The sequence below is a fragment of the Hyperoodon ampullatus genome, assembly GCF_949752795.1.
Source record: "Hyperoodon ampullatus genome assembly, chromosome: 15".
NCBI lineage: Eukaryota > Metazoa > Chordata > Mammalia > Artiodactyla > Ziphiidae > Hyperoodon > Hyperoodon ampullatus.
This window is the reverse complement of record NC_136928.1, coordinates 60,813,667-60,885,755: the sequence shown is the minus strand read 5'-3', so window position 1 is coordinate 60,885,755 and position 72,089 is coordinate 60,813,667. Positions and strand designations below refer to the sequence as shown.

At 35.2% G+C, this 72,089-nt stretch overlaps 1 protein-coding gene across 1 annotated transcript; it reads right to left on the bottom strand.

The window, feature by feature from the left end:
- Positions 1–29,743: 29,743 nt before the first annotated feature.
- LOC307064182 (S-adenosylmethionine decarboxylase proenzyme-like) lies at positions 29,744–30,397 on the bottom strand (the record flags this gene model as incomplete). Its single annotated transcript, XM_079720670.1, has 1 exon — positions 29,744–30,397. The coding sequence occupies one exon, from the start codon at positions 30,395–30,397 to the stop codon at positions 29,744–29,746; it is 654 nt and encodes a 217-aa protein (XP_079576796.1).
- Between the last annotated feature and the right edge of the window lie 41,692 nt (positions 30,398–72,089).

The window sequence follows — 72,089 nt, the reverse complement described above, 5'->3', positions numbered from 1 at the left end:
TGCGTCCCATAGGTTTTGGGTCATCGTGTTTTCATTGTCATTTGTTTCTATGTATTTTTTATTTCTTCTTCGATTTCTTCAGCTATCTCTTGGAAAACAAGTCAATTTCAAATAAATCAATTAACAGGCAATTGGTAGGTAGGTCTAATATATATATAATGTAAGATATGTATATATTTTAACCTTAAATTTTTTGTATCTAATGTTCTGTAACCTGGTTCCTGTAGATATCAAATGTAAACTATTCCAAAAATAAAATAAAATATTCATTTTTCTTTGTAAGAGAAATTGAAACAGATTTTACCCCAATGTTGCCTAAGAGTAAAAGCATAAGTTATTATTTCTTTGAAATGGCTTGTATTAGTTGATTCTAAAATTTATATGCAAGAACAAAGGAGTTGGAATAACTATAACAACTTAAAAAAGGACAAGGTGGGGCTTCCCTGGTGGCGCAGTGGTTGAGAGTCCGCCTGCCAATGCAGGGGACACGGGTTCGTGCCCCAGTCCGGGAAGATCCCACATGACACGGAGCGGCTAGGCCCGTGAGCCATGGCCGCTGAGCCTGCGTGTCTGGAGCCTGTGCTCCGCAACGGGAGAGGCCACGACAGTGAGAGGCCCACGTACCTAAAAAAAAAAAAAAAAAAAAAAAATAGCAGTTGGTCCAGTTCTCTCTTCTGGGAAGGAAGACGCAAATGATCATAAATCGATGGAGTGTGTTTGCCTCATAAAGACAGGAGGCGTCATGAGCTCAGAAAGGGAACAGTGCTTCTTCAGAGGGGTTGCAGTGGGAAATGACAAGGAAACAAAGCACACAACACAATTCTCTAGGCTTCTGTGGGCTCCGCTCTGTCTCCCCAGAACCTCACATAATGCCTTCCCTGTGAACCCCCCACAGAGCTCTAAATGACTGGCAGAACTCGCTGCTAATATGTGAATCAATTCAGACTTGCATGTCCCCTTCACCTTAATTTTCCTATTAGTTTGACATAGACTATTGTTGTGAAAAAAATCAATCAAACTTTAATTTGTAAAGTAGAAGGGTTTACAAAATTTGTACAGATCCTGGAAATTTAACAATCATGTGTTATTAAAGCAGAACTCTGTCCTTGAAACCTGTACCACTTTCCTTAGAATTAATGGCTCCTTAATATGTTTTCACTTACAAAATGGTTCTGGTGCATTTTTCTTTCGCCTGATTTAATCCCTATACAACTGTGTTGTCTTTTTGTTTAATATCAGCAAGTCTGGGCTGCTTTCCGCTTCTGTATCTTTTCCATTTGTGTTTAGCAGTCTGATTGTTGAAAAACTGTAAACTGTATGAAGTTTGGCTATAGTACTTACACTATAAGTTTAGAGTTTTTTTTCTCCAGACTGTGACACTCTATACAATTTAATTTTTTTTTTTTTTTTTTTGTGGTACACGGGCCTCTCACTGCTATGGCCTCCCCCGCTGCGGAGCACAGGCTCCGGACGCGCAGGCCCAGCGGCCGTGGCTCACGGGCCCAGCAGCTCCGCAGCACGTGGGATCCTCCCGGACCGGGGCACGAACCCGCGTCCCCTGCATCGGCAGGCGGACTCCCAACCACTGCGCCACCAGGGAAGCCCTAATTTTTTTTTATTAAAGTGTATTTCAAGCCATAACAGGGCAAATTTTCCTTCCAAAAACACTTTCAAGGCCAATAATAGCAGGTAAGCTCTTGTTTCAGAAATGTTTGATAGCTTTTACAGAAAATGTTTTCCTTCTTTCTTTTCCTCCCTCCCTTCCTTTTACCTTTCTTTCCTTCCTCCCTTCCTTCCTTCCTTTCTTCCTTCCTACCTTGCCTTATTTCTCTGTTGAAATATTTTAAAATAAATCCCAGCAATCTTATTATCCACAAATTACTTCAGGATATCTTTTTAAAAATGAGGACCTTAAAAATCATGGCACAGGGGCTTCCCTGGTGGCGCAGTGGTTGGGAATCTGCCTGCTAATGCACGGGACATGGGTTCGAGCCCTGGTCTGGGAAGATCCCACATGCCGCGGAGCGACTAGGCCCGTGAGCCACAACTACTGAGCCTGTGCGTCTGGAGCCTGTGCTCCGCAACAAGAGAGGCTGCGATAGTGAGAGGCCCGTGCACTGCAATGAAGAGTGGCCCCTGCTTGCCACAACTGGAGAAAGCCCTTGCACAGAAACGAAGACCCAAGACAGCCAAAAAAAAAAAAAAAAAACCATGGCACAGCTAATATAATTAATTGTAATTCCTTTGTATCTAATACTTAGATTATGACCAAATTACCATAATTCTCAAAAATGTCTTATTTTTCTGTTAGTTTGTTCAAAAAATCAGAATGTCCTGTTTTACATATATATATATTACATTGGTTACCACATCTCTTAAGGTTTTAAAAAACTTTCCTACCACAAGAGTTTTTTCTATGACATCTACACATTAATGAAACTGGGACATTTGGCCCACAGAATTTTCCACTTTCTGGTAATTATATCATCATATTTTTTTAAATGTATACACTTTTTTCTCCTTATTTCCTCCTACCAGGTAGTTAGATATAGAAGCTTGCTAATATTTGGGTTCAATTATTTTTGCAAGAATCCAATATAGGTGTTGCTTTGTACTTCCAGTTGCATCATACCAGGAAGTAAATGATGTCTGGTTATTCCACATTTAATGATTTTAACTTTGATCAGTGAACTTAGGTTTGTCAGCCTAATCCATTCATTATAAGTTCCTCATCAACCATTGCCTTAATGGTTTTAACATCCACTGGTAATCACTGCTAAGATACATTATTTTATTAGAAGTTGCAAAATCGTGCTTTTTCTAATTTCATTTTTCTTCTGCATTGGTTATTGAAAGACAATGCTCCATGGGTCTCTTGCATTGCTCCACATCTTGAGAGTAGTGACACTGATGGCTTTTGCTCCAGAATATCTCTTGAAGGAGATATATATATATATATATATATATATATATATATATATATATATATATATATATATATATATATATAATGAAAAGATTCAGAAGATAGAGATGGCAACTCCCTTGGATCAGAAGGCATATTTGTTGTTGTCCAAGATAACAAAGATAATGAGTTCCTCTGGAGCAAAAGTTGAACAAGTTTGTTTGAAATCCATTATAAAAGATCATCATTGCTAAAGCTTAGGGTTCCTTTCTTTCAACACAATTCATTAAGTAGCTGACATCATCTGACCTCATCACATTACTCTGGGGGAATTGAAGTTTGGGGAACCAGTGCAAGAAAATGGCTACTACTATTAATTTGAGTAATACACAAACTGTCCTTTGGCTGTTACACAGGAGTTTCATGTCTTCTGCCAGCATCCACAAAACTGTGGCAAGCTAACTTCTAAGCCTGGAAGTAGGGTAAAATCTCCGACCCTTTATAGTTCTTGACATTAGCTGGAGCTTTTCTCGAAGGAAGAACTTCACTTCATCACACTATATCACATATTTGTTTACCGTAGGAGGAAGTTCATACAGAAAAAGAAGGATTGATGTTTACCTTTCCACATATACACTAGTTTTCAGAATGACATGTTGTACGCAAATGAAATTATCAATAATTCCCTTTTAATGTCTTAATTTTTATTTTTTGAGTATCATTATGAACTCATGAAACTGTGTATATATATATACACATATGTATGAGTATATATATATGTATGCATATGTGGATATATAAAACAATCATTGAGACCATGGTTTTGATGATCACGTTGTCCCATCTTTGGCCAGTGAGGCCATTCAAATTGTCTCTGGTATCCATTTAACATAATCCCATACGTTTTTGATAGATTACTTGCGATTCTGATTCAAATTTTATGGGCTCCTTTTATCTCTTTTCTTCATAGACCTGAAATCAGCTATTTCTCCAAGGACCCTGGTTTGCTTTTGTTGGAAATTCTACCTGGAGATTAAAATTGAATTGCTATATGTTTTTATTGTTGATTAGTTTTCATAGCTTCTACGCAATAAGATAGAATATTTGCATATTTTTAGAAAAATTAGTTCATAATGATATTTCCTATTCAAAATTAATAGTTCTGAGATTTTATTTAACTTGGATGATTTTACATTTGTATCTGTTTTCTCTTATGCTGAAAACACTGGTTGCCAATGACATTGTTAGCTATTGATCTGCTATACCTATTGTAGATAGATAATAATTAATTCATTTCTATTCATTTATTTTTCCTTTTTAAAATTTACATGCAGCAAAATTCACCATTTTGGGTGCAGTTACATTAATCTGTACACATGCATAGATTCTTTTAACCGCCACTGCAGAGAGGATACAGAATGATTCCAAAACCCCAAAGAATTCCCTCGTTCGTATTCAAACCTGTTCCTCCCTCCTAAACCCTTCCCTAAGAAATTTACTACAGAACTCATGATTTTACATGTGAATTACTGCCAAAAATATGTCTCCACCTGTCGGGTTTGTAAGAGTACTTTGCTATCTATGTTTTATTTAAATGTTTAGACATTATTTTTCTTAGTTTACTGGTTTTCTTTCTGTTTTCTTGTTTTCTTCTTTCTTCAAAGGACGTTAAGAATATTCAGTTAGTATGTCTTTACCACTAGCCTGTACTCATTTGAACACCAACTGTGTCCCACTGAAAAGACACTCACAAATGTTAGTCATAGTATGCCTAACTTATTTGATAATGTGCAGTTTTCTCTGAGGCAGTAAGAAATCAGTAGTACTTACATGGTGCCTAATATATGCCAAACATTATGCCAGGGACTTCAATATAACACCTCATTTAATTTTCACAATTAGCCTTTGAATTTAGCATTATTATCACACTTGTTGGTGATAACAAACACAGTCTTGAAATGGTTAAATAATTAACTCAGTCACATACCTATCGAATGTACAAGCCACGTTCACAATGATCTGTTGATTTCTTTCTAGCTTTATCACTCACACTCTCCCTAGACTGCCTCCCATAAGACTTAGATAAAATTTAAATTAAATCACTGACCTCAAATTAAAAACAAAAACAAAACAATAATCAGCTTGAGAGCATTATTTGAGATGACTATTTTCACATTAAAACTTTGATTCAATGAATGAATATTGGCATAAATTTTAAATGCCACCTGTACAGGAAAAGTTCCCTAAAAAAGTATCCAAAAAAAAAATCAGATAAAGTTGATTATTCCTGATAAATCCTAATCACTATTGGTGGAAATCACATTGTTGTCTTGGGTGAGAGTTGGGTGGAAGAGTTAACTACAAAAAGGCACAAGGGAACATTCTGGGGAGGTGAAAATATTCTACAATTTGATTATGGTGGTACTCTCAGGGACATAATAGGATGTATACATTTGTCTGAAATCGCTGAACCATCCACTTAATATCTGCATTTTATTATATGCAAATTATACCAGAATATTTCTGATATTTTTCCTAAAGACAGGATATGGCTAGAATTTCCACCGACCTCAAAGTCAATGGATCTATCTTAAAAAATGAAAACTGAAGCCTATTAAAAAATATAGAGCATATTGTTCCAATTGAAGTGATTTGAAAATCCTTAATGCGAGTGCATTTCGGAATTAAAGTAAAATTAACAAAATAGACAAAATTCTTGCAAAATTGTTTTAAAGTGATATAAAACACAAGTAAATGAAATTTTAAACAATCATGTAAATGCATAAATATTATCTGCCATAATTATGAGTAATAAATAAGTACATGTTAAGTTTAAATAATCAAAATTGATCATTTAATAGGAAAATGTAATTCACTCTTAAAAGAAATGGATAACCTGATAAATAAAACTAACAAAATTATCAAAAATTTAAAATGGTATTCTGAGTCATATGATTTTATTGGCAATATTGTTTCAAATGTTTGAAGATTATTTATTTCTATAGGTACTCCTGATTATGGAAAATATAAAAAGATTATGGATTCATATTACGATGCCAAAATATAAAAAGATTATGGATTCATATTATGATGCCAAAATAAGAACTCTATTTAAATGTAGATACAAAATATAAAAATCAATAATATCAAAATAAAAATATAAGCAGAGTTATGTAGGTTTTCTAATAGAAATGTAACACATTAATATTAGAAAATCTATCAACATAATATAGCACACCAGTATATTTGTTTTGAAGTAAGCATCCAAGTCTAAAATTCTAATTCTAAGAATCTATATTAAGGAAAAGAAATGGAGAGTCTGGCTAATATATGGTAAAAAATATTTTCATTCATTTTATTTAAAAATAAGAAGTTTCAGTTCTGATAATTGCAGAGTAGCTTGTGTAACAGTTATGTCCCCATGAAGAATATTATAAACTCCAGAAGAAATATACAAAGACAAACACACACACAACTATTTGAAGTACTTGAGAATGAACAAAAGCAAACACAACCTGGAGGGATTTTGTCCTTTGAAAGAAGGGACTTCAGTGGGTGAGATATTTACTACCACAGTTTTCCCCAAGGAAACTCTCCTGTTCACGTTATGCAGCACCTCAAGAACTCAAGAAGAAAACTTCGGTCTTTCAGATAGTTTAGTTTTTAACACAGCCAAGTTAGAGTGCCTGGGTAAATATCTCAGGCTTTGCACTGAAATCTCAGAACAACAATGCTATAGGAATAAAGACAACAACACATAATTAAATAGACTATCCCTAATGAAGTATAGAATCAAGCCTCCACAACTTCAGTGTGATAAGAGTATATTAACTGTTCAATGAATAAATATCAGCATTGTTTAAAGGAACAAAATAGATTAAAGGATCTCTGTAACGTATCACTTATCATGCCCAATATGAAATAAAATATACAAGACATATGAAATATAAAACAGGAAAATGTGACATGGACAAAAATGTCTATAAAAGTAGACATTGAGATGACCTAGATTTTGAAATGAATAGATAAGGACTTTAAAGCAGCTATTATAAATATACTCAGGCAAAGAAAAAATGATAATGAGTTAACAGATGGAGAATATCAGCAAAGAAACGGCAACAATAAAAAGAATCTGAATGGAAATTCTAGTGTTAAATATGCAACATAAAAATTTTAAATTCCAAAGGTGAGCATAAACAAGAGATTAGAAAAAGCAGAATTGATGCTTAGCAGGATTGTTGAAGGCTGGACAATAGTCAATATATGATCTGAAAAGCAGAGAGAAATAAGTTTGGAAAGAAAACTTCAGTTACCTGCACTCTAAGATACATGTGATTTGAGGTCCAGAAGAATAAAGAACGAGAACGAAGCAGAAAAAATAATTGAAGAAATAATAGTTGAAACCTTCACAAATTTGGTGAAAAACAATATATGAATACAAAAACTCAGCAAATGCAAGCAGAATAAATACAATGAAAACCACAAATAGGCATGTTATATTAAAACTGCTGAAAACCAAAGATGAAAGGAAAATTGTAAACACAACTGGAAAAAAATCCCAATATATATAAGGGAATAAAAGCATGAATGATGTCTAATTTATCATCAAACTCTATATGACAATGAAATAACATAAAGTGATGAAAGAAAAAATACTCGAACCATAGTTCTCTATGTACCCAAGAAGAAAAAATTAAATGGAATTTGAAATACAGCCATGTTCAGTTAAATAAAATCTAAGATAGGGCTTCCCTGGTGGCGCAGTAGTTGAGAGTCCGTATGCCGATGCAGGGGACGCAGGTTCGTGCCCCGGTCCGGGAAGATCCCACATGCCGCAGAGCGGCTGGGCCCGTGAGCCATGGCCACCGAGCCTGCGCGTCCCGAGCCTGTGCTCCACAACGGGAGGGGCCACAACAGTGAGAGGGCCGCGGACCGCAAAAAAAAAAAAAAAAAAAAATCTAAGATATAGACAACAGACTGGTTTTTAAAAAGTGCTAAAGGAAGATATTCAGACTGAAAGGAAATGATACAAGAGGAAATTCAGATATATAGGAAGAGAAATAGAAATTATAAATATATGAATAAATTAAAAATCATATTTTTATTTTTAAATTTCTTTAGGAAGTACATGGTTAATACAAAAATTATAACATTGCATTGTAGGATTTATAATATGACAACAGTAGCAAAAAGAAAGTCAGATAAATTTGTATTGTAAAGTTCTTACTTTGTGCATGAAACAGCAAAATTTTAATTCTAGGAAGACCATGAGAAGTTAAGGATGTATATTATTAATCTTATGTGAACTATTATAAAATACAAAAAAAAGTATACCTAAAATGTCAGAGAGATTCAAAACACAATTTAAAAAAAAAAATTAGTACAAAAGAATTCAGGGAAGAAAGAAGAGAGACACAACAAGAGAAACAATAAAAGCAGAGAACAGTGAAACAGAAAACAAATGACAGAAAAATTAAAACAAGTCAAAGTCTTTTTCTTTGGAAAGGTTAATAAAATTGATATAATAAAAACAGAATTATCAAATAATTAAAATAAAGGTAGTGAGATAGATTTCAAGTTATCAATTTTAGAATTGAAAGAGGGAATTTCACTACAAATTCTTAATCAAATAAAGTGATGAATAAAAAATGTCATGAACTTTATGCTGTAAATTTTACTACTGAGAAAACTGATATCAAAGAAAGGTAATATTGATGTCCAGAGGGCATTTAATAATGTCTGGAGACTTTTTTTTTTTTTTTTTTTTTTGCGGTACGTGGGCCTCTCACTGTTGTGGCCTCTCCCGCTGTAGAGAACAGGCTCCAGACACGCAGGCTCAGCGGCCACGGCTCAAGGGCCTAGCTGCTCCGCCGCATGTGGTATCTTCCCGGACCGGGGCACAAACCCGTGTCCCCTGCATTGGCAGGCGGACTCTCAACCACTGCGCCACCACGGAAGCCCCTGGAGACTTTTTTATTTGTCACACTGAGGTGTTATTGGTGTTAAGGGCATCTGGATGAGACCAGGGATACCACTAAATGTCCTCAAAGTTCAAGACAGTTCTCGACAACAAATAATTATCCAGCCCAAAATATTAATACAGAATGCTGAGATTAAGAAACCCTAACAGGGGGCTTCCCTGGTGGCGCAGTGGTTGAGAGCCCGCCTGCCGATGCAGGGGACACGGGTTCGTGCCCCGGTCTGGGAAGATCCCACATGCTGCGGAGCGGCTGGGCCCGTGAGCCATGGCCGCTGAGCCTGCGCATCCGGAGCCTGTGCTCCGCAACGGGAGAAGCCGCAACAGTGAGAGGCCCGCGTACTGCAAAAAAAAAAAAAAAAAAAAGAAACCCTAACAGGGCTTCTGTGATGGCTCAGTGGTTAAGAATCCCCCTGCCAATGCAGGGGACACGGGTTCGAGCCCTGGTCCAGGAAGATCCCACATGCCGCGGAGCAACTAAGCCCATGCGCCACAACTACTGAGCCTGTGCTCTAGAGCCCACAAGCCACAACTAGTGAAGCCTGCATGCCACAACTACTGAAGCCCAGGTACCTAGAGCCCCTACTCTGCACCAAGAGAAGCCACTGCCATGAGAAGCCCACGCATCACAGCAAAGAGTACCCCCCACTCGCTGCAGCTAGAGAAAGCCCGCGCTCAGCAACAAAGACCCAACTCAGCCAAAAATAAATAAACAGATAAATAAATAAATTTATTTAAAAAAAAGAAACCCTGACAGAGATCAAATAGATAAATTCCTTAGAGAACACAGCTGATCAAAACTGACTCAATAATAGATAGAAAAATCTCTATTAGTGAAATGTAATTCATAATCTAAGCCCTTCCTACCAAGTAAGGTGCAGGCCCAGGTGGTTTAACTGTTAAATTCTATAAAACATATAATGAAGAAATTATATTAATCATATACTAACTTTTCTGGAAAAAAAAAAAGAAGGCATGAAGGAGCACTGCTCAACGAGTTTTATGAAACCAGCATTACCCTGGTATCAAACCTGACAAAGTAATTGCAAGAAAAGAAAATTAAAGACCAATATCCTCCATGAACATAGAAGGAAACATCCCAAAGTAAACATCCAGCATTATATAGAAGGCATAATACATCATGATCACATGAGTTTGTACCAGGGATGCAAAGTTGGTTCAACATTAGAAAATCAATCAATGAAATGTATCATATTAGCAGAGTAAAGAAAAAAAGAAAATATAGAATTATCTAAATAGATGTTGAAAAAGGATTTGACAAAATCCAATACCTATTTATGACCAAAAAAAAAAGCGGCTAGAAAATAACAAATGGACATTCAAGAGAACCCTACAGATTGCATTTTACTTAGTGATAAAAATGTATGCTTTCTCTCTAAGATTTTAAGAAGGAAAGATTGTCTTATTTATTAAACATAGTATTGTAGGTCCTAATCAATACAATTGAAACTCATAAATGAACTCTGCAAAGTCACCACATCCAAGGTCAATACAAAAATCAAGTGTTTTTATAGTTTAGTCACAAACAACTGGAAAATGATATTCAAAAACAATTTGTTTTATAATACAATTATTATAAAATCATAAATTAAAATACAATTATTAAGAAACATAAATTACTTAGAAATACACTTAACAAGAGACTTGCAAAATCTCTACACAAAAACTAAGCAACTTTACTGAGAGAAAATAAAGATAACCTAAAAAAAAAAAAAGATACACCTGTTAATAGATTGGAATATATTATAATGTTAGAAAGTTGTTTCATAAATTATTTTATTTGATGTGCTCCTCTTTTTACCCCATGCACTATGAGTGTTATCCTCCTCACCTATAGTTTCAACTACTACCACATTCTGAAAATTTCCATAACAAGACCTTTTACTAGACACTTTCTTCTGAGGTCCAGACTGTTTACCACATGGCCTAATGGATCTCTTCATAGTTATTTCAAACATAGCTATGCCAAAATTGAAATCATCATCTACTCTTCTCTTCATTGCTTTCACCTCACACACCCTATTTTTGACAGATGTATTTAGTCTAATGTCTTTATTCCAAAGTACATGCCTTCAATCACTATTATTGGTCCCAGTTTCCACCCATTTTAAATATGTCACCAATTGAAGAGTGGCTCTAGGGCTAATGGCTACTTTTTCTCATCATCTTTAATCTTTTACAACACACTGTGGAAAAACTTTACTTCTTCTTTGGCAAATCCTTTATTTTACTACCTATTTTCTACTTTTAGTCTTCTCATTTATGAAATATCTCTATTAGGAAGTTCTACAAAATGGAAAAAATATTCATGCATTTACTAGAATGGCATCCAGAAATGCATTTCCTTGCCCTGAATATGTATGGTTTGAGGTATGATTGCTGTATCTTCTGTTTGCTTTAAGACATTTATCTCAAATGCACTGGATAATTTGTTTTCCTCAAGAGCCTTCCATCCTATTCTGACTTTACCTCACCTTTACTTTCCTTTTAAAAATATTGCAGAAAGAAGGCTATTGGTGGCTAATAAAATGCTTTGTTTTAGCTTCAATGATGGGGAGTCAAGAGAAAATTGTGAAAGAAGAATTGCATAATTCTAAATAACAAAGCACAGACTACCCAAGTGCAAAAGAGAGGGACTTGAGATATGGTTTACAAATTATCTAACATGAATTGTATAATAGTTAGATTGGCTGGAAACATTTTCTAAAAATTAAGAAATATATTAAATTCCACCACTATATTTGGAGGAGAAAAAACTTATTTAGAGTTTGAAGGAACAGAAGAGAAGTTAAAAAAAAATCAAAAGTGGATTGAAAAAAAGAACCCAATAGAAATTAGCATGTCTGCTATAACAGATAATTATCCACAATTTTTGAAATAATTGACTTTGCTATCTTTAAAATTACTGTTATATCCATTGTATTCCTTTACATTTAAAACAATTAAGAGAGCAAGTATTGGCAACACCTTTCTGTGTCTAAAATAGTCAAATCATTGCTAAATCTCTATAATTATTTTTTTATGAGATTTGTTAGGAAGGATTGCCAAACTGTTGGACTATTTTACCTGCTTTACTGGAAAGAAGTAGATTTGAGTATATTCAAGTTGTATCTTGCAGTACTATTGCTAAAACTTATAACTGCCTTACTTTTATATTTTTAAACATTTCTTATTCATGTCACATTTATTTGTTAATCAATTTTTCCTAATTTAACATAATTACCTTTAATCTATATAGCCATCACCAGATATATGGAAGCACAGAAAAACAGCAAAATAAATGTGCTACTTCATGATGCAACTTTATGTACCTTTGCTGGTTAAATGCAAAGAATGCTTGCATGGAATGTGAAGCAGTAAAGTGGCTGAAAGCTGTATTGCTTCTGCAGAGAAATCAGGGTTTGAATTCTGCCCCTACCACTTATGAACTGTGTGTTCTCAATACATTTAATGTATTGAGTAAGTTTAATGTAATGTGTGTTCTCAATAAATTTAATGTATTTGTAAAATGTGAATAATATTAGTATTTATCTTACCCATTGTCATGGAACTCTAATCTAAAGACAAATAACATCAACACACACACACTCAAATACAGACAAACACACACACTTAGAAAGCATGATTATTATGATGGAAACTTCAGGTTGCTGTGAGGAGTAAAATTTAAAAATCTGATTTAGATTGGCTGGTCAAGAAATTTTCTCTGAGGAGGTAACATTTATATGTTATTTACTCTGTGATTGCTATTATTGATGAAAGTTAGATCTAGTTAATCAGACGTCACAGTTGTTGACCTTCAAAAAATAGACTGCCAGTTACTTCTCCAGCAAAAATTGGTTTATTTGGGATTGGCAAAGAATTGCAGGTTGGGGTCTGAAACCATGGCAAGCCATGTGCAAGTCCCATGCAACAAGGAGATAACTCTTTTAAAGAGGGGTAAAGGAGGTTGGGAAGGCTATAGTAAACAAAGAGTCCATTAGAGGAATTGAGTGTTGGAAATATAGTGGCTTTTCATTGGCTGAGGTCTTGCCAGGTAAGAAGAAGAAATCTTTCATATTCCTGTTGGGCTCTACTCTTGTTGTAGGGCATGAGAGCTTCCCTTTCTGGCCTCTCAACTCTATTTTAATTGAAATTTCTATTTATTAATTTTTACATAGTATATATCTCAAAAGACTCTAAAATAAAAGAAATCGAAGAAATTTTGGTCAATTTCTTGAAATTAAAAAATGACTCAGAATAAGCTGCTTGTGATAGGAAATGAACTTCATTCTTCTGTGCTTTCTCTTTCACAGGTCATGAGTAACTTCAAAACTCCCAAATACCGTTGTTATTTTTGTTGCTAATAATATTAAGATATTAATAATCAATTATATCTGGAAGACAATTCAGCAAAGTTAATTTATGTCAATATTATTTAGGATAAGTTGAGAAAGGAAGGAAGGGGACAGGGCACAACTGTTAAAAGAATGACACAGCCATTGAGGATATGACAAAAACTAGTTAGAACCAACTAGGCCCAAGATGGTGGAAGATTCAACTTCCAGTAGACCTTGAGCCTCATTATATGCTCATCGTAATACGTTAGCATCTAAATGACACACCTACAGGTGCCATGACGGTTCCAAGGCTGACCATAAAAGGCCAAAAGGCCAAAATCCAAAAGGATTTCCTAGACATCCCTGCCCCTTCCCCAAAATAGTTGGAATAATCTTCCCACTTGTTAGCCTATGAAATTACTCAGCCCATAAAAACTAACCACCTCTACACCCCAGAGCCACTTTTCCCTTCTGAGCTGGACCGCATTCTGCCTATGGAAGGTGTATCTCTCAAAATACACATTTTGCACTCTCTTTCACTTTACTATGGCTCCCTCTTGAATTCTTTCCTGTGCAAAGCCAAGGACCCTCACTTGGCAGCCCATCCTAGGAACTCGCCAGAGACCTGGGACATGACAATTCTCTCTTGCCCCTTTCTCCTGCAACAAAATCACAAAGTTTCAAACTTGACCGAAGGTCAGTTTCAGTCCACAAGATTTTGAAACCAAAGCATGAGGTGAAGAAGCTAATACTATAGATCAATTTTTCTCCTGCCTTCCCAGCCACCTAGCTTCAATGACTTTAATAGTTCAGTTAAAGAAGAAGTTTGGAAGACAGAAGCAAAAGACTATTTTTCACTCACAGGAAAAACTATTATTTAAATGGAGGAGCTAAGATTTATTGGATAATAAGAAATAACACCATATGGGTATTATAGAGAGTGTACCTTCAGGGCAGACACTCACTGGGAGATTGAAACATTCTTAGGATAAACCTGCGGTAAAAAAGTATCTGCCTGAAAATTCATAACACATTAATTCAAATTAAGAGAATCAGAAAATTTGTTTAAAAATTATAAAACGCAGGAAAATGAACAAGCAACAGCAAAGAGGGCTGATTTAATTCATCATATCATCCAATTTTTGTAAATTTTTAACATACAAATAATTATATGAACTAACTTGTAAAACATTTACTATAGCATTGAACTGGTTTGAGGCTGAGTTGAAAATAAAATTACCCTCTGTCCACATATTTTCCAGTGATCTCGAGTGCAAAATCTATCATGTGTTTGTTGTATAGTCCTCCCTTCGGCCAGATTACCTCTCTCAAGTGCCATGAGACTGAGGGAAATCTCTTGCCTTTTAGACTCTGCCTTCCAGACTCTTGTATTGCTCAAGCTCTCAGAAAACTTCCCATGGGGTAAAATAGCCACGTGCTAGGGTGTACTCTTGATTTCAACCTATCATAATAGTTTCCTCATGAAGAGCTCTTCTGTGCTAAAGATTTGTGAGCTGTTACCATTGGGGGAAACTGAGTAAAAGATGCATGGGATCTCTCTGCATTACTTGTTACAACTACATATAAACTTACAATGATCTCATAGTAAAAAGTTTAATTTGAAAAAAAGTATGAATAATATGCAGATAAGAAATTTTAAAATAAAAAGCAAGGTTAATTTTATATGTGTTATATAAACATATATCACATATAAATGATTATATATGTATCCGAAAATTACCCTTAAGGTTTTCTCTTACTAAGCTAATGATTTAAATAAACATTATACATTTATTTTAGTTGGCCACTATCCCTGTGCACAGTTCACTGAAATGGACTAGAGCTTAATATTAAAATAAATCAGAGAATATATGAATGAATTTGGAGCTTATATATAGGTAAATATTATGTAAAAATTCAATAAATCACCTTTGCATTATTTACCTCTTTTTTAAATTTAACAAATTTTAAAAATTACAATGACTACAATCAATTTTCATTGAGATATTATAATAAAAACACATAAAGTCACACTACTGGGAGGTTAGAAACTCAAATTGCTAACACACCATCTATATGCTTACTAGCAATATATTGCATGTGGCGCCTGTAGTGTGAACACAGACATCATGGCAGTCTAGGCAAGACACTTAAAAAAAATACGTCTAACCCTAGCTATGGCAGGCCCAGGTTGAATTGACATATTAAACGCTTGTCTTCCATAGTCCCCCCACTTACTTGTCCTTGTGACTATTAGCCCCTTAACTCTTTCCCAGTGAAATCTGAGCCTCTTCCACTAGATAACTAAAATCCATGCCATCCCCTGATGACACAGAGTGCTCCAGGATCTTCTGCCTAACCCTTTTCCTCTTTCTGCTAACTTCACTTCTTTGATGGTTTGAATGTCCTCTAATTTGCTTGTGTGCTTCAAAAATGTGGGGTTCAAAATTGAACAAAATACTCCAATTGATGAGACCAGTACAATGTACTGTTAAATTATGATTATTTGAAATCTGGATGCCTGTCTTGTATTTGTATTTTCAAAGCCCTGATGCTGGGATACAATTCTCCATGGATCTCACATTTCTGCACGGCTTGCAAGCAAAGGCGCTAACTGCCCTTTTGTCCAGATTACTTTTTCAAAGATGTTTGTATAGCAAATAGCTGTGGGAGATATTATATCTGCTTCACAGCCAGGGCAGGTTTGTTTACTGTTCAGTGTAATAAAAATAGTTTCCTTCTGTGACAAAGGGCAAGTTTGCTTACTGTGCATTACAAACTTGGTTTCTTTCCCAAAATGCAACCCATTTCATATGCACCTGTCACCTACCCCTCTTTACCTCACCCTGTGGGAACTGGACCTCAGGGAACTTACAAAAAATGATATTCTAGTCATTGCTTATTAATGAGTAATAAACTACTCTTTGCCTCTGACCTAGAAATCTCTTGTCTTCTGTCAGAGTTCATGAAACTGTGGCAAGTTAACTTGTTGCTTGCAAATAGGTTACAACATTAGAAAGTTCTTTTTGTATTATTTTTGACACTCTGTTAACTCTATACATAGTCTCATTCTAAGTTTCTTATTTTTGTAAATTTCTATGTGAATAAATATGTCGTGAAGGTTCTTTCCATCTTAAGTGTTGCTCACTGATTAACACCTGTTAACCTGCTTCTATAAAATCTCATCTTGTTGATTTTAGCCTGTAGTTTCATTCTGTACACTCAGAAAGTTTTTTGCTTTTTCACTTATATATACTTATTGCCTCTCAGATTTCTGGCTGACAAATATGAAATCTATATTTATGCCATTGGCAAAAAGAATTGAGACATGCAGAGAAGTTGCTCTAAGGCATGTTAATCAAGAACTTTCTCAGGGATAACAAATAAATAAATTGATAATCTTCAGATGTGGCTGTGAAACCAGCAACAAATCCCTCACACAGTATCATCATCAACTTTTTTTGTCATCTTTTCTGTAAATAAGTAATGTAAAACATTTTTACTTGAAGTTTATATGTATCTAAACTGAAGTTAAGATACAATATTTCTAATTTATTCCCTTCACTTAGAAGTTCAATAAACCTATTTTAAAAGAAAAAATGAGGTTACTTTGAAATGCTTTGGGACTTCCCTGGTGGCACAGTGGTTAAAAATCCACCTGCCAATGCAGGAGACACGGGTTCGATCCCTGGTCCAGGAAGATCCCACATGCCATGGAGCAACTAAGCCCATGTGCCACAACTACTGAGCCTGCGCTCTAGAGCCCGCGAGCCACAACTACTGAGCCCATATGCTGCAACTACTGAAGCCCACGCACCTAGAACCCATGCTCTGCCACAAGAGAAGCCACCGCAATGAGAAGCCCACGCACCGCAACAAAGAGTGGCCCCCACTCGCTGCAACTAGAGAAAGCTCGCATGCAGCAACAAAGACCCAACACAGACAAAATTAAATAAATAAACAAACAAATAAGAAATGCTTTGTCCTTATTGAACTCCTTTTGGTCTCAATGTTCACATTATTTAATGCTAAATGAAAACAAAATATTTGTTAGTACACTTTTGTACAGTTTTCAGAAACCACAATTTTCTCTTTTAAGGAAAGAAAATAAGTATATGCCTGTATTATCCTGGTTCTTTTCCTTTTCTCTATGATTTCACAAATAGCAGAATGGTAATTTTCTCTAGAAACGCTGAGATTCGTCTTACTGAGATTAAAAGTGACTAAATTAACTAAATATTTTCATCTCTCACTGGATACCCCATTATTTGGGTCTATAATTTCTTCTTTTTCTTTTTCAGCTTTATTGAGATAAAATTGATATGTAACATTGTGTAAGTTTAATGTGTAAAATGTGATAATTTGATATGCATATATATTTTATGAAATAGCTACCACAATAAGGTTAGTTAACACATCCATAACCTCACAAAATTACCATTTTTTCTGGTTTTTTTTTCTTTTTTGTATATTTTTGGTTGATGAGTACATTTAGGATCAAGCCTTTTAGGAACGTTCAAGTATATACTATAGTAGTGTTAACTCTAGTCACTATGATATACATTAGGTCCCCAGAATTTATTCACCTATAACTGGAATTTTGTATGCTATGACCAACCTCTTCCCACTTCCCCAACCCCCAGCCCCTGACAACCACTGTTTAGATTCTACATATAAGTAAAATCATATAGTATTTTTATTTCTCTATGTGACTTATTTCACTTAGAGGAATGCCTTCAAGGTCCATCCACATTGCCACAAATGAGAGTATTTACTTCTGTTTTATGGATGGATAATATTCCTTTGTGCATATATGACCCATTTTCTTTATGCACTTATCTGCCATATATTGTCTTTTGCTTATTATTTCTCCAAAGAAGATATAGAGATTGCCAACAAACACATGAAAGGATGCTCAACATCACAAATCATTAGAGAAATGAAAATCAAAACCACAATGAGGTATCACCTCACACCAGTCAGAATGGCCAACATCAAAAAATCTACAAACAATAAATGCTGGAGAGGGTGTAGAGAAAAGGGAACCCTCTTGCACTGTTGGTGGGAATGTAAATTAATACAGCCACTATGGAGAACAGTATGGAGGTTCCTTAGAAAAGTAAAAATAGAACTACCATATGACCCAGCAATACCACTACTGGACATATACTCTGAGAAAACTGTAATTCAAAAAGAGACATGTACCCCAATGTTCATTGCAGCACTATTTACAATGGCCAGGACATGGAAGCAACGTAAATGTCCATCGACAGATGAATGGGTAAAGAAGATGTGGCACATATATACAATGGAATGTTACTCAGCCATAAAAAGAAACGAAATTGAGTTATTTGTAATGAGGTGGATGGACCTAGAGTCTGTCATACAGAGTGAAGTAAGTCAGAAAGAGAAAAACAAATACCATATGCTAACACATATATATGGAATCTAAAAAAAAAGGTTCTAAAGAATCTAGGGGAAGGACAGTTATAAAGACGCAGACGTAGAGAATGGACTTGAGGACACAGGAAGAGGGAAGGGTAAGCTGGGATGAAGTGAGAGAGTGGCATGGACATATATACATTACCAAATGTAAAATAGGTAGCTAGTGGGAAGCAGCTGCATAGGACAGGGAGATCAGTTCAGTGCTTTGTTACCACCTAGAGGGGTGGGATAGGGAGGGTGGGAGGGAGGCACAAGAGGGAGGGGATATGGGGATACATGTATATGTATAGCTGATTCACTTTGTTATAAAGCAGAAACTAACACACAATTGTAAAGCAATTATACTCCAATAAAGATGTTAAAAAAAAGTTTAAATCCATGTGTAGTATATTTACTTTTTATTTTTAGTATCCAGACTGTGACTGGATACTAAATGCTTTAAAATACTTAAAGAATGCAAGAAATAAAATTATTAAAACAAATTTTGGAGCACACTTCAGTAGGAAGCTCATTCACTGAATAATAAAAAAAGTTTTAAAAATTATTTTGACAAAATTAAATATTATACAAACATTTGAACTTCTGATGGGAAACAAAAAGTTACAGCTGAGGTTTTCAGTTCATCATCCAGCTGACTTTTGTGAGTACTTAGCACCCACCTGGTAACATACAAAGAACTAAAGAATATTTGGGTTTCGGGGTCATGGTCTTTGACTCTACAGTAATGACATACTGAAGAAGTATTACCTATATTGGTCTACAAGAGAGCCATTCAGTCTGCCAGAATCAATCTCAGTTCCAGTGGCTATTAATTTTGTGGCCTTTGCCAAGTCATATCACCTCTCCAAGCTTCATTTTTCTCAGCTATAGTAAAAACTTATACTCATAATGCTATATGAGACAATACAGGTAAAGTTTTTGCAAAATATCTAGGACATAGAAAACGCTTAGTATATATTAGCTGCTATAATTAACCATTAACAAGATATTTTGTGTATCTGTTAAACACATGCTCTTTCTCATCACACATTCTTGTTTGTTTACAAAAGAATATTTCAACTTGAAGAGAATAAAAGGTATATGTGTAATATTAAAGATTGACTCATAAATATTAAATTATTGTTTGAAACAGTATATTCAGTTTAACTACTGAGCTATAATTATTACATTCCCAATCTTTTATGCATATAAATGTGTGTGATAATTCTTTCCTTGATATAAAGATATGCATGTAGTGTGCCTGCAAATATAGAATCATCATTCAGTGGTGTTCAATTTATGGAGAACTCAATTCACAGTTTCTTTTAAAACTCTGATTTCATTCTTCAGGTGGCTGGCTTTATGGACAATATATTATACACCATACATCCCTACCATTGCTGGATGGCCTGGTTCACCAACAGTTCAAATTAAGATAATGCAGTCTAAGAGTTAAGAGAATGAATTGATTTGATAGTGCTCTATTAAATCAATTTAGGCTACCATAAAAGTAGCTGTAAAAGAATTTTCAGTACTTTATTGTTGTTAGAATTCTATAACCAGCATCTCTTGAGAAAACTGCAGTTTCCTCTAGATCAATATATAAATCTGTGTGGTATTCCAAATTCTGTTTCTGCCAGTTTCAACTTAGAGGCTATAGGCTTTCCTTGAGCTAAAATCCAATAGAATATAATGCTTTCCCTATCCAAGATTCTCAAGGAATGCACCTTCTGGAGAACTGAGACATTTTGTTCTATCCATTTTATTTTAGCAGGTGTTCAATAAAACTTTTCTGAATTATTCTATTTACATTCCAATTCACAAATGACTGTACTAAATTAGAGATTTAGCTGAGATTGTAGATTTCAATAATGTAGGCTGCAAACTCAAATGCCAGGTCCAGGCAGGTAATATCCATGATTAAACTGTTCTCTCTTTTTAGATGATTTGGAGAATTTTAATTTTTGCCTCATTTAAATGGTGATAACTGCTCTTCAACTTATTTCAAGTATTATCAGTAAGGAATATGGTTTTCTCAGATATGACATCTGAAGATATGCTATAGCATGTCCAGATTTTTATGGGAAATATTTTAAATGTTATCTAAATGTAACAAAACAAAGGGATGCAGTTTGTTAGTGTATTTTTGCTTTGTTTTTTGGTTTTTTTCTTTTTCCTTTTTTTCTTTTTTTTTCTGGGAGGGGAGGTTGCTGGAGCAAATCAGCCCCCAGTCCTGGATAAGACGTCATCTCAGTGAATTGAGGCTCTTATGAGTTTCATGATTGGCATGTAAGATATTGTTTTCCTTGAACATCCTCCCCCGCCAGATTTACTCTCTTGGTTGATATCTTGAACAATACAACCAGTAAAACTCAACCTCAAGATATGATTGTATAGTCATTATACATTGAAGACTTTCATAACCGTATGCAAATAGATCACTTAAGGCCATAAATGGAAGGAAAGAGTAGTTTACAAATAAATGGTTTTCAATGACAATCTGAATTTCAAAAGCTTACTGGAAAACAAACATGGCAGAAAAAATAAAGAATGTGGGAGTTTGGACATGGCAAACAGCGTTATAGCCTTTAAAAGTCAACCCTTGGGCTTCCCTGGCGGCGCAGTAGTTGAGGGTCCGCCTGCCGATGCAGGGGACACGGGTTCGTGCCCCGGTCCGGGAGGATCCCACATGCCACGGAGCGGCTGGGCCCGTGAGCCATGGCCGCTGGGCCTGCGCGTCCGGAGCCTGTGCTCCGCAACGGGAGAGGCCACAACAGTGAGAGGCCCACGTACCGCAAAAAAACCAAAACAAACAAACAAACAAACAAACAAACAAAAAAGTCAACCCTTTATATAACCAATTCACTTTGCTGTATAGCAGAAACTAACACAACATTGTAAAGCAGCTATACTTCAATAAAAATTATTTTTAAAAAAAGAAATGCTACACATGACATATTCCAATAAAAAAAAAAGGTAAACCCTTCTATCACAGGTTGGAGCTTAATCAATAAATGGGAATAATTATAACATACGGCAAAGAAAACAAACGAAGTTTTTCAGCACTGCATATAAGGATCATGAGAATTCAATTTCTTGGCAACATCTAATTAGGATGCAACCTGCCGCTCGGCTCCTCCTTGAATGTGTTATGATAATAAACCATCAGAGTAAAAGAGCATATGGGTCTCATTCACTCATTTAATAAACATATATTTCTGGGCCAAACATTAGACTTGGTGCTGAAAATGTATCAGCGAACCCTCCCCGTGGCCCCAGAAAGGGTCTCTATTCTTGAAACAGCTGATGCTGACAAAAATATAAATGTGGGTAATGTGAACATTTGTCTTTATGTCTTCTTTCTAAGGGCTCAGTTATGGAAACAACACTATTTTTTTTAACCTCAGAATAATTTCACCTGAGAGATGGTTCAATTTTATACATGCTTACAACCAAATAGAGCATTATTTTTCTTCTAAATTTATATAGGAAGTTGGTTAAATTTAGAAATTTGTTAGTGATTATGACAAGACATTTTGTTTTTGGAAAATATACATCAAGATCAAGAATGTTTTCAGAGAGTTGAAATGGATCTAATGATTGAGAGGTTGCTTCCAGAGCCATAGCTCTTCTGGAGTTCTGGAAGTTCAGGAAATGCAAATGGCTAGCTATGTGGATTATTTCTATGCTTAATAAAATTCTTAATTTAGATCCTAATATAAATATGTAATAATATAATAAGCTGTATAAATATGTGACAACAAAACATGGTACAAGATATGTCACACTAATTTTCTATGATCAGTCAAAATTTAAACCTGAGTTCCATTCTTTATAGACTGGTGGAAAGGGAATCTCAGTCACTATTTCCTCCATCACCACCCCCTGGGAAAGTAAAGGCTTTTTAAGTCTTGGACCAAGAATGATGTCCCAGGTTTTTGAAGCAATTGAGCCACTAGCCTCCAGGTGATTTTTCCTTGTCAAAGTCTGTATCATCATTTTGAAGCCAGAGGCTATCAACTTCCATATCAAGTATAAACAAGGAAGCTTGTAATAAAAATTTTTGAAAATATTTCTTTAGATTTTCAATGTGTTTTCCTCCTGAATTAAGTTTTTTTAGTAGGACATTATAATAAAAAAAGTAGATGCTGAAAATAAGTCACTATTTTACTTGGTGAATGGCACATTTATTCACTAACCAATAATTAGCACACACCTGTTTTGTTGCAGGCAGGAAAAAAAATCCTTGCACAAATGGATTTTCTGTTTAGTCAGTAGAAGCAGAAAAAACCTAATCAATAAGCAATTACATAAGAAAATATACAGTATATATTAAAGTATATAAATTATGAAAAAAATGTAAAGAACCACAAGGAGAAAAGGAGAGCTGGCAGTGTGTGCAATTATATATAGGGTGGAAAAGAAAGATCTTACAGAAAAGATAATATTTGAGCAGAAACTAGAAGATGTGAAGGAATAAGTCTTGTGGATATCAAGAAGAGGATTCTGGCTAGAGGGGAAGTAAGAATAAAAGGCCCTAAGGCAGGTCTGTGTTTAATATAGTCAAAGAATATCAAGGAAGCAAGTATAGCTTTGAACATAAAAGGCACAGGGGAAAGTTTTGGAAGATAAGGGCAGAAGTGGTGTTGAGCCCAATCATGTAGGACTCATGCCTCTGAAAGTACAGTGGCTTTTGTGCTGAGGAGGATGGGGAGCTATTTGGAGAGTTTTGACATAAGAAGTAACCTCTCCTGATTTGTTTTAAAATTATCACTCTGTGGACTGTGCTGAAAATAAACTACAGGTGCCAAGCATGTATAAGGGAGTCAGTTAGGCTTTTGCACTAATCCAGGTGAGATATACTGGGAGCATCTAAAAGTCTGGTAGCAGCAGAGGTGGTTAAATAGTGAGGGTGGAGCTGACAGTACTTGTCTAAGTATTGAATGTCAAGTGTGAAATATTGCTGGGGATGAAAGATGATCTAGCATTTTAGCCTGAGCAACTTGAAGTTGTAGGAAGAGAAGGGATCAGTTCAGGGCATATTAAGTTGAGATGTTTATTAGACTTTCAAATTGAAATGTCTAGTAGGCCAAAGTTACACAAGTCTGGCTATGAGAGAAGTGGTCTGGACTAGAGATATAAACTTGGCACACAGCCAGATTTCACATATGTTTATTGAATCAGTGAGTAAATATCCATATAGGGATAAGTTAATTCTGTAGTAACTTATCCAGTATTGGATAGTAAATAATAACATAGCTATGTGCCATGCTACTGCTGGCTAGAGGGGATTTTATGCTGCTGGTCTTATGTTTTTAGATGCTGGCCAAGAGTTTGTTTTAACAACATATAAGGGAATCTGCCTGGATCATGAGCAGGAAGTGAATCATTTACATCTCTGACTCTAGCCTTAGGATATAGTCTGAGAGATGGGATTAGCAAGTGAAATTGTTTTGAGCACACTGCCAATATGATTTTCACAGAGGAAATTTCAATTTATAGTCCTAGTAGGAGAGTACTCACATTCTTTCTGTACCTTAGCCAGGACTTGGTTTTATTGTTCTTGTTTTTGCTCATTTATCACTAAATTAACAAGGAAAAGTTATTCATTAAGACAATAGGTGATGAGGATACTTCCTTTACTATAAACACCCAGCAAATGTGTAATAATATATGTCTTAGTCATCTCAGGCTGCCATATCAAAATACCATAAACTAGATGACTTAAGCAACAGAAATTTATTTCTCACAGTTCTGGATGCTGGGAAGTCTAAGATCAAGCTGTTAGCTGATTCAGTTCCTGGTGAGAAATCTCTTTCTGGCTTGTAGGTGGCCAACTTCTCTCTATGTCCTCACCTCCTCACCATGGCCCTTCTTCGGTGTTCTCACTTGGAAAGGGAGAGTTCTCTCTCTATTCCTCTTTGTATAAGGCCACTAATCCCATCATGAGGGCCCATCCTTATGACCTAATCTAACCCTAATTACTTCCCAAAGGCCTCATTTCTAAATATCATTACATTGGGTATTATGCCTTCAACATATGAATTTTGAGGAGAGGCAAATCTTCAATCCATAACAAAGAGTAAAAGAAAAAAAGTAAAAAGATGAACACATTTTTCAATGATAAAAGGATAGAAAAGCGAAGAGGAAAAATGGTTAATGTATGATCTTGCTGAGCTTTAGACCAGAATTAGGCAGAAGGGGCTGTGATCTGATCTCTAGAAGGGAGATCGGGGATTTAAAGGACCTCATAGACAGGGGAGAATGGAGTTTTGGCCACTTCTTGAAATCAAGGGTTTGTCTGGAATTTCTCATCCTGAAACTTCCTCCCCTACATTTGTAGAAAGGTTGGGAAAAGGCTATAATTAATTGTAGTCTGTGGCTATGACTCATATCAACCTCCTTACCTAGGAAGGTAAGAAGAATCAGAACCTCTAAATAAGGAAAAGAACACCATACACTGTTCGTTCTCTGTGTTCCCCTTTTTCTGTTTGCTTACTTTTTTGTTTCTTTATTTTTTTAGTACAAGATGATCATTTTTCCATAAAACTCTATTTATGAAAAATCTTTGAGGTATGGGACAAAATTGGTTTCCTGCAGAGAACTGCATTTCTTCTTCTAGGAGACAGAGAATACCAATGCTGGATCATTTAAACTAATTTCTTCCCATGAGTGTTTTTAGAGCACCACATGGTATATATTTGGTCCAAAAAACTGGCTGAGACTCACTAGTTCCAACTTATCAGAGACTTCCCCCCCATCCTCTTCCTCCTCTTAATAAATAGACTGGAAGTAACAAATTATTCTTGTATTTCTGTTTGTGGTAGAATGGTTTTATTTTTGTTTTCCTTTTTGTACTAATTTTGTAGACTTTCTATTCCCAGCTTCATGGATCAAGACTCTTTATACATCATCCAACTTGTGTGGGCCCTCTTGCTTCCTATGTACTCTGAGACTGTGCAAACCAAACTCAAAGTCACATTGTTTAGTAAACGTCTTTAGACTGAGAAACCTGACACAAGGCTCTGCTTATCTGACTATGTTCCCACCTTCGCTTAATCTTTTAATCTGAGAATTACTTTCATTCCCACTAGCTCATTAATTCATGAAAAGATTTTTAAAATTTGTATTCTAGATGTTAGTCGATGTCAATGGGACAATACAGACATTTAGCCCATTATATTACTGAGACTGAATCCTAAATTTAGAAGGAGAAAATCATTTTATTGATATCTGTCTCAACATTTTCTTTAAGGACAAATATAGTCCAGTTTTCCTTTGGGAAAGGAATGATTACAACTCTTTTATTCTTTATTCTTGTCGCCTATAAAGCTTACCAAAACTGTAAAACACACAGATATCAAAAAGAGTAAAAAATGATGATGACTATTTTATGATATGATGATGATAATAAAAAGTAGCCAGTTTGAAATTATAATAAACTTTTCTATTGTTATAGCTTTCAGGAAGAATACAGTAATATGGTTTGTAATCATTGCAATAAGTGCATGTGTTTTAACAGATTTTTAAGATATTTGAACTATTTAGGCCATCAGTACATTAGACTTGTAATTTCAGTTCAGTTTTCAGAAGAAATTAAATAAAATTATAAACTTTTTTAGTATTTGGGAAAACATGAAGTTTTTGCATTTGTCTTGTACTACAAGTAAAAAAGCATTTCAATATTTAGAAGAAAATCATTTATTTAATGTTTAAAGAAATCTTAAATTTTTACTAGTTTTGTGAGATTAATATGTTGAACACTAAGCAGTGCATAAATAATCATGAATGTTCCTTTGTTGTCACGAAAACCTTTGGACGTTAAAGAAGCTAACAGGACTCAGGAAGACCAAGTCCTCTGGAATATCTTCAGAATGTGATGGTTGATCTTGGTGATTTATGAAATCACTGTAAAATTAATATAGCATTCCAGTCCATAATATTGATAAATGTCCTTGTCAATCATCTTCCCCTACTGAACTCAAAATATGGTAGTCTACCAGGGCTCTATCCTTGATTTCTATCTCTTCCTAAGACTTTCTTAAAACAAGCTCTCTAATTGAATCCATCATATGTTATTTATTTATCTGAAGATTATCTCCATAATAATATCTGTAATTACAATCGCTACTATAAGTTCCACACTCACATATCTAACTTGCTTTTGGACAACTGCACTTGGATATCTAACAGGTATATCAAATGAAATATTTCCAGGAAAGAACTTTCAATGTCTACTCTATCCCTCACCACCATCCTGATACTCTTTCCTTACACCATCAAACTATATATATATTGAATATTCATCTAATATTCAAACCAAAGTGCTTTGATTAATTATCCTTTTCCTCCACATCTAACCAGTAATGCTTTTATAGGGGAGAAAAAAATAATTTTCCCTCTACCCTTCTAGGTTCTTGGCTGAGACCACCCCTGTAAAAAAAAAGACAGAAGAACAAGAGAAAACCAAACATATGTTTAATAACATGCATACCTCCTACACATATGGGAGATATACCCAGGAAAACTGGGTAATTCCCTGAAATGGCTCAGGCCACCACCTTAAATACCATCTCCAGCTAAAGACAAAAGAAGACTTGGGAGTGAGGGAGCCAGTTATGCGAAGTTATTAGGCAAAGCACAGTAAACAAAGGCAGGTATGGTTGTTATGCAGATTTAACTCTGTGCCTTCTCCATCAGTAATGATCAATTACATTTGGCAATTATATTGCAAAAACAAACAAAGTCATAGTAAAAGAAATCAGATGCGTGGTTACCAAAGGTGAGGGTAGGGGTTGGCTGGTGGAGTGGGTGGCGGGGGAACTGGATGAGGGCAATCAAAAGGTACAAACTTCCAGTTATAATATAAGTACTAGGGATGTAATGTACAACATCATAAATATAATTAACACTGCCATATGTTATATATGAAAGCTGTTAAGAGAATAAATCCTGAGTTTTCATTGCAAGGAAACATTTTTTTCTGTTTCTTTAATTTTCTACTTTCATGAGATGACGGATAGTTACTAAACTAATTACGATAATAATTTCATGATGCATGTAAATCAAATCACTATGCTTACATCTTAAGCTTATACAGTGCTCTATGTCAATTATATCTCAATAAAGTGGGCAAAAAAATAAATTAAAAAAAAAGAGTTTCTAAAGATTTGATCATCCTCCTTTTTCTGGTATTCAATCTATAGTTTTCATTTTTCTAGGCTTTGTTCCATACAAATTTGCACAGTTTTTCAACATTAAATAGAAATTTAAATCTGTTAGGGGTGAAAAAAAATCAGACCTCAAGCCAATAAATGTTCATCAAATCTACTGGGACACTGTTCAAGAACAAAATCCACTTTGAGCACTGGTCTTCATAATAGCATCAAAACATTAGCAATAAAACTGTGTGCTAATTACAGAATTGGACCCATCCATTGATTGAAAGCTTCTTCAATAAAGCTTTGAATCAACAACATGTTTAAAATAAAAGTTAAAAGTGTTCCAACCACTTGATTTCAAACCAAGTAGATTTTATGTTTAGAAACACTAAAAAAAAAGTTTCATTTATAAATACAGAAGGAACAAAAACATCACTGCATCAATCCAGAAAGAATCAAAAATTGTTTGAGGACAAGAAGAAATACAAAATTGAGTCAACTTTGCTCTTTTCTCAGCTGCTTAAATATCCATGTTAGCAAATACAGCTAAAAGATGCCAACTCTTCTAAGCCTGTATTTCTAGTCATTTCCCATTGACCATTTTGGAATTTTGTATGTTATGTTTTACGGATAGCACTCTGCTTCACTGTGTATGTCTGAATAACCTGAACAGTTCTCGTTCATCACTTGATGCTACTCCAAGGTGAAAGAAATACCAGTAAGAGGAACCGTCAGAACACTAGCACATGCATCACAAAGTCACAGAAATTTTTAAGTCACAAGATGGCCAAGACTTCAATTCTGCTTTGAACCAAAGTTTATATCATTAATAGAAATTAGTGGAAATGGCTATGAAAGTAAAAGTTAAGGTGAATCATCTGAGGTGACTTGACTTGTTGAATCCAATATAACCTTCATCTTAAATCTCCTTGCTAACAAATTTAGTGATAATTCTTTTATACTACTCCTTAGCAAGTTAATAAAGGCATGGCACTCATGAGAAGCTAATCTCATTTAATGGGGGGCACAGAATGGCATACAGTTTCCATACAGTTCTGTCAATATTCCCTAGTATCAACCTACACCTTCTTTGCTAATCAACACCAGCTTATTCCAAAAGAGATCATGGTAATGAAAAACGCCAAATTCCCTTGACCTTAAAAGAAAATTAATCCCAGGGTCCATCCCCCCATTCCCCCTCTGGGGTATAAGATTAGTATAAACCCACAGTGTAAGAGTGTATTGCTTTAAGGAGGGGGTGTGGTTGAGAGGGGAGACACCATGGTGAGGAACAAATCAATTAAAGTCATACAACTATAGGAAGCAGTGAGATAATAATATACAAAATGGATAACTGCAGTCATTTTCTTAGAGGACTCGACTCGTGGAAGAAGAACTTTGATTGGTGCTGCAAAAACATTTGTATGAAGTAGAAATTGGTTTCAATAACATTAGTACAGAATATGTTCTAGAAAGTGGAGGTAACTGGATGTAAAATCCTGGTAGCAATTTAATATAACAGTCCCAGATGGTTAGGCTAAGACCAACACCTAGTGAGGATGAAAGCCTTGTCTGTGGGGAATTTTGGACGATACCTGGAGAAATATTACACTGTGCATAAACCAAATTGAACTGTTTCACAAGTGTTATAAAGTTTCATATAGCAAAAGGTTTTTTCTACATGCACTTCAATTTCACAGCAAGAGTGTCATAGGATACCTAAACACAGAAGAGAGCATTCATTCAAGATATCTAACTCCTTGATATAATAATACGTAAAATTCAAAATGATTACACTATCATTACATCTAGGGTTTTCTGCAACTACAAGGTGGTGGTTATGGAAAACATGGCCCTTGGTATCAATATCTAAAAAGCAGCCACTACCTTCTTCTATGTGTGTTCTCTTTTTGTGTTTTTTCTTCATTTTTCTTAATCAACTCTGCTGTTGTTGCTGCTTCTTAGCAAAACTGGTAAAAACAAAATTGTAATCATTCAACATAGCACTCTGGCGATCAAGACGCTTAAAACCTTCAGTCTTCTGGGGCAAAGAAAGCACTGTGCGACATTTAGAACTCTGATTTTCAAACAGGGTGGTCACAAATTTTCCTGGCTTGAAGACTTCCACAACTTTCCTGATCAAGTCATCATAGGAGGTCTGACTTAGGTTTGTTTCAAAGCTAACATAAGAAAATTCTGGTTCTGGAGTGATGTGAATAGTCCAATAAGTTCCATCAGATTTCATTCCACTCATCAAATACCCACAAGGATTGAACAGTGTGGTATCAATGACAGAACTTGGTATCAGGTCATGAGTTCCACTCTCACGAGTGACATCCTTTGCAGTAACACCATCTTTCATGTAGAACTGGTCTATAACTGCTGGGTCAAGCTCACTCATCAGAATTTCCAGGGTTTGATCTGGCTGATTGATTATCCGACTCTCTGGGAAATCCAAAGTATACAAGTACCAACTATCAGAATTCATGCGTCCCATACAATATGCTGTCCCATTTGGGAAAATTGCATTAAGAAACTCTATTTCTTCCTGGAAATTCCGGTGTGGGTACACTTGGTGAGAATGCTTCATGAAATTCTTACCAGAATAAAAGAAGTTTTGAATTGAGTCAAACCCACTGTAATCCCTAGCAAGTTTCAACAGGGGAATCAGTGCTTTCAGCAAGTGGGTGGTACCACATGTCTTCAACATGAAACGTCTCTTGGAGACAAATATGCTACTCTCACTGAGTACATAAGCTTCCTGCTTGTTTTTGTCACACTTATGATTGAACATTGCACTTTCTTCAAAAGTATGTCCCACTCGGATTTTGGGATGGTGCCAAGATCGCCAGATCCTTGGTTTGCGTCGGGTTGCTGCCTGGAGAGCCAAACCTCCAGCAGCTTCTTGGTCCCTTGGAAAAAATGTGCAGCAATGAAGACCCAACGCAGCCAAAAAAATAAAATAAATGAATAAATTAAAAAAAATTCCTATCTGCATATTTAAGAGATCAACTCTGACACACTGAAACATCTCTTTTTTGTATGATTACAAGGCAAAGGTCCAGACACCAAACGGTAAATTCAAAAAGTTAAATGCTACTAACATTGAAGCCATCCTAGTTCCTCAAATATCCTCTGTAAATGTGAGCTCTCCACTAAACTCTCCTTTCCAAAGGTGCCCTTAATATATCTCAAACAAACCAAGGAAAACACTTTTGCAAAGTCACAGCTCTGATTATAACAATCCACTACTAAAACAAACAACAAAATAAAAATAAATAAATAAAAAAATAAGGGCTTCCCTGGTGGCGCAGTGGTTGAGAGTCCGCCTGCCGATGCAGGGGACACGGGTTCGTGCCCCGGTCCGGGAAGATCCCACATGCCGCGGAGCGGCTGGGCCCGTGAGCCATGGCCGCTGAGCCTGCGCGTCCAGAGCCTGTGCTCCGCAACGGGAGAGGCTACAACAGTGAGAGGCCCGCGTACCGCAAAAAAATAAAAATAAATAAAACAAACAACATCTTACTGCGTTTAATTGACAAAGAATTAAGTGCAGACACATAGATTAAGGCCCATCCACAGTGCCTACATCTTAAGCCTAATCTTCCTCTGCACCCCCCCAATTTGTATAGGTTGCCTGTTATACACATTCCTGAACACAGCCCTCACTTTTCTGTCTCTTCCTTTATCACGCTATTCTCAGCCCCTAGGAGTCTCTTGCCTATTGTTTGTTTTTTGAAATCCTATTCATTTTCAAGGTCATTCTCAAATGTCACACTCTTTATAAAACCCTTTTGATCCATCCTCCACCTAATAAAACTATAACTGCTTACTCTTGTGAATTTCCATAACACTGAATTGTTCCTCTCCCAGAGCTGTTATCTTTTGCCCTATAATATCACTATTTATTCTTTAGCTGTATTTCTTCCACTGGGAACAAATAACATCTTAGTGTTCTAGGTGCTCACTAAAATGTCAAGCATAATACTTCATGGAAAATAGGTGTCCAGAAAATATTTGCATAAGAGAAACTAATTAGGGATTTGTTTATTTTACCTATTAGTCCTCTCCATATGTATTGCTGGTGATGAAATCTAGAATATATTCAAAACATTAAAGTGGAAAAAAAAAAACAGTGTTTCATAAACCTCATGTAAAATTAGGTATATAATAAAGATCTTGGTGTTCCTTCAAATCTTTCTTATCGGAGAACAAAATATACACATATCTTCAAACCGTGTTAAAATGAACTATGTACACTTTTACTACCTGAGGGTGTCATATTTACATCAACAAAAAGAATCAGCAAATCCTAACTTAAAAATATATGCAAGATCATCAAAGTTACAAAAATGTTAAAGGCTAAAACTTTTACATTCAGAACTCATTTAAAGTAGAACCTCATAGCATTTAACATAGATAAATTTCCAATGTTCAAGCCTCATGAAAAATTCTTTGGTTGAATTGTTGCTAACATGAAATATAGCCTTTCCCCAAGAACGATAATGAAGGATGGTGACAATGATCTACTCCAAAAATGCTACTTGCATTCATGTTAAATCAGAGTTTAAATTTTCATCTCTTTTGATTTCTTGTTTCAACAACTAAATTATTAAACTCCTACTATGTTCAAAGCAATATCTATAAAACCTTAATATATTAATTAATTAATATAATAATATATATCACCTTAAATATAGTAGAGTATGTGTGTGCATATATATTATATATATGTAAAATCAAATTTGCCCATGCAAGTAGGTTAAAAAAGGTTGTGTAGCTGCTGTATGATAGGAAGATTAAAAATCTCATTACCTGCTTGAACAATTATTTAAAGAAGCTGAGAAGTAAAAAGATTAGTAATGATCAAATAACTAAACTGATATTTCATTAAACGAAGCAAAGTAATCAGACTTTGTCTTATTCCATTTTATGAATCAAACTAAACCACCCAAGCAGTGTCCCCATTGTCAGACAGTAAACCAACTAGAAAGGAAGATTTCTTTCATCTATGTGTTTAATAATCTTTTTAGATCTATATGTAAAAATTACAGTATAAGAAGTACCTACTGAATTGAGATATTCAAAGCTTTTATTGTACTTTAAAAATATTTCCAGTTCTTTTTTATCCTCACGTAACCACGCAATTTCCATCCCATTATAAATGTCTGTGCTCATCCTCCAAGCACATCCATTGTACAACTATTCCTTCACTGAAAAATGCATCAAGATTAGAGACTGTACATAAATAATTGATACCATGATAGAAATATAGCATAAATGACATTCACAAGGGTTATGTTCTCATGCTTGATCTAAAAATTTTGAAAAGTACTTGCCTTCAGGGTTCTTGATTATCTCAAACTATAATGCTGCACAGTTACAATGAGAAAGTGACACATTTAAGAACTGTGAAGATTTATTTTTGAAAATAACAGAAGGAAGAATTGTGGGCTGCTGAAGTATCATATAGAAAAAAAAATCCATCCCACTCTTTTTGCTATTATAATGTTTGAGAAGTTGTAGTAAATCTTCACTTTGGCCATCATCCTATTTTATTTTACTAAAACTATCATCACTTTTACTATGGAAGGCTTTATGGGGCACGTTAGCCCCCAGCTCTTTTGCTAAGCACTGGCACTGATATCGCGGGATCTATCAAGCATTTTAACCAGTTTATTCTTTGCTTTCAGATCATGACGAGAAATCATTATCATGACTTTAAAAAAGAATATTTGGCCATCATCTCCCAAGAAAAATCCATATTTTAATCATATTTTAGAATAGCTCTCCCCATTCTATCATAATGAAATTTTCTATGAGAATAAAACAACCAAAAAAGCAGGTAAGGAAGTTCCTAGCTGGAGAGAGCCCCTCCCTTTTCTTTGCTGTACCAGTACCAACTGAAGATCAGGAGCCATAACTGACCATTTCCTGTTGCTTAGGACCTGATTCTGCAGTTAGACCTCACATGAGTCAATGAGAGGAGTGCACACAGAAATGCTCTCTACTCAGACACCCCTCCTTCAGTTCTTTATTTTTCTCAAGATATGTTCTTTCCTGAGTGCCAGGGGAAAAGTTTCCAGGGAATTTCCACACTTTCTGACAGAAGTGACCCAAGACGTCATTTTTCATGTTCACCTATTAAATCACAATTCCAATAAACTGTAACTATCCTTAACAACAGGAACTTGTATCTATGTATCTTGTTTGTTCCTATATTCCTAGTACCAAGGACTATGCTTGGGGTAAAATAGAAATCCAATGAATGTTTGTTGGGCGAATAAATGAATAAATATATGTGATGAAAATTACTAGAAAATTTGAAGGGTTATTTGTAGTTGTAACTGTCTTAGAACTGTCTTGTGTTTGTCCAGAAATATCCAATCAAATGTGCAGAAATCAGTGGCTTTAAATAGAGAAAAAAACTACTCTAAATTAAACATTAGGTGATTGTTAGCATCTCTTGAAACAGCAGCAACTTCATCATCTGTAACAGGGTTCGGCCAACTATAGCCCATGAGCAAAATCTGATTCATAACCCATTTTGATAAATAAGGCTTTACTGGAACAACTCATTTGTCTCCACATTTTTAATAGTTGCTTCTGCACACTACTACGACAGAGTTGAGGAGTTGGGACAGAGACCCTAGAGCTCACTCACATAGCTTAAATATTTACTATCTGGCTCTTCACAAAAATGTCTGTCAGCTCATTATCTATATAAAGGTCACAGGTGAGACAGGCTGGGACCTGGAACCCTTTGCTGCAGTGCTTGCACCGGGGCAACAAAATACAAAGAAATTATAAGGGACTAAAAATAACTGCATGCACACATAGTTGGGGCAAATTATGAATACAAAAAGACTAAAAACCCAACTGCCACTTCTGAAGAGCTGGGAGCAAAAGCAGAGTACTGCACATGCCCCTTGCACACCCACCACCAAAGGTGTGGGCAGACCACCTAAGCCACTCCTTCAGCCCAACCCCTGGACCTGCTCCTGTCCTCACCCCATGTAAGGGACAAGCTCGCCACCATCGGCCAGTGAGCAAGGGAACCTGTTTTCACTCCCTCCTGCTTCAGCAGGGGCCCCAGTAAAGCCTTGCCTGAATTTCTTGCTTGGCCTCTTACCAATTTCTATTGATTACGGAGGCCAAGAACCCTGGTCGGTAACCTAGGTATGTCCATAGGAGGTGGGTCCCAGACTGCCAAACATTTTGTAGATATGAATTCCTGTGCCCAGTGAATTATCATGCCAAACTTACCCTAAGCTTTGATTTCCCACCCTGTGTCTACTGACCTGGTTCCACTTTGTTTTATCCAGCCACTATTTTATCTTTCAATCACTACTGTGTTGTATTCTGCTCTTAGCTCCAACAATGAAACGCCAACTTCCTCTCCATGCATTTTGAAGTTTGATGTCTCTGTCCTTTCATTCTAGCACACCATTCCCACACTCACCTCCTAGGACTTGGGGAGGGAAGGCACTCTCTGTTTCTCTAGGTTCCACCACTCCCTAATGTCACATACCAGCCAGTTTCATTCATTAGTATATCTGCCTGATCCCTGAAAATATTTGGGTCTGTGCCCCTGTCTTATGACAAAGCTTACCATACAAATTTAAGGTTAAAATCCATTAAGTAAAAGTCTCAAACAAAACTTACTTATTCTGAAAATCTATTCACCCCTAAACTATTTTATAAAGTATTATTCATTTTCATTGTGAGCCCACAAACTTTTTGCTCAAACTGAAGTTTAAAAGGAAAATGTTTTACCACCTGTGGGAAAGTCCAGAAGACAAGAGTCAAGGGAAACTCCTGTAGTTTTACAGGGCAGGGCAAAGACTCAGACTAATTTTTCATGCTATGACAAGTCTGCCTGGGGCACTTGGTCGGGGGTTTTCTGAACCCTTATGGCAAATGCTTTTGTGAAGTTCTATTTTTTTCTTTTTTAAATAGAATAGAAACACATAGGATTTGATTGAAAGGAGATGAAAGATAAAACATTGAGAGGAATAAAAAAAAAACAAAGTAGTTGGCAGCCCTGGGTGTATTTATTTGTTCTTTTTTTTTTTTTTAAACTTCCTTTTATTTATTTATTTTTAATTAATTAATTTATTTATTTTTTTGCTGTACGCGGGCCTCTCACTGTAGTGGCCTCTCCCGCTGCGGAGCACAGGCTCCGGATGCACAGGCTCTGCGGCCATGGCTCGCGGGCCCAGCCGCTACGTGGCATGTGGGATCTTCCGGGATCGGGGCACGAACCCGTGTCCCCTGCATCGGCAGGCAGACTCTCAACCACTGCGCCACCAGGGAAGCCCGTAAACTTCCTTTTATTTTAATCTGTTTCTTAAATCTCTATCTGGCCTGGTAGCTCACAGAGTTTTGTTTTTTGTTTAACATCTTTATTGGAGTATAATTGTTTTACAATGGTGTGTTAGTTTCTGCTTTATAACAAAGTGAATCAGCTATACATATACATATATCCCCATATCTCCTCCCTCTTGAGTCTCCCTCCCACCCTCCCTATCCCACCTGGAAATAAAAACAAAAATAAACAAATGGCACCTAATGAAACTTAAAAGCTTTTGCACAGCAAAGGAAACTATAAACAACATGACTTTTCATGTATCTGTTCTTCAGAATACATGGAGAAGCTGGAAAACAGTGCTAATGAGGCCAAGGGCACTGCATCCAACCCTGTGTGAGTTTATTATCTTTGCACAAAAAATGATGCAGCTTAATCACTATCTGAACTCCTAACCTCAATCCATCAGCCTGTAAATATCTGCCACTGCTCAGGAAGGGGACTAGGGTCTTGAAATGAGGCTCCATCACCCAACCGTCTCCACTATAAGAAAACTAGCTCACCTTGTTGGTCAGCATTGTGTCACATATAACAAGCTAGCTAAAATTAACACAGCCAAGTAAAAATTTAATTTTTAACGGTGACACAATATAAAAAGTTAACTTGTCTTCTCTGAGAAAATTGGTTTACGCTTTCAAAACATCCTGATCCTTGTGCTTATCTTTTGAACGGCCCATTGGAAAAGCCTCCCTCTGGGACTCTGAGGCTTGCATCACCCTTTCCAACCTTTCTGCCACTTGGCTTGCAAAACATCTACCAAAAATTCAAAACAAACCACTATATTTTCCTGAATTAATTATTTCCATGGCCCTTGATTCCTTCAAGATTGCATCCATACTATTTATCACAACAAATTTGTGAAGATTTTCTTTTTTGTTTCCTCCCCTATGACTTCTCCATTTAGTCATTTGCCCCCAACATTTCACCAAAACTCTGCAGTTTTAGAGGATTTAGCAATGACATCACTCTTGCCTTACCTAATGGCCATTTCAGGCAACTTTTACTTGACCTATTGATGACACTGGGCACAAGTGACCACACCATCTTCTTTAAAACATTTTTTTCAGCTGACTTCAGGGCACTCCTGGATCTTATCCTTCCTCTCTGAGCATGTACGGAACCCTGTCAAAATGTAGGTCACATTGTCCCACTCCTCAGCTCAGTATCCTTCAGTGGCCTCCCACTCCATCATTGTGAAAGCCAAATCATCATTATGCCCTATAAGTCCCCCTGGGCTGTGGAGCATCATTGCCTCTCTGACCAAATCTACACTCTTCTCTCTTATCACACTGTCGAGAAACACTCTTGCCTCTATGTCTTTGCATTGGTTGTCCCTCACACCTGGAATTCTCCCATTCCCCCACCACATTCAGTCCTATCCACTTGGCTCATTTCTCTCTTCTTTATGATCATATATAAACGTCATTTTCCCTGACTGCCCTCTGATATTTTCTATTCCTCTCACTTGCTTTATTTTTCTCTTAGTGTTTACTTTTTGTTTATCATGCTATACATTTTTTTTTCTTTTTTAAGGTCTGTCTTGACCACTAGAATATAAGGCCCATAAGGGTAATGATTTGTCTTCACAGCTTTATTGCCAGAGTCTAGAATATAACAGACTCTCTAGAAATGTGCATTGGGTATATTTATAAGGCAATGACTAAAAGGCTCCAGTCATCGGGGTTCAGTTTGTTTCTTTTGCCATGCCTGAGACAGAATATGCCAACCTGTTCCCAGAAACCCGAAGGAAGGCCAGCTTTTCCTGCTTGCTGGATTGCTTTACAAATATCTAGTCATCATTAACACCTTCCTGAAGCATTTCTGCTATTCCTTTGCCTTCCTCAGAACCTAAGCACATTTCTATCACTCAGTACAAAATGCTATTGCAGGTATTTGTTAACGGGTTTGTCTCCTCCCAGAGTCTTAAGCTCTCTGAAGATGTTTAGAAAGTAGATAACAAACGCTAGCCAGAAGCAGAGACATTTTACCCTGTAGCTAATTTCTGCTCAAAGAGATAATATATATGCTAAAAAGTCTGAATGCCTAAGTGTTTAGAGCATTTGGAATATATAAACAAATTAGGAGGAAAAACTGTGAAGGCAAAAAACAGAGAGAATAATTTAACATGAATTTGCACTTCTTGGGAAACAAAGTTACTCATTCATTCAAATATTAATTCACCAAACATTTATTGATGGTCTATCCTGGGCTGGACCCTATTGTCAGGATGTTGAGATGTGAAGGAGAATAAACCCCAGCCACCAATCTTTGTGGCACTCACACTATGACCATTCCTAAGAAGAGCAGCTAAATAATGGAATCTTTTTTTTTTTTTTTTACCTAAGTTTGGCAGAAGTATCTGGTGTTTGAAATACTCATTAACAATTTTACATCTCCCAAGAATACTTGAATCCCACAAGTTTTCACAAAATGTTCAATTCTAGCTTATATATAGAAGTGATGTAAAACATGGACAGCCAAACTTAAATGGCAACTTCTTTCCTTTCTACAACCTGTTTTGCAAAAATGTGTGAGTTATTTTAACAAATATTTACTAAGTGCCTATAATATACCAGGCATTTTTCTAGCATGGAAATCCCAACAAAAGACAAAACAGTCAGCCTCTTTGCCCTCATGAAGATTACTCCAGTGATGATCGGGGTGGCACAAAATATGCATTTGTAACTAATCTTCCGGGTATGGGATGCAGTGCCCTCTTTATATTCTCTCCTGGGCACCCACCTGTCTGCTGCCTGCTGACTGAGGTGTAGTAACCTGTCTGGTTGTTTCTCTTACAGGTACCTGGGCCATAACCCTGATGGCTGCCTGAGAGATCTCCCTGCTTCCTCAGCTGCTGCTTCTAAGCAAGTAGCTGCTTTCATCATTTACACAAACCCACTCCTGTGGAATGTTTAGTTGCTTTTGCCTCTCAAGATATGTTCAGACTTTGAGGTCCATGAAGTGTACGTCTTATGTTCCAAATCTGTAATTAAGTATTTTTTCTGCCTTTCCTAGAAATTTGGAGCAGGAAGGAGATTCATGTGCTCAGTCAGTTGTCCTGATCTATCACACTAAAAAAGGCTTTTACTAAAGACCATAGAAGGTACCTTATAAATTAAATTTAGGATGAATGAAACCAATCCAGAAGACATAATAAAACACTATATATAGATGTATTTGTACATATAGAAAAATATGATAAACAGTATATTCTCTGTGATTACCTATAATTACAGAGATAAGCTAGAGATAAAAATCAGTGAGTTTTGTTAGGAAATTTCAATAACCTTACATCATTTTATATGGTGCATTTGTTTCTTTATCACTCTCTTCCCTCAAAAGGGATTTAATCTGAAATCTCTCCACATTAAAGTATTGTAGAAATCCTTAGTTAAGTTGCACCTAAGAAAACTCCTACTGGGGCTTCTTTTTAATTCTTTGTGTTTCCCCAATCATCCAGGGATTCTCTCTGTGTTCCGTGCTGTCCACATCTCTCATGAATCCTGTCAGGGTAGCCCTTCTCTTAGGTCAATCTTCTTGTATACTAATTTTTGAAAATTTATTCTCTCTTTCTGCAGTTGCTAAAAGTTTTCAGTAAAGGTGAAAACAATGTAAGAATCACCACTGCATATTCAATTACTGATGCCTTACACTTACTTAGCACCTTCTATGCACAAATCATAATTACAAAATCTAAGTGAATTTTACACATGCCAGGCACTGTTGCAAGCATTTTACATATATCCTTCAATACTCACCACAGCCACATGAATTAGGCACTATTATTACCTTTCACAGGTGAGGTAACTCATTCAGAGAAAGAAAGGTTAAGTAATTCATCTAGATCATACGCTAGAAATTACCAGAGCTAGGATACAAACCAAAGCAGTTGTCTTTAACATCCCTGCTTTTAACACTCTACTCTGCTTCATGATATTAGGTAATATGTAGGAATACGGAGGAGAGCATGACACAGGTTTTGTACCATAGAATTTTATAATATAATAATAAGTTGGAACTATCAGTTCCTTAAAGCCTTCTCTCCTGAAGGTCTACATGATATGCATACTGATGTGTATTGAAGTATTAAGCGGCAAAAAATGTTTGCTAAAAAGAACTTATAGTATGGTCCTTTCCAGAAGGGTTTACTAGAGCAGCATTGCCCACATTGTGTTTTATAGAACAGTGGCTCTGTAGGATTTAAGAAGTTAACCATGACAAAGGAATTAATGGTGAAATAATAAGGCGTGGGGTTAATATTTTAGGGTAAGGAGCTCTTTAAACATTGTGTAGTGAAAAGGATACTCACAATGTCAGCTTGAGTGTGGGGACTAATTTGGAATTAAGGTTTGAAACACTGAAGAAGAAATGACTGACTCTAGGCCAAAGAGTCGACACAATTTCATAATTTGAAAGAAAGAAAAGAAAAAAAAAGGTAGGTATGAAAATGAAGTAAAATGGCATTGTTTCTAGTTAATTTGTGTCAGGTACAGGAAAACTTTTAGCATTCTAGGTCGTTGGTCTATTAGAACGCAGAATGTAGTAAAGCTAATACCTTGTATGGTTCCTTTTTACCATTTTGTAAAATTACCTTTCAAGATATCAAGCAGATGGAAAATGGTTTTCATTATTTCGCAAAACTATTAGGATCACAGAATAAACAAGCTCTAAAATAAAAACAATTAATTTTGATTCTTATATATGCAAAAGTTGAGGGAGTAAATAGTCTTTTATTTGGATGGTATAATAGGCTGATAATATTCATAAATAAAAGTGGAAATTCCCTACTAGAAACTAATTATGTGCCTTTTTCCCCAACATGATAAGAAAAATGTGAGGTGCAATAATAGGGCAATAGTAAAGCACTTAAATCCTCATAAGGATCATTTGAGAGGCTATAATTATATTACTTTAATATCTGAAAAGAAAAAAATCTGCATGTATAATGATATCAGTGTCTAAAGATAGAGACTGTAATATTTCAATTCACACAAATTCTCCCAGTTAAAGAGTTATTTTTGTAACTCATAAATTTAAAAAAGTTTGTAAAAGATCCTGTCTCATTTACTTAGCTAAAATCATTTAAAAAATTATCCTATACTTACATAAAAATACAATGCCAGTCTTAACAAGCCATCTTTAGGTGTATTTCAAACCTATCTCTAGTCACAAAGAAGTTGGAAGTGAAGATGTAAATTTATTGTAATAAGTGTTTATAACTGTTAAACATCTAGAAGCAGAACAAGTGAATGCAAACATAGGTTCCTATGTTATCAAACTATAAAACTATACTAACCTAAAGAAACAGAAAAACACTTTGAAGAAAATATTACAGGCACTTTAGTTCAAGATGAGTATTAACAGCAGAATATGTTGACACATTTTTTTTCTATGTTTAAACGGCCTTAAATATAACATTAGTTCTTAGTGGTAATTATTAACATTAGTTCTTAGTGGTAATTATTGGTAATTATCATTCTGTGTGGCTGAACACCAAAATAACGTTTGTAAACCTTGGATAAATAGTCATTTACCTTGGATAAATAGTCATCTCACAGTGCTAAAAGTAACGTATTTATTTGGGATTGTTTATTAGCAGGCATTTTATATGGCTCAAAAGAGTTAAGTGTGTGTTATGACAGATTATAAACGTATTTTGGAAAATGTTAGTCTCTCTGCAGGAAAAAGCAAAATTTTGATTGTTATTCAGTCAGATTCTCACCACTGATAGTCAGAAAGGAGTATAGGTAATGTGAGACAGGTTTTACCTCAGAAACTCATTCTTTTATGTCCTCTTCCTGCATTAAATTTTGTTTTAATAGGTCAAGTGTTTTGGAGCAATCACTTTATGACACCAAATTGTAAACATAATGATTTCTTGGATGGGAAGGAGATGTTTGGAAATGAAATTTGTCTGAAGGGTGATGGACAGATAAGAAATAACATCATTAACAAATATTTATTGAGTACCTAGGACACACAGGGCTGTGTGCCAGAGAGATGTACAGGTGTGCTTTTCTGGAATGAAGCCTGAAAAGGCCTGGGTAACACAGGTAAACTTGGACTCAAGCTTGGCTTATGTCCTCATTACTTTCCCTTTCATTTCTTCCTCCTGTCCAGTTTCCTGTACTGTTTTTATGTTTTCATGTGACCCTCACTCCTCTTATTCCCTTTTCAGCTTCGTTGTTCTCTTACAAGATTTAAACATAATTTAAAATGCATATGATATCTAAGCATCTGAAGTATATGTGGTGACATAGATCATTCTACCTTCTAATGTTTCATATCTTCAATATTCTACTCATGTGAAGTCCCTACAGAATTTTGGACTTTGGAAATTGTCCATTTTTTCTAAGAAAGTAGGTCAAACTTGTTAATTGTTTTTCTTTCCTTCACTTTTCCATAAACGTTCAAGGCAGATCAAAGTAAACATGTGGCTGAAATATCTTGCCAGTACAGTGAAGTTCTGTCTCCATTCTGGACAACCTGTCTATTCTTGGCTGACATCAAGTGCTGCCCTTGAACAGGCAGAGGCTCCATTGTCTTTTCACGTAGATTATGCAGGTCTTTATTTTATGTTGAACTTCCTTTCCATTTCCTTTCTGCTCGATTCTCTCTCTAAGGCTTTTCCATTTTAATTAGACTAGTCAATTACACAAGAGAATATTTCACATACTTAAAGCCAGTAGAGTTTTCCATCCATTTTTACAAATGTAGCCTTTTAACTCAGAGCTTTTCAAAATCCTGTCTTCTTAAAAGCACGGGTAAGGCATTTATTAATGCTTGAGAATCTCCATTCATTCCCATTATGTCTCTGGCAAGTTATTCCTTAGTATCATAGTTAGTTATTCTCACTGCCCTCCATGGTTTCCTTTTCCATTTCCCTATTTACAATCTCTATTTTCTCTTTTGTTTAGAAGGCAGAATCCCTGAATGATTCAAAGTGCATTCCAAACAATAATTGGAAATTGTACTTGCTGCAAAAAATTCATTAGTTTTAGTTCTTAAACCATAAGTCTAAAATCAAAAGAATTTAAAATATAGTTCAGGCTGGTAAAGAAGTCAATGGCAGAAGAATTGTGACAATACCAAGTCATAAGTTAAAGCAAACCCTCAGGAGTACTGTGCAGTCAGCTTTTGCATAAACCTAGCTAATGACCAGCTTACTATTACCTGGAGTCATATATTAACAGAGAATGTGATGTGAAGAACCTCCAAGTCACCCAGAGGATTCCCTGACATGTCTGGGTTGCCTCTACTGTTCAAAACAATGTTGTACAACTCCTTCAAGTGTCAGCATGGTGTGGTATTGAGTACAGCCAAGGAGCGGTCAATATTGACTCCAGTTTCCTCACTGTAGTTGTCCTTTGTGTCTTAATAATGTGGTGTTCATCAGTAGGGTAATTCATAAAATTGTCCCGGAGACAATGTCTAATTTGGGGTCCTTCCCTTTGTCATGCATGACTACATACACTTTAAAAAAAAGGATATTTCCGTGTTCTCCTGACATTAATATTGAGTTTGACTAAAGATGAGTCCTTGCCAAAAATAACAACTGTGAACAATCTAGGCTACGAGCAGTGGGAATGCATATTGCTTCGGCTCACTGCTCAGTGCTCTTTGAGATGTTACCCAGCATGGAGGTTTCGCTGAAGGAAGAGAGGTTGAGGCCAAAATGAAAAATACCAGCAATTTATTTCTCCAAAACCAGAAAACAAAAATGCTCTTAAGGATTCCCTAGGAAATATGTCAGCTATTTTGGCTCAGCTTTACTACTTATACTAATGTTTCTTCTCCTGTTTCTTAAATAGAAGGATCCTTCTTCTATTTTTTTTTAATATTTACACACAGCACCTCAACAGTAAATAAACACGGTATTAAATTTTGCATGTTAACCTACTGCCAATAAATTCATTTATATATAACTAACCTTTGTAGGAAGAATGGAAATTTACAAAGCTGAGAACTGTATATTCTCCCTGGAAGTAGTCAATCAATGGTGAAGTGAGTAAAAAAGATGTTAGGAATATTAGAAATTATATCTTATATTCCTAGGTATGCCCCTACATTTTTTTCTGGTTGAAATTTTGGCAGGCTCATTTTTCTACTACACTAAAATATTCTGTGATTAAATAGAGATTTGGGAAACTAGAAGAGATAATCAAAAAAAAAAAAAAGGATGGGAGCCTTCCAGAGGAAGTTTGCAAAAACCAGGTCATCTCATGAATTGTGGGAACACTAACAACATTTTCACACATCAGTTATAAGGCCAGAAAACAAACAACTAACAAATAAAAAGGGTGAAAGATCACAACAGAAATCCAAAAGAATTCTCTCTTGGTTATTTTTTTTTTCTCTCATAACTTACATAGTACACATTAAATTGTGTACTGATCGTGTAGTCAGTACAGTTTCTAAATCTTTATTTTCATCTCAGGAGACATGCACACACAAAAAGAACTTGGTTCACTATCCATATTATGCTCATGTATATGTATAAATATTTTTATTTAAGAGTTTATGAAGTTTTATTGTGGAATATAATTGATAATTTTTATTTCTATCAGTTGACTATGGTTGACTATGATTGGTTAAATAAGGTTGACTATGGATATGTCACCTTACTAGAGAAAAATTATTGTTTCTTATAATGAACCTTGTTGTAAGCAATCATAAGTATCTTTTGCCACATCTACCATAGCAAAAGATTTGTGTTAAAATTGCCTAAAGTTTCTTTTACTATATTTTAACAGTAATGACATACCTTCATCTCTCCAATGAAACTGCCACTATGGGGAGAGACCTGCCTGGTATTATGGTCTTGACTTGAGTATGTCAAAAGGCAACAAAGGTAGCTGGATACACTGTAATTCCAAGACAGACAGTCCACATATGCAGCTGACCTCTCCCAGTCAGTCTAGTGCTTACCTAACCAACCAATCAGCAGCACTCCTTTGCTTTGTTAGTATGGAACAGAGTCTGCAATATTCAGTCATTAGAAACCTCACTTTCCTCCTCCCTGAACTTCACCCTCCAGTGCTGGACCCTGTGCTCAATTAATCGGATTTTCTACTTGGCAGTAAAACTTTGTCACTCAACACTCAATCTCTGGTCTTATTGTCTTTACTTTTCCTTGAGGGGCAGAATAATATCTGCCAAAAAAATCTCTGAAAAGGGCACTAAACCTCAAGGCCATGGTAAAGGCTGAAGAGACTGTGAGAAATTTGCAGCTTCTAAAAGATAAATACAAAATGTCATTACCGCTCTAGAATAATGCCCACTTTCTAATTCATCACACTATCTTGCAATAGAGCATTAAATTATTAAGAAGAAATTTAATTGAGTTGAGAATTTATGAGGAACACCAAGATTACCCAGGTATATTCTTCTATATGCCATGTGCAACCAATTTTAACCCCCATGATGATTTTCTTTGCAAGCAGTTCTCTTTTCAAAGTTAAATAATCTACACAGACAAACTGAAAATTATCATTATGACTATACAGTGGACTGAATTCTCCAGAGTCAGTATTTTAATTTTTCTTCCCTTCTCCTTAGGAGACAAAAAATAAAAGATGAGAGGGATTTGTGCTAATAGTGACTAGCTGTTACTGAGCAACATAATAGGGGCTAGGTGCTGTCCTGAGCACTTTATATAGTTATCTTGTTTAATCATCAAAACACTGGCATAATATAATTAAGTTTGGGTTCTCATATAGGTCATTATATGAAGCCCATAATGCAAATGTAATTTTTTTTGTAATAGGCTATTTTCCCAAATATTTTATCTTAAAAAAGAGCATGATACAAATACAATTTATGAAATGCCACATTTTATATTGACAATGAGAATGACCACGATGGTAGCATTTGCAAAGCTTTTTCATAAATTTATTTGTTTATAATTTATTTCTCAAATACTTATTATCTGCACAAGCCAAGCTCCATGCATAGAGCTGTGAACAAGACAAACATGGTCTCTTATCCTCCTAAAGCTTTTCTGGCCATAAAGAGAATACAGAAATGGCTATAATTCTGTGTGTTATGAGAGGAACATATGAGATGTGGAAATATATGTGGGGTGGGGGAACTAACTCAATTTGAGGGTCAGAGAAGGTTCTCATCAGGAAGAGGCATTTAAACAGAAAACTAAAAGACAGAAGTGACTGGCTGAAGCTCTGTTTTGCAAGGACAAAAGGGCAATAGTTGAGATAGGAATTGTAAACAAAGACAGGAACCAGAATGTGTAAGTCTTCTCAAACTATTACTTAAAAGACTGAGATTTACCCTAAGGGAATGCAGAAATGAAAACAACCTTAATATGGTAAAAAATAATTAATCAGCAGAGTTTTCACAATGTTGACCTAGGTACCCAGAGGAGAAATATTGATTCAACCCACATTCCAAAGCTCAGCACTGACCATAATCTCTGGCGATGACCACTCTCCTGATTAGATCTTCCTCTTCTAACCACAATTTCAGAGTGTAGAGGCTTAGAAAATTGAATCGCAACTTTTCACTTTAGATTTCCCATTTTTAATGCTTCTTTAGAGAGTTATGCTTTCTCCAGTTTGAATACCTCAATCATCAGGTTTTCCCAAGTGAAAATCTTATAGCAGGAAATTTCTCTTCCTACACCACTCATCAGCCCTTTATTTGGTCATGTTCTTGTTCAGGGGTCAGAAAACTTTGTAAAGGGCCAGAGGGTAAATGTTTTGGGCATTGTAATCCATATGATCTCAATTCTGACACTGTAGCAGAAGCAGCCATAGACAATGGGCAAATAAATAGATACAGCTTTGTGCCAATAAAACTTTATTTGTGAAAACAGGCTGCCAAATTTGGGCAGTAGTTTGCAAACCCCTACTCTTGACTAATTTATCTGTCCCCAGGCTATGTAGGTCCTCTCAATATGTTTCTCTTCAGAGCACCCTTCCAGGCAGTATACCCTACCATATTTCAGACTTCATTGTTCCTATACAATTTACCCCTACAGGAGTCATCTTGCCAGTGTTGTAAATAGTGGATTAATATTTGAGAACAGGATGGTTATTATTGGGTTGACTATGCTTTTGCACTATAATTCATGACAAAGCCCCAAATTTCTATCCAATCAAGACTTTATAGCAGACTCCCTATCTAGTGTCTAACTGTCTTTGGTTCTGGCTTCTGCTTTCCATCCCAGAGACATTCTTTAACACTAGTTCCCATGGTTTCTCAATCTTCTTCAATTTATTCAATTACCTATGGTTGGTTGAATAAAGTATTGCCTTTAGCTGTTCTTTCTGAAAAAGATAATATAGGTATTTTATGTATGTAAATTTTGGTATTTTACCTTAAGTTGGCAGGTATTTTCCCTGAGAATTTTGAAACTACTATTTTTTGTTTATTTTTTCTAGGTCTGCCTATAGTATGAAGTCTTAATCTGATTGCATTTGGATTAAGCTCTGGCCTCTCTAGGAACTGTAACAAACTTCACTGCACCCCAGAAGGCAATTCCTAATGCTTTAGCTCCAGAACATTGGTACTCCAGAAAATTCCTCTCCCATACAGTGGACTATATCCACACCCTCTCTGATGAAGCTTGAAAGTCAGCCTCCTGGATGAGATGGAGAAGTTGAGGCCCTTCCAAATTTGTTCCTTCCTTGAATACTCTCCTTTATCTTAAAAGTAGTATAGTCTCCCTTTATCCTGAAAAGTAGTATAGTCTCCCTATGTTTTTTATTCCTATGATCTTTGGAGTCCTCTTTTACATGTTTTTGTAGTTAACCTCCTTTAGCTAGTTAATACAATTTTATATCAGGGGTCAGCAGACTACGGCCCATAGGCCAAATCCTGACTGCTACCTGTCTTGTAAATAAAATTTTACTGGAACACAGCCATTCTCATTTATTTGCACATTGTCCATAGCTGCTTTTACTCCACAAGGGCAGAGTTGAATTGAGCAGTAGTAGTTGAAATTGAGTAGTTGAAAAACAACACAGAACTTATGGCTTGCAAAGTCTAAAATATGTACTCTATAACGTCTTGCAGAAACTGTTTGCCTATCCATTCTTTATATTAAACTTTCCCTGTTCAAATTACTAGTGACTTCTGTCTCTGGCATAGATTTGGCAACAATAGTCAACCTAAGAGAGAGAACTTCTGCCAATGGAAATAATCAATGAACAATCTAGGAATAGAAAAGAGTATTATTAAGCCAAACTGAGGACTATAACTCAGGAGATACAGATTCAAGAAGTACTTGAATTGTGTTCCACTGGGCTACAAAATGGGGGAGGCTTATATAGGCAAAATCCACAAAATTACGTAAGTGGTTTGTAAAGAATTATAATTGGAGCTTGCAAGAAATAAGGGTGCTTGTTAAGTAAGGAATGGTTGAGGTCTGAAATGGTTGCACAGTTATAAGGGGAGATCTTGAGACCATAAGATTGCAACTGGTAGCTGCTAGCAGATATTCTTTTGAGAATGACTGGTCATGCCCTTGACTCTGATAAATTCAGAAAATTCAGATTCTCAGTGATGCAGAAAATTGTCTGAAACCACATCCACAATGACTACCCGGCTCCATTTTGGATACCTGAACCACAGTTATTATTCCCTTTTGATTTTTAAATGCATTTTTAATACAATAGTTATATAGCAGATGTACAATGCATGCTTGACAGGCTGTGATACAGTCTGCTCTAGTTAGAATAAAATTCACCCCAAATCATGTAGAAGACAGAATACCTCAATATGAAAAAATTTCTTCCATCACTTCAAAGATGAGATATTTTAGAATGGTTTGGTCATACCCTTGGGTTTGTCAATAGGAAATGGATACTATTAATCCATAAAATACAGCAACATCAAAACGAATCAAGCTATCTCTCTCCAGTGATACTGCTTAGACTGTGCCAACTAAACAGAGTGAATGACTAATCTTGACAGAAAATTTTGTATGTTTGATAGTATACTTGTTACTATATACTGCAATAGCTCATTTAACTGTTATGGCAGCCTTTGAAGTGAGTAGATACTGTTTTCATTTTATATGAAAGGAAAGTGAGATAAATTATATAACCAAGTATAAGTGAAACAACACGTAAAACATTGACCAGCTTAAACTGGTTTTGCCTCTTTAACTAGGTTGTTGACTATTCAGATTGAAACAGCACCAGCTTAAACTGGTTTTGCTTTCTTAAAACAGGTTGTTGATTAAGCAAACCTTTAGTTATTTTTTCAGAGACAGCATTGCACATGTGCAAGATGGAAACCCAACTCTCCAGGATGACACTGGAACCAAGAATCTTCAGTCTACAGAACTTAAAGAATAGAAATGTTGCCACCAGAGCCCTTTATGAAGTGAGAAGTCCTTCAATGAGGGAAATATGGCTTCCAGTAGCAGGAATAACTTACATGGACTAATTCATGACTAGCCAATCAGCTTCCAAGTTCTAACTCTGAATCTAGGAGACAGATTTGAGAGCCTTGCCTCCTACCTCCTTTCTACCTCACAATATAGCTCTTGCTTTTCTCAAAAGCTGATGCCACAGTATTTGCTTCTATGAGTGTTAGGCAGTAAGCCCTTGCTTGGAACATAAACAAGTATATACCTATACTTAAAGCAAGTATATACCTATACTTAAAGCAAGTATAAGAGTAGGACTGGGGCTTCCCTTGTGGCGCAGTGGTTGAGCGTCTGCCTGCTAATGCAGGGGACGCGGGTTTGAGCCCTGGTCTGGGAGGATCCCGCATGCCACGGAGCAACTGGACCCGTGAGCCGCAACTACTGAGCCTGCGCGTCTGGAGCCTGTGCTCCGCAACGGGAGAGGCCGCAACAGTGAGAGGCCTGCGCACTGCGATGAAGAGTGGACCCCACTCGCCACAGCTAGAGAAAGCCCTCACACAGAAACGAAGACCCAACACAGCCAAAGGTAATAAATAAATAAATAAAATGTGACACCTTAAAAAAAAAAAAAAAAGAGTAGGACTGAACTCATTGGTTTATAACTCAAAGAGTGAAGTGTTATCTACCACAAGAATTTTCCCTTCCATATTTCCTTTGATTATTTCCCCCATTGGCATAGCCTAATATGACCTGATAATAAAGACTGCTATGTAAATTTCTTTTCCAAAATGAGCACCTCCATATCTTATATAAAAATAAGGCAATTTAAAGGAAATTCATGAATTGTTCAGAATGTTAATAGGTTCCTAAGTAAAATGAATTTACTATCAACTCAGTTCTCTAATAAGCATTGAGTAAGTTTCTTAGAATGCTCAATGTGAAACTGTGAGAAATAAATACTATAGTATATGGTCCATGTTGTAAGGCAGTTTACAATCTGATGATGCTACTTCTGGGGTGTTTTCCAACATCAACAACCAATTCTTGCCTGCCAGACACCAACTTGGTGTTCAACAACTTCACTCAATTCTGACTAACTACCTAGAGTTAGCACAGACCCCACAGTTTAAGGGTTCAGTATCACAGGATTGACCCCCACTTCAGACACCAATCACAAATCCTGGGCCACCCATATTTCTGGTCAACTGACTGTAAGTCGATAGTCCCTAGGATCGCCTCCTCAGATTCAATAATTTGCTACAGAACTCACAGAACTCAGAAAATCACATTTCTTACTTACAAGTCAAGAGTAGCCAGATGGAAGATATGAATAGGGCAAAGTATAGGAGGGGAAGTGGGAGCTTACATGTCCTCTCTGGGCACACTGCCATCCCAGTACCATGAGTTCATCAGCCCAGAACTCATTAAACCTGCTTATTCAAGAGTTTTATAGAGCTTAATCTCCAGCCCCTCCCCATCCATTAGACTATACAGGGGTCCCACCCTAAGTCACATCATTAGCATAAACTTAGTGTGGTCTGAAGGGGTGCATTATGAATAACAAAACTCCTATCACTAGGAAAATTCCAAGGCCAGGGGCAAAGACCAAATACATTTTGTATTATAGCATACTACTTATGTGTATTATGTCTATATTCTGACTTAGAGGTCTTTTGACCCTTCCTTAATGTAGAGGTCATTTTTATGTTTTAAAGATACCAGTAGGAAACCCAGTATCCTGGGCTAAATGTTTGATTGTGAGGATAATAACTTGGCACCTTAAAAAAAAGCTAAAATTATGTTATTAAGTCAATTATAATACATTAAACAATACATGTAAATGTTAATAATTTAAAAAGAGATAATGTTATTAATTTGTCTGACCTCACCTTCTAGATCTCAATGTTTTAATTATTTAGTTAACTATGTTTTAAAAGTAATTTCAGTGGTATTTCCTACTAAACATAGTCTCACCTCCTATCTTCAGGTTATTAAATTTGTCCCACCTATGTGCTGCAGAAGATAACAACCTATTCACAAAAACGATAGTCTTCTTCAAGTATTTCTAATTAACAGGTAAGTATAAACCAGGAAAAAATGTCCCAAGGAAAATATGATTCAAATAAATATTTGAAAAATATATTCTCAAGGAATATATATATCTGACGTATAGTAAGAGCCCACAATAAGTGGAATAGATGAGTACATTAAGTTTTACATTCATAAGGAAGAAAAAAAACAGCCATATTTTCACTAAAAGGCATTTAATTTCCATTTTGGTACATTATATTTATAGTAAGGGCTAGTAATTATTAGTAAGGGCTGTTATTAACTCAGACATTTTCTATGAAATAATGAAATATTTCTATTTTTATTTCTATGAAATAAAACATTCTAGAATGATATAGATTATTGAATGAAGAAGGAAAAAATAGTAAAATATTCAACACACGGATATGCTTACATGTTTCTGATAATTATAATAATCTAATTGACTTCTTCCCCCGCCCTCACAGGAGGGTACCAATTAAAATAAACTACAATTTTGCTATTCAGTCTTTAGTATTAGGCAGATGATGTTTGAGTTTGTGAATAGTTTTCTCAATGTGTTCTCCAATTAACCTCAATGGGAATGATTTACAGAGAATCCCTGGGGTTCTCTATGAAAGGAAAAGTCAGACAGGCTACTAGAGGGGAAGGAGCTTTTTATTTGTGCTCTAAAGCTCACCTGTGGGCTACTCTGGTGAAAAACTGGTGCCAGTGGAAACATTTAGCTATTGAGGTTAACCCCACTCCCCGTCCCCACCCCAGAGTTTCTTTGTAGTGATTACCAAGGTCAAAGAGATGAACAATAACCAAGACAAAGGGAAATTGGGTACAATCCTATGGGGATCTATTCTGCTAAGAGGCTGAGAAAATGTATACAATTCCACACAAATTAAAAAGGATTTGGAGGGCTCAAATTAGAGAAATGTGTAAGACTTTCTGAGGAAGGACATTTAAAATGGACTATTCTATCAGATATGGGGCAAAACATTGATCAAAATTAAATATCTGCTTAATTTCTTAATGTATTTTATTATATATACTCACAATCGAGTGCAGTTGTGTGTTTCAGCCATCAGGATTAGCTAATAAGTAATTACAAATATTAACCCAAGAGGCCAACATTGACTATGAAGTAAAACAACAGAAAACATTCATTTATAGAAATTTTGATTATTGTGTAATATCAATGAGGTAAATTCATATATTCACATCAACTTGAGACGGAGATAATTTTTTTTTTTTTTTTTTTTTTTTGCGGTACGCGGGCCTCCCACCGCTGTGGCCTCTCCCGTTGCGGAGCAAAGGCTCCGGACGCGCAGGCTCAGCGGCCATGGCTCACGGGCCCAGCCGCTCCGCGGCACGCGGGCTCCTCCCAGACCGGGGCACGAACCCGTCTCCCCCGCACCGGCAGGCGGACTCCCAACCACTGTGCCACCAGGGAAGCCCCGGAGATAATATTTTTGTGTTAGTTCACAACAAATACTAGATTATTGAAAGCCTTAAGATAATTCTGAATATTAACCAATTAATGGATGTTTATTCACTCAAGAAATAGTATTAAGAATTATTGTGAGCCACACATTTATTGGACACTGGGGAGGCAGAAAACCCTTGCTTTTAATTTTGCATGTTATAAGAAATGATTAAAACATTGCAAAAAATAACAGAAATTGATGATAAAAAGGAATGAGAAAATTTAGTCTATAACATCAAATCTGGTTCTTGGAAATGTTCAATAAATTATGCTGATTTTTAAAAGTCTTAAAAAAACAGATATTTCCTTTGTTTATCCATCCTAGATAGAGTTAAAACATGGCAAATATGACAACTTATTTTTAGAGTCCAGCTTTAACTTCAGACAAAACTAAATTAGAAAAGTGAAAAAATAACTCTAAGAAAATCTAACCTGTGAATATAAATACAAATATTTAAAAGTAAAAAATATAACAAATAAATACAGCAGTCTTAAAGTAATTATACCTTTTGACCAACCAGAGTTCACCTCTGATATTAAGGAAAGGTAACATTAAAAAAAAAAATCTAACCGTAATTCAATGTATTAACCACACTGGGAATATATCAATTAAAAAACTCCTTCCCTAAGGCACTTCTACCAAAATCCATAATATTATCTCAGATCCAGTTAAAAGAAAGACTTTTAAGAATTGTACCATTAATCAACTCTTAGCTAGTTAGAGGAAGACGACAACTCCTTAGTTTTTTAAAGGGAATCATCCAAAAACTTCATCACACTAATAATGAAACTTCTGAAGCACTCTCATTAAGTTGGGAGCAAGAGAAGGATGCTCTCTTTCACAGTCTCTATTCAGCATTGTCTTGTAGGATCTCGTCATAAAATAAAGAAATAAAATTTTACATATATTTGTAATAAATCATCCACACTTACATATTTTTCAAGAAAAGGTATATTTTTTATTCCAAGAGCTGGCATAATCAGTTGTGATATAAAGAATTTGTAAGAAAGTTCTATAAGGTATCTAGGACCAGAACACAACAATTTTCACATAAATGCCAGCTATTATCAATAGTTGTGGGAAGAAGGGGGTCTATTCATAAAGACAAATGATGATTTTTAGCTTTTCATTCTATGTTTGTACTATATTAGTCTTAAAATATACACAATACATACATATACATATATATATGTGTGTATATGTATATATCACTCATGTAAGAAATCGGTCTGGCTGCTGTGTGGAAAACAAAAACAAAGGAGAGAAAATGAAGACAAAGAGATTATTAGATGGTTCTTTTAGAAGCCCATGGATTGGACTAAAGTGAAGACATGACGAGAGAGACAAGTAGATATGTTTTACTGTCAAATTAGAATTGACGTTTTTTATATGGATGATAAGCACAAATGAATTATTAAAGGTAACTCATATATTCGGAAGAAAACAACTGTATGGAGGTTAAGGTATCAGATAGGCAGCTGAATACAGAATTGTAATACCCTGAAGAGAAAACTAGAAATGTATTAAATATTTGGGAGTAGTTGGCACACAGATAGAAAGCAGAGCATAATTATAGGAATTTGGAATAGACATGGGGAAAGTCATTCCTTCTTTCATGACATGTAGAAAGTAGGGAAGGATTGTTACATATTTGTGTCATATTCCAGCAATGTATGTACCCATAAAAGCCATACAGTTGTGCATTACAACTGAGATGTTAATTGGTCAGAGTTACAGGTTTCAGAGGCAGAGAGACCTGGGGTCCAGCACCAACATTGCTACTTAATAGCTGGGTAAATGACTTGGGGCAAGTTATTTAAACTCTCCAAGCTCCCATTTCTTCATCTTTAATGAGGAAAATAATGCTATAAGTATTTTTCTTCTCCATCATAGGCTTGTTGTGAAGAGTGTTAACCATATTGTATGAAAATGACCAAGTATGGTCACTGGGAATCTCTCATAGGGATGTTTCTTTTTGGGAGCATGGAGTCTTAACCACTGGACCTCCAGGGAAGTCCCAGGGATATTTCATAGAAAGGATATTTTCATTCATTTATGCTTTCTTTCATGCATTTATTTGATTTGTATTCTGAGTAACTTATTTTGGAATCTCAATTTTATTTTTCTGCTTCTGAAATTCCATTAGTTTTCGTAGATTTACAATGTAAATGCTCTTATATTCTTAGTAAATAGATCTAGCTGTTTAGGTCTATTTACTAATACAATGGTCAATATTCTGTTTCACAATACATTCTCTCACCACATGTTTTATACCCTTGCAGGATGTATATTTTATTATGAACGTTTTACAGATGAGGAACTTCCTCAAGGAAGTTCAAATCAAGATAGCTCTTTTTTACTTACAAAAAAACCCCATGTCAAATTTCTGGTTCATTTCATGTAGGATTGCTCTGTACTATTTAATATTCTTTTCTTTTGATTTTTAAATTATTATCAAAGTAATCTGACAAACTGAACTCTTCTTTCTTGTGACTTTTTTCATTTTAGGTAAAATCATTAATTAATATCAATACTTCTTAAGTCATCAGTTATAATATTCAGAGCGCTTCAAATTTCAAGTGGAAAGCAGTGGGTGAATTTTAGTATTTTTTCAGATTTAAAGAGAAGTTTTTGTTATTGAATAGAGTAGAGAACGATTTTGTTATAAGCGTGGCTAATGTGGCACTCTCTAAATAGAAGTAAGTCTCATAAAAATTATATTTGTTAACTGTCAGCTTTTAAAGAATAAAAGTTCTTTGGAGGCAGGAATTTCACTCCTTTTTATAATGCTCTCAGTTTTCCTTAGTAATTTTTTTCTCAGAATTTGAAACCAAATTATTTAAGGAGGATTCCATTATCTATCTATCTATCTATCTATAGATAGATAGATAGATAGATAGATAGGTATAACCATGAATATTGTCCTGGAAGACAGAGACATGGAAGAGACATGGATTATAGTCCTATTTTTACTGTTATTTAGTCACATGTCCTTCCCAAAATCAGTATGTCTGGAAGGCAGTTTTCTCATTTCTAAAGGCTTTGAATAGCTGGCTTCTAAAATTCCTTTCATATCTAAAAGCCTCTAATTATTTATTCAAGAAATTGCTTGCTAAGTACATGAATTTTACCAACTTTAAAAAAATGATTTAGAGATCAAAATTATTATAGTCTTTGTTATAATAATATCCTACTTTGTGTATATTCTCAATCACGCTATTCTTTCTGAATTATTTAAATTTTTTCTATCTTGGTTATTAAAATCGGCTCAACTTTTAAAAGATTTTTTGGAGCACTTACATGAGTATATGAGTGTTTCCACCCATGATTTGTTAGTATAAATTCTAGATAAGAGCAGAATCTATTATAATATATATAGGGAATCCCATTTCCCAGTGTAGTTTTCTTAATGAAAAACTTTTGTACATATTAAGAAATTAAATATGCTGTACAAAAGGGAGCACAGTTTACTTATATTAAATACCAAAGTACAAAATATGAGATATCATTATCTGTAATAATTAGAGTGGTTATTATTTTCTAAATTAAATTGTATTTCTTAAATCTATAGTATAATGAACATGTAGCTGTATAATTCTTTGACTGCTTTATAGAATATACTCGTATGTCCAAGAGAATTATGTATGCTACAATAATACATCCTACTTTATGGGGACTTTTTGCCAAAAGACAAAGTTTATGAAACAAAAATCTGGAACAACTTCTTTAAATTTTGTTTTAAATGAGATAATACATAATTAGATGAAAGATAACTGGAAGTCAAATAATGGGGAGTGGTTAGGAATCAGAAACTTCCACTTTTTAACTTTCTTCTCTATTAAGGATTTCTTGGTTATTTAATCTATGAAACTGGGCCATGGTTATTTCATCTATAAAATTGGAATACTAATATTTATTTTGATTACTTCACAATGTCATTTTGAAGAATATATGAGCTAATAGATTGAAAGGCATTATGGAAAAACTTAAAATGTTATGCAAATTGAAATCAAATGCTTAACTGTTATTGGCATATCGCAAACAGTTCAGATGAACTCTAGTAGATTTGGGTGATACATATTTATTTTAAATCTACTTAAACTATTTTGTTCCTTATTATCGTTAATGGATTAAAAACCATGAAATATTAGTTTCTTACTGAGTTGTTTGAATTTACAGCAATTTGCATTTGTATAACAAGTCATTCCAAAATTTATATCACTATATATATATATATATATATATATATATATATATATATATATATATATATATATATATAGTTCTGAATATTAACTGTAACACTAGGTAAAATGTATACCAGAAAGTCTGTCACAATTTATTTCTGCATATACTTTATGTTAAAAAATGAACTACATGCTAAATGTCAGAGTAATTATTTCCAAAGACTTCAGTTTTCATGTAAAAACATCCTTCTGAGCTTGTGTATATAAGTTCCAAAAGGGACAAGACATCATCTCTAATATTTACGATCTCAAATAAAAATTTTATATTACTATTTTTCATTGTTATTAGGGCCCATCTCTACCTCCATGCTTTCAGTTGAGATAGCCTGGCTTATTATATATTTTTCTCTGTGTCAACTGTGGTCTGTTTTTTATTTGTTTTTCCACAAAAACTCATTATTAGATAGGAGCAAGATGTTTCTGTAGTATTTTTCACAATTTTAATATGACATAGATAAAGGGCTCTTTTCATGGTTGTAATATTAGGGTATATGCCTCATTTACCCCATTTTTCACAGCACTATACTTAAAAAATATTTTAAATACTTTATCTTCTCATAATAAATCAGCTTTTTATATTTTTACTATAAAAATTTAAATATAAAATGTATACAAAAAATGCATGCAAAGTAAAATGGCACTCATGTACCTATGCTGAATATAAACAAATGTTTACGATTTGCAATATTTGCTGCAGCTATTAAAAAAAAAAGATATTCGGGCCTCCCTGGTGGCGCAGTGGTTGAGAGTCCGCCTGCCGATGCAGGGGATACGGGTTCGTGCCCCGGTCTGGGAGGATCCCATATGCCGCGGAGCGGCTGGGCCCGTGAGCCATGGCCGCTGAGCCTGCGCGTCCGGAGCCTGTGCTCCGCAACGGGAGAGGCCACAACAGTGAGAGGCCCGCGTACCGCAAAAAAAAAAAAAAAAAAAAAAAAAAAAAAAAAAAAAGATATTCAACATTAGAGATTCTGATAAAGACCCACACCGTTCCTTTACACCCATTAGTTCCCAGAAATTAGTAATATCCTAACATTTATATACTTTATAACTACATGTGTTTTTGAACTTTTAACTCATTTGGTAACATTCTTAATTAAATATTCATATGATGTATATTTAAACATATGTAAATGATACCACACAGTATACTTACTACTTAATTTCACATAACAGGGTTCTGAGTTATATACATGTTTAAACATCTAGAATAAGTTTATTTCAACTTTCCCTTATTATTCTTTCTTATATGAAATTTTATGTACTCCTATTGCAGAGATTTGGGTGGTATCCATGTTTTCACTATTTCAAATAGTGATTCAGTTTTCATCCTGTGTGGTTTTTTGTGCATATATGTCTATAGCATACATCTAAAAGTAGCATTACTAGGGGTAAATAAACATTCTTAAGGTTTAATAGACATTATCAAATTATTCTCCCAAGTGGTTCTAAAAATAAACATGTCCTCAACAATACCTAACAAATCACTTTTTTTTTAACAAGCACTACAGCACTTGGTAGTTTTAGACATTTACATTTTTGCCAATCTGAGGAGTATGAAAACACACCTCATTGTTATTTTAATCTACATTTCTTTGACTAGAGAAGTGAATATTCTCTCCTGAGTTTACTGCTGATCCAGCTTTCCTCCTTTGAGAATTTTCAAGTTATATGAGAAAACCTGTTGGATTTTTACTGGACTTGCTTTCAATTTAGAATTTTATTTGAACAGAATGTTCATCTTTATGATATTGAGACTTCCTACACATGGGCCATGCTATCTCTCCATTTATTGAGACCTTCTTTTATATATTTCAATAAATTTTTATCATTTTCTCTATAAAGTTCTTACATACCTTTTTTAAAAAGTGTATTTTTAGTTTTCTATTTATAGTTTCATTGCTCAAGCAAATGGTATATTTTTTTATTATAGTTTAATGTTTGTTGCAGGTATAGGAATATAATTGCTTTCATTTTTTATCTAGCAGTTTTGTTGAACTATTATTAGGTTTTCTTCTATGAGGGATAATTCTCTATTTTTCTGATTTTGACAGGGAGGAGTTTTTCCTAAAATCTCCTTGCTTCTTATGCCATCACTTATTTTCATAAAGGAGTGAATGACAGCTATTGGAATACAGTTTTCCATTGATTGGACTCTACCGAAAGACCTAAGCACAGCTGCACCTCTCTCTCCATCTTTTCTCCATCTCAGACTCTCTCTCCACCCCAGATTACTGAAAGTAGGGAGCCTGGGCCAGTGTGTCCATTCAAGAGAGTCAAACTTTTCCTTATGCAAGCCATCTAGACAGAGAGGGAGTGACAAGATAGGAGTAAAAGCAGATTCTTTTTTTTTCTTCTTTTTTAAAATAAATTTATTTATTTATTTATTTTTATTTTTGGCTGTGTTGGGTCTTTGTTGCTGCGCATGCGCTTTCTCTAGTTGCAGTCAGCAGGGGCTATTCTTCATTGCGGTGCGTAGGCTTCTCATTGCGATGGTTTCTCTTGTTGTGGAGCACGGGCTCTAGGTGTGCAGGCTTCAGTAGTTGTGGCATGTGGGATCAGTAGTTGTGGTTCATTTGCTCCAGAGCACAGGCTCTCACTTTTAGTCATTAAAAACTTATCAGTAACAAAACAGGCAACTTTGACTTCTGTCAATCTCTTTGACTCTCCCAATTGATTCAAAAGTTGTACCTTCACAAACATGAAGAACACTAGAAATTAGTTAGAAAACTTTTCCTGGAATTTTCTATTTAGAAATATCCCACCATCTGTCACTAATGAGCATTTTGTTTCTCCTTTTTGATCACTGTACATTTTGTTTCTTCTTGACTAAGACTTCCAGGTAAATGATGAAGAAAAATAGTTAAAAGGATTTTCTACATCTTTTTCCTGACGTAAAAATGAATCTTAATGTTTTTCATTAAGTATGAGGTTACTACTATTTTTGGTAGCTAAACTTTACCTGTTTAAAAAAGTTCTTGTCATTTCCTGGTTTTCTAGGAAGTAATCAATTTTGAATACTGCTGAACTTTATCAAATCATTTGTGTTCATTTGTTGATATTGTCAAAAGGAAATTCTAGTTTAAACTTTTCATATGGGGAGTTATGTTAAGGGATATTCCAATGTTAAAGCAGCTTTGTATTCCTGGAATAAAGCCAATGTCACCAGGATGTATTTTAAAATAATGGTTAGATTCAGTATATCAAATTTTTATTTAGAATTTTTGTATCTATATTTATAATCAGGATTATCCTATGGTATCTCTTTGTACTGATTTAATTTATAATGATTTTTAGTTTATTGTATTTTTCTTTCTACTTGGATCCTTAAATTATCTAGAACAACATCCATTTTATTTGTGTATTTAATTGTGTGATTTATGTCAAATTTATTAGCATAATGTTATTCACAAGACAAATTGTTATTATATCTGTAGTCAATATTGTATTATTCATCTAATGTTTCTTTCTTTCTTTTCTGTCTTCCTCCTCCTTCTTGATCAGTCTTGCTAGAAATGTATAGATTTAATTAGTCTTTTCATAAAGCATACTTTTTGTTTTGTTGGCCTTCTCTATTTTTCATGTATTTTTTATTTTTAAATGTTCTGCTCTTATACTTTCATTTCCTTTTTCTATATTAATGCATTATTCCACTTGTAACCTCTTGGTTTACGAAGGTAACTACTAATTATTGGCTTCTTAACGTAGCACTATCTCTCCATAAATACTCCTTTATTTACCTAGTATGAGTTTAGAAATGTACTGCTTTGTGAGTGTTGACATTTCAAGTCTTTCATGGATTACTTCTGATTCACAAACAATGATAAAATATATTTCTAAATGTCAAGTTTATGCAGGGATTTTAAAATTTTTATTTGATTGTATTTTTATTCATGGATATCAAAGAATGAGGTCTGAAACCAATAACACTGATTCTCTGATCATTATTAAGGTTTGTATTTGCTTCATGATATAGAAATGGTTATTTTCTCTAAATATTCCAAAATATTTTAAAGCATATGCATTCTCTAATTAGCAGATCTATGTATACATATCATTTTATATCTGTTCTATTAGGTCCTTGATGTTTGTTCTTCATTATTTTTCAATAACAGAAGCTGGTGTGTTAATGCTTTATACTATGATTACATAACTATTTATTTCTGTTTGAAATTCTGTTATATATGTATTTTGTAGGGAAACACAAGCTCAGCATTTTTTTTTTTTTTTTGCTTTTACGCGGGCCCCTCACTGTTGTGGCCTCTCCCGTTGCGGAGCACAGGCTCCGGACGCGCAGGCTCAGCGGCCATGGCTCACGGACCCAGACGCTCCGCAGCATGTGGGATCCTCCCGGATCGGGGCACGAACCCGCGTCCCCTGCATCGGCAGGCGGACTCTCAACCACTGCGCCACCAGGGAAGCCCCAAGCTCAGCATTTTTATAGCTTACTGGTTATTTATTTTATTTCCTCTGACAACTTTAATTTGTTTGCATATAACTTCCATTATTGATATCTGTGGATTTACTTCTATCAACATATTTTGTGCTATGTATTGTTACTATTTTCTTCTTTTCATCATTTGGATTAATCCAGTTTTATTTCCAGTTTTATTTATTCTCTTCCTACTCTACTGTTTTGATAATAATGCATTCAATTTCTTTTGGTGTTTATTCACATTAATTGTTCAACATGCATAATAACAACATCTAAAGTTGATTAAAATTTTTATCTTTGCTCTGACTACATGGAATTCAGTATGCTTCATTCACCAATAACCATTTCCATCATCCATATTCTGTATAATTTGGATCATTATTATTATTATGAAATTAAAACTCATTTAGAAATAGCCTCTATTTGCCAATTTCTTTGTACAGCTTTATATACGGTATTCCACTAATTTATTTTCTACAATGAATATACGTGTCTAAGTAAAAACAATGAAACTGTTTCCACTGATGAAAAAGGTGGCAGTTTTAAAACATTCCCCCAAATTCTTCGATACTCTTTTTGTCCAGCTTAGTGGTCTATGTTCTTTTCCCTCAAATCTGAGCTCTGTGACGACTGCCCGATAGAATCCAGCAGAAATGGGGCTGTGTCAATTTCTAAGCCCAGGGCTTGAAAAAAAAATAAAGATAAAACAAAAAACAATAAAACCCCAAAAAACTGCAGCCTGTTTCTTGGAACACTTGCTCATGGAACCCAGCTATCATTCTGTGAGGAAGTTCAAGTAAACTTACAGAGGGGCCCAGAAGAACTAAGGAAAAGAACTAAGGTCCCTGTCCTTCAGCTCCTGTGAAGCTTCCCACAAACAGTCAAAAGCAATTTGTGAGCTACGTGAGTTGAGTGAGTGAGTCATCCTAGAAAAGGATCCACTAGCCCCCAGTCAAGCGATCTCAGCTGACACTGTTTAGAGCTGACAAGAGCCTTCTTCTGTGAGTCCTACAGCTATGACAGCCAAATAAATGATTGGTGTTGCTCTAAGGCAAAAGCAACAATAACAAATACTGTTAAGGGAATTAAAAGACAACCTATAGACTGGGAAAAAACAATTTCAAAATCACATATCAAACAAAGGACTTACATTCAGAATATATAAAGAACACTCAAAACCATACAAAAACTAGTAACTATATTTTTTAAACAGAAAAAGGTAACAGACACTTCAGTAAGTGAGATATATGGAAGGCAAATAGGCTCATGAAAAGATGTTCAACATGTTTGGTCATCAGGGGTATGCAAATTAGTCACAATGAGATACCATTATACAAGTGCTAGAATATCTAAAATAAAACATAATTAATACATATGACAATTCCAAGTGCTGATGAGGAAGCAAAACAATTACTGTAGAAACTTTGATTTTGTTATCTTCTTAAGAGTATTGATTTGATTTTTATACAGGCAGTTAACTTATTGTACTCAAACTGTGTAACTTTGTCTCCCTATAATAGGCAGCAGCTCAAATTTTAGTATATTTCTTTTAGCCTTAGCTGAGTTGATTAGAGTCTTACCTATACCAAATGGTATAGGGGTCCTCCAGAGACTGGGGGAGAGTTCAGACACAGAATTTGTGGCTCTACCTTTCTGACTCTCTCCTTCCTGGAATTTTCCTCTACAGATTTTCTATTGAATTTTTCATCACCTCAAATGGTGCAGAATGGCATTCACCTTTGCTTAATAGCCAAATAAAAATTTAAAAATCGTATTATAGCAATGCCTTCTTCAAAGTATTGATTTCCATCCATTATCTTCCAGCTTTTATTCATTCTTCAGATAATTTATTTTCTTTTTATATTTTGTCCTGCATTTATACTTGTTAACTCTGGGAGATTTGGTTTGCTAGGCACTATCTCAGCAATACTAGAAGTGAAACATCGGGGCTGTGTTTTTCCATAGCTCAGCCTTTCTCTCTTGAGTCAGATAATCTCATTGCTTTTTATGCCAAGTGTCTAAGTAACATAACATTTCCATCTAAAAGAATTGCATCTTTTTCAACTAAGAAGATCTGTTAGACTTTAACAACATGTCTCTGCTTTGTATATTTTTAAATCTTTTAACAAATTACTTGAGGGATTTAAAATTTTTATATAAACTAAAACTTTTCTAGCTTATTTTCTGGCACTCCACATCATAAATGCTATCTTTGAGAAATCACTGCTCCTGGAATTCACTGTAAAATTTTATGCACTTCCACTTCTTTGGTGATTAATGTCTCTCTAGTTAAAATAATCTTTCTGTCAGCCTGATAAAAACCCATTTGTTCAGTTCAGATATAAGTACCCCACCAGCAAAAATATTTTTTCTCATACATGCCCCCAATGAATATTTATTCTTTCTTCAGTAGGAACTTTTCATATTGCTTGATGATTTGTAGTAAGTATGTCTGACTTCTTCAATAAATTGTCTCCTCCTTGAACAATTATTCATCTTTGTGCCCAATGGTACCTAGTAGTGTTTGTGCCATATGTCAAGTGCTTGATGAGTGAATATTTCCACATGTATTATGACACATTTCCTCCCACAAGTCTTTTAGCTAGATTTTTTTTTTTAATCTTCTTCCCAGACATGGCTGATGTCCTTTACTAGATACTCTGATATTTCAACTATTGGCTTGCAGTTTGCTATTCTGGCTCTGACATAATGGTGGGTTTTTTTTCTTTGTTTATGTGCTTATACACCTACCTACACCTACCTAGCCTCTGAAACTAACCAATACATGATTCTTCCCTGGCTCCTGATATATACCAATTCTTCTAACTTAGAACTCAGCTTCCTCAGATCCAACAAATTTTATTCATAATGTGGTTCAACACCTCCCTTATCCCTCCAAAAATAAGACAGGGCTCAGAGAACTCTGACACAATCATACCTCCAAGCATTCACAAAAAAAGAAATCCATAGCTACTCTCAGCTTATTACAGGGTGGTGTTATTAAGTCACCGAGGTGTATTAACAGGATTATAGTAATTACCATGCTCGGTTATGTTTACTCTCTCAGTGGTTTACTGATGTTCACACAACCAGATAGTTTCTAATTTTTGGTTGGTGTTCATCAGAGATATTAATTGAATAATCAATGCTTTTAATGAAAAAGGCCTGCCTTTGTGTCATGTGAATTAACATCTAGAATGTAAAAAGAATCATAGCTACCTAAATCTCTGGATGGAGAATTAATCCCATGGTAGAAATTGATTCACCTGAAAAATTTGAGCAATAAAGTATTCTATTTTCCATTAAGTCATTTGAAGGAATTGTTGTCAGTGACACAAATGGAACTTCTCAGTACAGTTTGGGTAGTAGAGTCTGGGTAAGCAGGAAAAGACTCTAGTATACTTCAAGCTGGGAAGATGCCAGAACAGATGGCAGGACTGAGTTGGTGCCTTGAGGCAGGAGAGTCAGCTAATATAAGAGCTGTCTAGTCCGCAGAGTGTAAGTCCATCAGATAGGAGTAAGTTGAAGAAGTAAATTGATTGCAAATATGGTCCTAACTACTCCTCATCTTTGTCCACATATGTTACAATGTGACTTGGTAGCTCTTTCTACTAAGAGGTAGGGCTGTTTACCTACCCATTCCATCTGAAATGGCCCCGTAATTACCTTTGGATAATAAAATATGGCAGAAGTAATCATTTTCCAGTTCTGAATTCAGTCCCTAAGAGAGTGTATGTGCTTCTCCTCACTTTCTAGGAAAGCTGACAAGCCACTATGACAACAACAGGCTAACCAACTGGAGGATAAAAATTAAAAAGCAAAAACAAACAAACAAACAAAAAACCATATGACCCAGTCACCCCTGGACCCTAGACAATAGCCACTGAAACTCCAGAACTCTGAGACCAGCCTAGACAAGCCATCCCCTCAGTCATCCTGCCAGCTGACCACAGATGTACGAATGAGCCTAAACAAAATAAACCAAGCCTGGCCCAGATTAGCATAGACTACTAGTTGATCTGAATAATTGGAAATTAATTAATTAATTGGTATTCTATTAAAGTTTATGATTCTTTTATGTTAAAATAATTAAACAATTTAATTAGACATATTAGGATATAGAAGAAAGGAAGAAAGGTACTATACATCTAGGCAAAATTTGGAATTTCCAGGTAACATCTAATAAACAAGATGTAAGCCTTTTAATAATGGACCAAAATTTTTCCTCTTTGTCGTGTTTAATTTACTTAATCAGTAGAGGGAGTTCTGGTGTTAAAGGTGGTCATATGCCTGCTAGTGGGGACCTGACTACTTGGGCAAGTCCAGTTACATTCGATAAGGTGAGTCTTTGAGGACAGTTTACAGATGTGGAAGCCTAGATCCACACCAAATTCAGGCAGCAGGGCTGGTGGAGGCAGGTTACCATACTGAGTTATTAATCTAAAGAATTATAGTGATAGTGGGGAGAATATATAGTATGGTAAAGAAGCAAATCTGGCACACCTCAAGTGGGAAGTGTTGATTGAGAAGGTTACTTAAACTGGTAAGAACATCAACTAAGGATTTTGAAGAATGTAGTGCATATAATAAAGAGAACAGCAGATTCAGGAACTGGGTCTACATGCATTGAAAACTTTCTGGTTTCTTTTACTGTTAACAACATGTGCATGGAACCAAAACTTTCACAAGATTTTAAAATAAAGGCATATATTGATAAGGTATAATTAATGATAATGAAGTAGACAAAGCTAACAGAAATTCTTTTAATGTGATAAAATTTTATAAATAAAGATCAAACTCAAGATAATTGTAGAATATTGTCCTTCACATGAAGATAAGATTTGCTAACTTTGCATAGTACCACATATGAGTTGAATTGATTCACAGCAGTGGTGATGGTTTTATACGATTCCACTTAGATCTATCTATTTGGTGTTCCTTTCAATACATGTTATATATTAGCAATGTGAGCTGGTCATTGTTAAGGAACTCTTTCTGACTATGGGAGGGTTCTTCTCCTTGCTAGCCATGCAGCAAATCTTACTACTTCTCCTCTCAGCAATTGATCTCTCTTTCTTGCCAATAATGAGATTGGCACCATCTCCAATATTCATACACATTTCAGTATATCTCTGTTTCCATAGAAATTATTCCAGTCTCCTTTCTTATCTGAAAGGAAGAGAAATGTTACTTCCTACAAAATAAAAAATATCTACCTTTACTCTATAGCCTATTATTTTCATGACTCCTGATAAAATGGAATTTTTTAACTCTACTATTTCTTTTTTCATAACCTTCAAATGTGCAGCATAATGTAGGTGAGGGAGAGAGATTATGTCATTTGCAAACTAAATACCTTTGGAAAGTAATTTAACATTTATGAATCTCCCTTTTCGTGTATAAATGGGGAAAGGTGATAATGTCTACCTGACATGATTGCTTTCTATCAGTCAGAGAAGAAACCCTACAGGAAAAGGATGGCACACTCAAATGAAGTAACTAAGGAGAATGTAATGAGGAACATAAATTCCTGTAAGTTTACATTCTTGTAAATACATTTGCAAGAATGTAGGCAGAGTAAGGGGAAACCAAGAAGAAATGATGTCACTTAAAGGCTAACAAAAGCATGATGTTACCACACTGAGAGTGAAGGTGAGAGAGCAGTTACTGAACCCAAATTTAGAGCTGTAGCTCTCAGACAGGGCTACCTAAAGGGAGCAGATGGAACAACTCTCCATGTTTACAGCTCTCACCAGGTATCACCTGTTTTCTTTCATAGTCCATTCGGCCAAGGGCTGGGGATGGGGAAAGAACTACTTCTCACAGCTGCTAATCTCTAGGTAACTCACCATCTCTTGTTTTGTTCCCTAAATCTACTCAGATGTCTGTAAATATTCACTTCATTAATATCTCTTCCTGTGAAATGTCTGGGGGTAAATTCTGTAAATAAAATGTATTATTATATGTTTGAGGATATTTCCACTTTACTTGTTCTTATCTATTTGAAGCATTTTTTTTTCATGGCTTCTAGACTTTATCCTGTTTTGGTTTTATTCTACATTAGCTTTTCTATACATAGTCAATTAAACTGACAAGATGATCCTAAAATTTATATGGAGATGCAAAGGGCCAAGAAGAGTCAAAGCAATAATATTGAAGGGAAGGAACAAATTTAGAACACATAATAATAGATGCCATATCTTTTTAAAAGCTACAATAATAAAAACAGTGTGATATTAGCACAAAGATGAGCAGATAGACCACAAAAACAGAAACTAAATTCTATAAATAGACCTATGTATAAAGTGGTCACTGAATTTATGACAAAGTTTTCATTAAAACCCAGTAGAGAGACTACTCTTTTTACAATAAATCATATTTAATATTACATAAGAGTTATACATATAAATATTACAATAATTATAAACTGTATATATAACCTACATAAATATATAATACTTAAAAGCATAAATTATGCATATAAATTATAACAATTTCATAATTAATATTCTATTAATTTTTATTAATATTTTAATAAATAATACTTATGTGGAAAAAGAACCTGGACCTATCTTACAGAACATGACAAAAAATAAATTTCATATTAAATATAAATATAAAAGGTAAAAAAATTTAAAAGCTTTCACTTAAATCAATGAAGTTAGAACACTCCCTCATCCCATAGACAAAAATAAACTCAAAATGGCTTAAGGACTTAAATATAAGACATGACACCCTAAAACTCCTAGAAAAGAACACAGACAAAACATTTTCTGACATAAATCATAGCAGTGTTTTCTTAAGTCAGTCCTCCAAGGCAAAAGAAATAAAAGCGAAAATAAACAAATGGGACCTAATCATACTTATAAGCTTTTGCACAGCAAAGGAAACCATAAACAAAATGAAAAGACAGCATACAGAATGGTAGAAAATATTTGCAAATGATGCAACAGGCAAGGGCTTAATTTCCAAAATATACGAACAGCTCATATAGCTCAATAACAAAAAAACAAACAACCCAATCAAAAAATGGGCAGAAGACCTAAACAGACATTTCTCCAAAGACATACAGATGGCCAACAGGCAAATGAAAAGATGCTTAACATCACTAATTATTAGAGAAATGCAAATCAAAACTACAATGAGGTATCACCTCACACCAGTCAGAATGTCCATCATCAAAAAGTCTACAAATAATAAATGCTGGAGAGGATGTGGAGAAAAGGGAACTGTCCTACATTGTTGGTGGAAATGTAAATTGGTACAGCCACTATGGAGAAGAGTATGGAGGTTCCTTAAACTAAAATTAGAGCTACCATATGATTCTGCAATCCCACTCCAGGGCATATACCCTGAAAAGACCAAAACTTTAATTCAAAAAGATACGTGCACCTCAATGTTCATAGCAGCAATATTTACAATAGCCAAGACATGGAAGCAACCTAAGTACCCATCGACAGATGAATGAATAAAGAAGATGTGGTATATATACACAATGGAATAGTCACCATAAAAAGAATGAAATAATGCCATTTGCAGCAACATGGATAGATCTAGAGATTATCATACTAAGTGAAGTAAGTCAGACAGAGAAAGAAAAATATCATATGATATAACATATATGTGGAATCTAAAAAAAAAAAAAGATACCAATGAACTTATTTACAAAACAGAAACAGACCACAGACATAGAAAACAAACTTATGCTTACCCAAGGGGAAAGGGAGGGGGGATAAATTAGGAGTATAGGATTAACAGATTACCACTACTATAAACAACAAGGACCTATTAAGTAGTACAGGGAACTATATTCAATATCTTGTAACAACTTATAATGGAAAAGAATCTGAAAAAGATATCTCTCTCTCTCTCTCCATATACATATAAACTAAATCACTTAGCTGTATATCTAAAGCTAACACATGGTAAATCAACTATACTTCAATTTTTTTAAAGGTTTTAAATTAAATATAATTTTAAAAACTTTAAAACATAGGAGACTATCCTTATCCTTAGCCAAGACAAAATATTCTTAAACAAGATGCAAAAAGCACCAACCTTCAACAAAACAAAAAAGACTGACTTCATCAAAATTAATTTCTGTTCATCAAAACACACAGTTAAAGAAAATTCAACCTAAATGTAGATTTGGAGGGAATATTTGTAACACAGATATCCAACAAAAGATTCAAAACATCCAGAACTTTCTATCTAATCCTCCAGAATATATAAAGAACTCCTACAAACCAAGAAAAAAATAAATAACCAACTCCTCCCCCCTCAGAATCATATGGTTTTTGCTTCTGTGAGAAGAATTAAGTTGGGAATGAGAGTTATGCTGGTTTTTAACACCTCCTTTAAATGTATAATTGACTTTTAAGCTAAAAGTTTCAAGAGAAGGAAATTTTAAGTTTAAACATGCTTTTATGGTCATCTTTCTTTCTTTCTTTTTTTTTTTTTTTTTGTCTTCTGATAGCACTTAAGTCAGCCAGGCCTACTTACAGCAGTTTTCTTCTCTACTTAGAACTCTCACAAAGATGGAACACAGCTACTTGCAGAAAAGTAAAAAAAGAAAATGGAGGGGGAGCATAAGAGGAAGGACGGGGAGGAAGGGAGAAGAGTTGAAGAAACTGGCTTAAAAAACCAAGATGACTGGTATTTTAAATTTTCTGTGAAATTCCCAAATGTTTATTTCAGGAAAAAGAAATGATTATGCTTATGTGAGTAAACTATCTTAGCAAACTCAGATCCAGTCTTTAAAACCTTGTAATACACTGCACTAAATGCCTTCATTACTTGCTATTCTTTTCTGGCAACTTGCTATTATCTAAGTTTCTTGTTAGCTGCTGTTACTAATTCATGAAGCTGAACCATCAAACATCCTGGTCTAATGTATCTCCAGGGAAGTCTAATTGTTTTTCAAGTTCACTGTGACACTTTTAACCTCTTAATCATTATATTCCCTTATCCTATCTTAGTGTTAATTTTAGTTTATCAAGTAACTGTCCAATTCCTACCTGCTTTGGCATTTATAGTCTTCCTTATTTTGTACATATTTAACTGTTTAATATTTCCCATTGTTCTTCTTTTACCAAAAATACACCACATTTGGGCTTCCCTGGTGGCGCAGTGGTTGAGAGTCCACCTGCCGATGCAGGGGACACGGGTTCGTGCCCCGGTCCGGGAAGATCCCACATGCCGCGGAGTGGCTGGGCCTGTGAGCCATGGCCGCTGGGCCTGCGCATCTGGAGCCTGTGCTCCGCAACGGGAGAGGCCACAACAGTGAGAGGCCCGCGTAACACACACACACACACACACAAAAAAAAAAAATACACCACATCCAATTTGTTCTATAGTATCATTAGATTCATAAGGCTTTACTATGTGTTAAATACTTTACTAGTGAAACTTAAAAGAATGTATACATCATTATCCTTAACCATTGTTTATTCATTTAAATATTCTATATTCTGTTTTTCAAGGTTGTTAGCATTTAACATTTCAACTTAGCTTTCCCTGATACATGGAAGTACATACAGTCTTTCAATAAGACTTATTGAATCTCTACATTGAATCTGTTGATTTAAGAAAGCTTAATCAAAAAAATAAAATGATATGACGTTCATTTAAGTTTCTGTGTCAACGAAACACGTTTTTGAATGTTCTTGTACAGCAATATTATCCCACTTGTTTTACTCCACAGTTCAATGCTGAATCGTTTATTTCCAAAAGCATTCCTCCACATACATTAATTGGCCTATTCTTAAATGTAATGTTCTCAGGGACCTAAATCAGTCTTCATTTTCTCTACTCTATTCTCACGTAAATTTCTCTTTTTAAAAATGAGATGTATTTCTCTGAGAACATTTCCTCTTGCTTTATTAGTGGCTGCAGGGTGCCCTTCACATTCTTTATCACTTTTAAGAATTGCCAACTCTACATGTTACTATGTTCACTAAACACCCAAGACCCAACACAAAACAAAAAAGCTTTTCCCTTATCCAGTGTTTGACAGTTATGAGACAAATATACATATTAAATTGAACTGCAAGTTTTCATCTGTGGAGTTTACATCTTATCAACTTAGATTACACGCCCATGGCATGAATGAAAGTGACAGGGTGTGGATGTATGACAGCCTTTTATAAAGTGGCATTTCCATAGTTTCTATATAGGAGCATGTTGGGAGAATAGTCCCCAATCTTAAATACCTCTTTCTAAGTTGAGGGAGCACAACTGTTAAGACATACTTGTCGTTTTTCTATTCCTCTATGTTGTCTGGTCTTGGGGAGGTGGGTTACTTATCTGAATCGTTAATTTAGGGGAAAGATTACCTGGACATGCTCAGGTCTGCCTTCTTTCTTAGGAAGTATGCATTTTA